This window comes from Amblyomma americanum, chromosome 6, assembly GCF_052857255.1.
Source record: "Amblyomma americanum isolate KBUSLIRL-KWMA chromosome 6, ASM5285725v1, whole genome shotgun sequence".
Classification (NCBI taxonomy): Eukaryota; Metazoa; Arthropoda; class Arachnida; order Ixodida; family Ixodidae; genus Amblyomma; species Amblyomma americanum.
Genome location: NC_135502.1, coordinates 96,864,492 through 96,936,580, shown reverse-complemented (window position 1 = coordinate 96,936,580; position 72,089 = coordinate 96,864,492). Strand labels below are relative to the sequence as shown.

Here is a 72,089-nt window from a genome sequence, read left to right as displayed (position 1 = left end):
ACATTGGTCGCGTTCCTTCATGGCTCTGTGGTGACCTGAAACTCGGCGGGTGAGGTGTAGATCCCACCTGCAACCTGTTTGAGTTTTTTCAGCGCGCTGGACATTTTACCATCACTTTGTATATGGATTACAAGTATGCGGAGGTTTCAGCCTACGGCACTGGGCGTCCGTTCAGCTCGGTGATAAAGGGGGAGCTAGGCGAGCGGCGGTTACGGGGTCGGATGAGGACTAGTTCGGATTTCTCTGGGGACGAAGAAAAGGCTATGTTTGCTGCATGTCTGGCTCAGGGTGGCTGCAGTTTGAAGAGTGCCCTCTTTTCCGCCGTCACTGCTATGGGTAGTTCATAGCGCAGTGTCGTTGGCATAGTGGGCGTGTCTGAGGTGAGGTGTGGTTGCCAATTGTCGGCCCAGGAGGACTAAGATCATATTAAAATGAAATCGGGAGAGAACGAACCATTTAGCAGTGTCGACACTGTCTAGAGTGAAGGAAGGGAGGTGTGTGGAGCAAAGCGGATCACAGCCGTTCGATAAGTTAGGAATGTTTGAATGTTAGTGTGCGTACGTGCACCCGCATTCAGCGGGGAGAAGACAGTCATAATCGCGTGGCCGTGTATGCGATCAAAGCCTTTGGAGATATACGAAGCCAAGAATAGCTTTGTGTGAGCAGGGGTAAGCGGGTCGAAAATATGAGTTGTGGCATGGCGTTCTGGGCAGAAAAAGTGGTGGAAACCAGCGTGTACGCTGCTATGAGGGTACAGGTCATTGCCCGCCATGTGCTGTATGGGTCTCGCTAATTCCACATGCTAGAAAAGTTCCCCGAGGCATGAGGTTAGCGAGATCAGGTGAACGTTTTGCAGCTTAAATAGTCTGCTAGGTAGGGGTGTGAAAATGACCATTTTTTAGCTTCCGCTCTGGCACCTCTTTCTTTTTTTCTTCACTATCGGCCAGCTGGCCCTTCTGCTAAAAATCCAGAAACCCTTCTTTTCCGGCCATAAAGTTTTCTCTCTCGCTCTCTTCGCTCCCCTTTCTATCTTCCCTCAGAGGCCAGTCGAGGCGTCCGGCGAGAAGTGAGACAGTTTTGTCGCAATTTCCTTTCTTCGAAAAACACTTATAATGAACAGGGTCTAAGTCATACGTGGAGATGTGGAAGTAACAATGATTAAAACATTAAAAAACAGCAAATTAGTTTGGCGCAGCACGAATCACGCTATATTGGGACATGTAGGTTTATAAAGTAAATGAATTATGCTTAAAATAAATTCGGGGCAATTACACGCGAATCGAACCCCTCACCATTTGTTTGCGAGTCACATGATACCAGTAGGCCACGCAGGTACGTTTTTTTTTTCTTTATTAACATGCTTCTAGCCTTACTTTACCAAGCCACATTCCGCGAACCCGAGGTACACGATCAGACCAGCATCCTGCTATCACTCAGCCCGCATGAGAAAATTCCGGGAGGCACACACGTGCATCGAGTAGAGGCAGCCACAGTTGAGGTTCTATCTTACGCAGCTCTATCTTACGCAGCATGTAACGCCAGCATCAAAGCGCACTGCTCACTGAACAGACTTCGACGAACGTGGCGCCTGTGCATGGCGATCTGTCATGCGGCTCTTCCACAAAAAGTCTAAGCATTCTCATGAGCACCAAAATATCACATGGAACCTTAGAACCTTCCATGTAGGCAAAATCTTTTAGTATAGGACATGATCCCAATGTCCTTTTTGGAAGTTCGTAGCAGATAATACCAAAACACGCGGCATTGCGAGAAAACATCCCGCAATGATCAAAAGTCCCTGGCTGCTGACACAGGCGGCAGTCCGCTATCTGTAACACAAACGTTCCCTTAGCAGGAAGCCACGTTTTGACGGTTAAGGTAGAAGTGTGAAGTTTAAAAAGGAAAGTGTTTGCGGACGCTTGAGCAGGCATTCGTTCTATCCGTTTTATTACTCTGTTGTCTAGAAAAGCCTACTATGGCTGGAAATATATTGGTACCGGAAATAACCTCTCAAAAAGAACCTTATCATCTATTTTCTGGAGTAACTGTATAGCTACTCTAAAGGAAAACGCAAAGTGAGAAAATGAAATCTGTCGGCAACTTGCTCACGAAAACCCCCCCCACGGACTCTGACGTATATGACCAGTGACCGGAAAAAGAATATGTAAATAGGCACTTAATCCTCTGTTGAGCACAGCTATTAGGAATGGATGCTCTGCTGTTTCAAAAAGAAAAAAAAACTCGACACCAGTTGATCTAAACACAAGTGCTGTAAGCCAGCTCCACCTGACTCAAGAGGGAGAAGCAAATTGTCTGGACGCATAGAATCTCAGTAGGAGTGCCGTACAAAATTCCAGAAATTCAATGCATCGCCTGTACTTTTTTCCCTCCACAATGCAACGCTTGGATTCCGTAGATGAGCTTCGAAACCAAGCAGACAATGTGTCCTTGTCCTCGTGCACATACAGACAGCTCCTTACCCATTCAAGCCTGGGTTTGCCGCCTGCAGGACTAGATTTGAGAATCCCAGTGAGGCGCACTATTGTGATACTGATTCAAGGGAACCCTGAAATACTCCGAGTCTTCGGATCCTGTCAGCTAATGTCCCCAAAGAACTCGGTTTTCTACCGCACTGTCCTAGCCAAAACCTTTTTGATTTATCACGGTTAAGAGCTACAACCACGCTCTTACAGAAGTGCTTAGTTAAATGAAAAACCTCGAGCACGCTTATTTTATCAGAACAGAAATGGGGAAATCAGCCAACATAGGCAAAAATTTTTATTTAATATTGTGATAGTGGGAAGCCACAAATTGCTGCTTTTTTATGATACTAACGCACAGGCACAAGCGGGCAGTCCTGTCGAATCGATTATTTAAGCATAATTGGTTTGGCAAGCGTTTTGGTTACCGATCAGTGTTGCAGTGGACACTTTAGAACACAGTTCTATGCTTTTAAGAAAGCCATTCCCAATTTTTGCGCTCTACAAGACTGCAAACAAAAACAATGACGAACGTTATGCAACTCCTCTTACAGATCAATCTGAATAAGAGCCATTTGGCTAGCTTCACCTGACACGGTCTGCAACACCAAATCTGTGGTTTGGATATGGTTTTGAACACTAAGGCTTTTGATTCCACATACTTGGTGCGGCCCTAATGAATCTAATGCCACAAGTTGTAGACGAGCACAAAAAACCTTAGCAAATATCTTGTTCTCCATGTTACATAAGGATATCGGACCATAACATTCTACAATTTTCGACCGACCTGCATCTGTGCTTTTCAGGATTAGCATGGTGTGACGAGTAGAGAACGTGGGAGGTAGGAACTTATGTCGTAAGGAGCACGAAATCTTTCCAAAAGGCACGTGCTAGGCAAGACGTAAACGTATTATAGAACTCAGTGCTTAGAAATCCGGGTCATTACGCTTCTGACACTATGGGGCAGAAATGGCTGGTTTGTCCTCGACTAATGTAATAGGCGCCTCAATAACGGAACGCTGCTCACCCTCAAGTCGCGGAAGCGCTTCTTTGAAGTGGCCTAAATTGTCTCACTAGTCTGATTACTACTACCCCCAAAAAACCGCATATAATACACATAAAAACGTCAAGAATCCCTGGCGTGTCAGTATATGAACCGCGTCTGTATGGAATTTCTAAAGCCTCCTTGGAAAGAGTACCCTGCCTTAAATCATTAAACTCACTGCGGGATAGTTGTTTATTAAAGAACCTCCGTGTCCCACGACCTAATCAAGGCACCCTTATATTTTCTGCGTTAGACTGTTGTGAGTGCGACCGTGCATTAATATTGTTGATGTCATCAGGATACCATCAAGGGGCAGTTCATTTAGAATACGGAGCAATATCCGTGGTGATGCATCTGTAGACAAATTCTTAATGTCCTGCTTAATTAGATCCAACTTTTGAATGACTGCACAGATCTGCATGTGCCCACGTTCATCTGAAAGAAGAAAATTATTTAGTTACCATGGATGCCACCGCAGTTTTACTAGACACTGACTATACTTTTCTTTCTGAGTGCACGCCATGTAGTTGTCGCTCAAAAATATCGTTCTCACCCACTAGGCATGCAGACTAGTTAATGTGTAACCAGAAACATAGATACTGTCAAGTCGAGCATTCAAAGAGGATTGGAAATGCGTGACATGTACACTGTCGCTTTGTAGTCTGCCAGTGTCAACGACGATGTGTTCACACACTATGTCAGCGAGCACTGCATAATTAGGGTAATAACGTCCGTGATGCAATGATTGGTCCTCATTGTTACAAATGAAATTGACATCTCCAAGCAGAAAAATTTCACGATAACTATGCAGTACATTTGCCAATGACAGGAAAAACACTTTTATATCTCGCTTCTTGAAAGGTGCATCCATACAAATAACTCAGAACTGCTGACTCGAAATGGCGCGGTCACAACATATGAGCCACCCCTCATAATAGATGCAGTACGACAAGTCAGTATATCCATTCTGTTATCCTTAAAGGCAGACCGCGGCGGTTGGAGTTCGATGGAGGCGAAATGCAAAAAGGGCTGTGGTTTAGCTCACGTTAAACATGGAGTGACGCGATAGCTACAGCTGGCCGAGTGGAACTCGCTCAGTCGAATTGCAAAGTCAGTCCCTTCGCCGCTGCGTTTCGCTGTGCGTTCCTTCTTCATCTTCGTCCCTGAACGTGGATTCACTCTCTCCCCCCTCTCAACCCTTTCCACTCCTCCCCCACTCGGCTTCGCCGGCGCGCCGGCAGCTACCAGGTGGCCACGGAGCCGCCAGGCTGAAGGCTCGAAATGCAGGCGTAATGTAGGCGCGCGGCGCGCACACCAGCTGCGTGCTCTGACGTCACTCCGCGAAGGGGCACAACTGACGAGGCGGGCGGCGTCTGCTCCGCCGTCAGCGCAGAGGGGAGGCTCGCGGCGCGCACACCGGCTTCGGGCTATGACATCACTCCGCGCATGCGCACAGCTGGCGGAGCGGTGGTGCCACAAATGAGCGCGCAGCCACCCTGACCTCGCGAAGTGGCTGGCGTAGTGCAGCTATCGCTACAATAGGACCCGCCGTGGTGGCTCAATGGTTAGCGCGCTCGTCTACTAAGCCGGAGTACCCGCGGATGGGAACCCGACCGCGGCGGCCCCGTTTTGATGAAGGCGAAACGCAAAAGGCGGCCGTGCGCTGCGCGATGTCAGTGCGCCGTAAGGGAAGGGATAAAGGAGGGACGAAGAGAAGAAAGGAGGAAACAGGTTCCGTAGTGGAGGGCGCCGGAATAATTTCGACCACCGGGGGTTCTTTAAGGTGCACTGTCATTGCACAGCACACGGGCGCCTTAGCGTTTCGCCTCCTTCGAAATGCTGCCACCGCGGTCGGGTTCGAAGTCGTTCAAAATACCCAGGTGGTCGAAATTATTCCGGAGACTTCTACTACGGCACCGCTTTCTCCGTTTCTTCTTTCACTTCCTCTTTATCCCTTCCTTACGGCGCGGTTCGGGTGCCCACCGAGATATGTGAGACACTTAATGCCCGATTTCCTTTCCTCAAAAATTATTTTTTATCAGTTTCTTCGAAGCGGTATGCAGAGGCTTCCAGATTGCTGAAGGGACCCATCAAAGCAGTCCCGTCGTACCCATAAAGTGGAGCTTAACAGTCTCTCGATTTTTTTACATTCATCTGGCAACAATACACGCATTTATTGCAGAGAACATTGCCCTCAAAAATCCTCCGGCAGGTCGATTTCAACTCATGACATCCTCACCGAATACGAAGGGCTTCAACGCTTTTGAAGTGAATGCAGCTTAGCCTTTGGAATATGCTCCTAAAGAAAGTTGTCGACGAACGCATTCTACTTGCGAAATCGATTGGTGGCGACACCTTCATTTCTTTTTTAGTCATTTCTAGCTTAAAGGTGCTCTGCTTTTTTTATTTCGAGCCGCAGCGCCGAAAGTGATCGTGTTTTCGAAATTCTAAAAACTGATATGGCTATGACTAACGGCTGGCTACAGATCTCTAATTGCAATCACGTATCTACCGGTAATAGTTAGAAAGTTCAGTATTGGAACATAGTTAATCACTTTACTAGCTAACATGAATCGTCTGTCTTTTGATGTCCGCCAACAAGTAATACTATGCAGCAAAACCCATATTTTCTGGCGCAAGAACTCAATTTTTTAATTACTTTTCCTTCCCGGAAGCGTCTAGCATGTAGAACTGTGCGTGCAGCTATGCTGCGGTAAATTCCACATAACACAACATATCACTCCCTGCAGATAAATTCTAAAAACGCAATCTTCATTCCTGCCTCAAAAACTGTAGTAAAAAAAAATAGGCGGAAGAAAATATGAAGTGATGCGGCGAAGCTGCAACGAAAGGCGGCTTTCGCATTTATATTCATTTTGGTCTCCTTGGTTTTATGGTCGTTGGATTTGAATTCGCCGTGACTTTTTCGCTCCGGTTGTGCGTGGGCTTCTTTTGTGTGTGCCGGTTCCTGGAGCAAGGAGCTCCTGGAATTGGAAGAAGGATGTAGGCCTTTTTTAGAGTGTGGAGATCGCAGAGCATGGAATTGGGCTCCTCTCATGGGCTTGTGGAGGTTGATGATGGGTGAAGGCTTTTTGGTTTGTGGGGCTTATGGAAGTTGGAGGTGGGTGGAGAGGGAAGGTTAATATTTGGGTGGGTGGTGGCATTTCACGGCTTTCTGGTGGGTAAGAGCCTTTTGAAGGGTGAAGGTGGATGGAGGAGAGGTTCCTCTCATGGGTTTCTCAAAGGTGGGGGTGGGGGATGAGTGGCGATTCTGGAGGGTTCAGGCTCAAACAATTCGATACTCAAGAGATGTGCTTTGCCCAAGCACATCAATGGAGGCCTCATTACTCTGCTGTCACCTAGCGGCACCGGGATTGTGCGAAATGGCGCTACTATTAATATAACATTAAAGGAGTTTTCAGAATTCTCGCATGAAATATAGGTACAAGCTCATCTCTTTCTTTATGGTGAAGCCTATGACGCTTGTTCCAACCAGAGCAACAATAATACAGGATACGAACAAAAACCATCCTCTGTGTGATTGAACAGTGTAACGCATACGGAATGCACGTGCTTTTTACGCTGTTCCGTCTTAAACAAGCCTAACTTCGCGAGAGCTATTCGAAAGCCAATGGTTAGTTACGGCTACCCTGTTGACACAGTCCCCACGACTCGCACTTCGTGCGTGAGGAGCCGGACAAGCTCTCGCGGTAGGAAAAGCTTATTCCTCCGCACCTTGAATTAGGCACGACATACATTCTGACTAGCTCCAGGCCTTCTGCTTACTCGGCAAGCTTACGTAAATGGAGGGCTTCGCGCTAGTGTTAGCGCGTCTCTATATGGCCACGCACTCGAGCACCGCCGAACCGCGTGTGATGTGTGTTCCTGGCGGTGTACCTTAGAACACCCACAGAGTGGCGATTGTGGTCAATTGCCCCGAGCAAGCATCACACGCTGCGGTATCCATAGGCTCGAATTCGAGGGCGGTGGAAGGGGTGGGGCGGAGTTAGTGGGAAAGGGAATTCCGGGAGATATCAGAGGGGCGCTCGGGAAGAGCGCGTGTGTTTGTCCAACAAGGGATCGGCTGCCTGGGCGTCGTCGACAACCGCGAGAGTCCGCAGACACGCCGGCAACCATCAAACAAGGACCCCCAGCCGCTGTGTTGCCCTTCGTGTTTCGCTATATATGGCGTCTTGTTCGTTCTCTTGTTCATGCGACTTGTCGTTTTTGATTCCGTCTCTGGACCCTTCCGCCCTTGCCCTTCGGCATCGTCGTCTTTTTTTGTTTTTCATTTCTTCGATGGTGGGAAAGCTCGTTTGCTTGACAAACGTACGTGTTGACTTTGAAGGATATTACGATCCCCGAGACCTCCCGGTTACGAGGGGACGCCACACACACACGAGTTTGGTGTGTGACCGCGCCTCATCAGCCGGCTCCGCGAACTGTGCTCACCCGTGTCACTGTGTGCTCGAAAGCGCTCGGTTTGTGCTCTCGGTCATGAGGGGACGCCTCCTCTCTTTTCGCTTTCCTTACTTTTGAAAGCGGGGTAGGGTGAGCGAGGCACTTTCCCATGGAGTTTTCTTTTGGACTGGATTTTCTTGTTGCCTTTCCATCCAGTGCGAAGTGCACAGTTTCGCTTTTCGCTACATGTGGTTTTCGTTCTGCGGAGCGGATTGCTCTGTAGCCACGAAGTCAGTTCGATTAGAACGCCGGTTTGTGGGCGGGTGTGGTTCGGCTCGCAAGTGCTTACTGCAGCAGAGTGAAACGATGAGGCGAAGACCGCCTCTCTGACTCGGTTTGCGAGCGCTGCCCACAGGGGCAGGGACGGCACGTACATTTCCAGACGCTGAGTTAGTCCTATCTGGAGAAACTAACAAGGCCTATTGCGGTTGCCCCGCCACCCCGTGTCTCGGTGTTTTTCTTTAAAAATAAGATTCAATAGAGCGGCAGGCATACCACAGGTTCCGAATCGAATGACCAATCGAACCGCTTCGCTTTCTTTTTAAACTTACACCAGCACTCATCTCCACACGAAGTAGTCCTGTTTTAATACGTTTTGTTACATTTCAGAGATGTTATCAAAGCTGGGGCGAGCAAACGTCATGACAACGGCACAATTTCGACCAAAGTTTCATCGTATTGTGAAGTACGCGGATGACATGAGATGAAAAGAGCTTAGCTAGGGGCGGACTCATCAGCGAAGGAAATGTATTTGTGAAGGACTCTGATGAACCAGTGGCTTGACGAGCTTACTGAAGAAAACACGCCATCTCAGTGAACAAACACTGAACACAGTTGAGCATGAAAGAACAAGAAGCCGGATTAACAACAACAAATAAAAATAGGAACGGTGATCCTGATTTCTTTTCTGTTCTTTTGTTGGTCGAAAGGTGTTTTTTCATAGTTCCTGAGTTCCAGCAGAGCAAGTTCATATTTTTTATATTTTAAAGATTTTCGAAGACTGAAGAGGAAGAATAGTTCTTAACGAGTCATGCGTGAATGCACGCAGTTTCCTTAACGGCATATTTACCTCACGTTTTGCTGCATCATCCGCAACTTATTTTGAAGGTTTTTGTGGTTGTGACTCAGAAAACAATCCGAGCCACATGCGGCTTGTTTTACCGTACACTGAAGAAGAGAACGCATGATTTTTTTTGTATATTTTTTGTTATAGTTGCAAGATCGAATTTATCTTCGTTCCGTTGTAAGGTACCCGCATAGGGTCTTGCATATGCGGATTGAAGATCAGAGGAAACAGTCGCTGTTCTTTCTTGGGCATCGACTGATGTGGCGGAAAATAAATGAAACGGCGTAAATATGCGAGCTCAAGGTATAAGGCCACTTTGAGGGAAACATTTTTTATCACCAGGTAGAAGGAGAAATTCAGTGGTCTTTCTTAAAAACCTTATTGTTTTATCGTAATTTAAATATTAAAGATGAAAAGACTTTATATTTTTATTTTTATTTTAATATAGGGAATAAACACCTGTCCACCGGAAGTCATAACTTCGATTTTGTTCATCACAAGGCAAATTGCATTTGCACTCATACGCATAAAAACATGAGCTGTGCAATGAACCAAAATAATTATGGTATTAATGTCATCGCATAATATCTGAATGACCAAGAAAGATGTTTTCATGCAGGCATCTTTCCGAGAAAAAATGCACGAATAACAAAAAATAAAAATGATTTTACTGACAGTGGTTTATTGCAGAGCTAGATGCATGAGAAACAGGCTTACAAGATTTCAGTGAAAATATTGTACCTAAATACACTTATGATTAGTCGCGTAAGAAGGAAAGGCAAACGGTCTGTTTCGATAAAAGAAGATTGGGAATAACTACAAACTGCTCAAATGAAGGTCAAGTAGACTTCTAATCCACCACTTTTGTGGGTCAGCTCCTTGCTTCTGTTTCTTTTTCTCGTTTTCGCACGTGTGCGAGTTCACTTATTTTTTTTCCTCGTGCTTTTGGCGACATGACTAGACCGACAGGAACATTCACAGATACCCTGTTGGTCACCTCTAAGGCTAGGTGCTACTGTGTGTAGGCCAGGCTTGATCCCAATGCGGTTGAGAATATCTAGAGCCGCTCTGTTGTCACTGTTTAAATGACACGCAACAACTTACTAACCCAACTTGAGTGTTGGCTGGTCGAGATTACTATCCATCGTTGAAGTTATAAAATGCAAACAAAAACAGACAGAGATGGTAAGAAAGAGGTTTTTTAAGTCGAAACTGACAACGGGAGAAAAAATTAAGTAATGCTGCATGAATTGGGTAATTTATTACTGAAGAAAGTTTAGTTTCGCTTTCACGAGATGCGCATGGGATCACTACTTTAGCTGTAGCCTTGGAACGGTGTTCATTGGAAGCACAGTTTTTGTTGGCAATCATTCAGAGATGAATCGGTATTTTTATAGAAGTTCTAAAAATTAAGTTTCTTTTTTAAATGTTGAGTTTTAAAAGTGGCGTCATAAATTATGAATGCCATTTCAGTGCTAGAATATACAGGGAGGCCAAGTATCTACAAAAGTGCGATTTGATCTACAAATTTATCCGAGAGAGTGATCGTTTATGTGGGCCCGCGAAATGTAGAATAGTGGGAATTATAAGCCAGGGAAATAAGGTGCCTCTTATTGCATTCCAACAGCACCCCCCCCCCCCCCGACCCCCACCCCCCCCCCCCCCCCCCTTCTTTCTCTCTCTCTATACAAATGGTGCAGACCACCTTGTTGCCATTTGCAAGCATAAAGGAAAAGATGTAAAGTAAAGTAAAAGACTAAATACCGCATTTTTTTTCAGACTAGTGTGATGGCGTGCTAACACAACAATAAACATTGCCGACAGCCCTCCTTACGTCTTCTCCCCTCGCCCACGCTATCACATATTTTTTCCCCCTTCAATCGTTCATTGAGCGTCGCCAGGTATAGTGTGGACTGCTCTTGGCACTGTGACCCAGATTACAGAAAAAAGGAAGCCCTGAGAAATATGATATACTGTTCGCAGCCCAGGTGAACTCTCCCTTCCCAAAGGTCATGTATCATTTTCGTGTCCTCTCGTTCTCTGTCAGATTCAATGATAATGGGATAGCGATATTTGTAATTACGCTAGCGACACACGTTGCCAATGAAATAATGTCGGAAACAGTAGGATTTGCGGTGTTTAAAAAGAGATGCGAACCTCGAGAAAAATATTCCTTGTGTACCACCGTACTAAGCACTTTACGGTGAACGTCATTGTCCGAATCGAGATGAAGCGTTTATCTTTCTCGTAGACAGCGAAAAAGTTATGAGAAAGTCTGACTGGCGACTCACGAAGAAGGTCATGAATCATGCATAGTGTTCCATATTCATGTATGCACTGAATACTTCCCTTTTTTTTCATTAAGCAGAAAGACGCTGATAACAGAATCTAAGCAAAGTACGTGCTGACTTCGTTCAAGGATAATGAGGGCTGTTTCCAGATCTGCTGCAAACACGCAACCATGTTAGCGTGTTCTTTCGCAAACTGAGAGATGGTGAGGCTACGCTAGCTTGATACTTCAATACAAAACTATCTATATTGTGCAGTGTGATAAACATCCTTGGCCGTGAGTGATTTATATGAAAAGATGTTTATAAAATAAGTTTATCAACCACAATGCAGCAAAGCGCAGTATTATGCTGCACTTCAGGAACTAATATTTGCATATTCCAAGTCCCATGTTTTATATATTACGTCAATGCATAATAGCACTAGAGGTAGCGTCGTTCGCCAGGAAAGCAAAGGGGGGTGATCTCAATATACGAAAGGTTTCAGCGAGCGTCACACAACTACCGGAAATAATGTGCAGTGTAAAATTGAAGAGGGCTTAAACTTTTTTGTGTGATTTTTTTTATCCAGCTACGATACGAAGGTTGTTTGGATACGATGCTGTTTGTTGTTGCTGCTGCCATCTACGGAAGCTGGTTTCTTAAGCCCCCATGACTTTGGCGGTATAGCGAACGGTTTGCCTTTCGGCGACATTCTTATAGCGGCCGCTCTATAGGTCTAACGTCAATGATGCCAAACAGGTATTTAGAAAATCTTAGGCTTTTTCTTAATAACTCATGCTTGAACACATCTCAGGTCCCTTCAAGGATCATGTAGTCTTCTTGGCACTTGACTCGACGTCAGTACCAACGTCGCGATTTTGAATCCAGTGGCCGGAAAAGATATCCGTAGTTCTGTCCGGAATTTGCGCGCTGTAAAAGATGCCGATAGAAGACGACCGGGGAAAAAACACCAAGAGGCCATATTTTACTAGAAACAAAAATTTTATGGACCTCAGTGTTCGTTGACTAGATCCTCTCACGGATAAAGGCGTACGGCTAAACTTCGGTCATGGCTACGTTGCTCTGGGAGACTTTACAACAGAAGGCACGTCTAAGCGCACAGACTGCAATGTCGATTTAGGGCTATATGGCCAGAAAATGCGTCTTTCTGTGGCCTATAGAATGGGCTCCTCATGTTGCAGGGAAAGATGCGCTAAGATAGCACAGCTAGGTCTCTCAGAAGATCAGAGAAAGACATCTGTGCTTCTTTTGAGTGGGGGAGAGTCTCCGATAGTAACCGCGAAACACGATACTCGTGAGCTATGTATTAAGAGGAAAAAGATACCGATTTATTCAAGCATTCCAGAAAGCGCACGACCAAAACCCGAACCGAGTCGGAGGTCGTGTTACACAATTTTGAATGATGAAAAGAGCTTTAAACGGGTCTTTTCCGCAAAGCATGAAAGCTAAAGCAAAAAGCACGCACATGGAAACACCAAGCACGGAAAACTACAAATTAAAACAGCTTCTGCTAAAAGCCAAAAAATCAACACTACAAAAAGTACTTGTGCGCTTGTCTGAGATTTTTGTGATATTTATTGTGAAAGCGAATTCTTCAGTTTCACTATGCTACTGAGTCCCAGCTAGTCCAAATAAATGCCTGCCTAATGTATATGTTATCGGCGCATTCCGCGTACAACACTGCGTAGTCATGTCGTGCGAGATTAGGGTAAGCTGAAAAATGCTAATTTCGGATGGTTGCAGCCGTTAAATTTGACGACAAAGCAGTAACACTTTTTCAAGCTGTTCACAGCAGAGTTATTTCATAAGGCCAGTTGCGAAAGTCCCCATAAAACCGCTGCATAAAAATTTGGCTCTTGAGTGGTGCAAAACTAGGAGGTTCGCAGACTGGTACGCCTCTTGCGGAGTTCGGACAAAATGCTGCGCTTTGTTCAGAACAGCAATATAATGGTGAAATAAAAGTGGGATACCTCTCTGCCCAGCTCATCGGCGGCGCCATGATTTGTAAACCCTCTCCAAATAGCCATTGGAAGCAGCCCGGTTTCGAAGCGAACCTTCAGAACTGAAAAAAACAGTCACAAAAGACAAGGGACAAGAGAAGGAGTGTACACATCCAGTCGTTGTGGCGTGTACACTCCTGCTCTTGTCCCTTGTCTTTTGTGACTGGTTTTTTTTTTAAGTTACTATGAACCAACTGGCCCGCATTTCAACCCTTCTTCAGAACGGATATGGCCATAGAGCAATGTTAACGCAAACCGTGTCAAGACTAGAGGAACCTCATCGTTTTACCCGTGAAATATCACCGACAGGGGTGCTTTTTAAGGTAGAGCATTGTATGGTACATTCTACACAAAAGGAGTAAAAAGAGAGTAAAACTATCCCCTAGCGCACACCCTTTTAGAAAAGGGTGTTCACTAGAGGACAGTTTACCCCCTTTTTACTCCCATAAAGGTTTACTTGTGTTTAGAGTGTACCTAATGTAGCCATCCTATTCTGAAGAGGGGAAACAGGATACGAGGTCCCTTCACTACGCTGTTACTTGTTGCCAGGATAGTACACATCTTGATCACTTAATGCAAGACACATAAGCTCGAGATGACCGGTGCCTTTTGTGTTAGTAATTACTGAGTCCTGCTTTCTATTGTTTGCTTCAGCACGACTCGGGTATATTAAAGAAAGACAGCACGATTGCAGTTCTTCACGCTGGATTACACACCTCTACATTTAGTCAAGATGGTCTGATGCTTTGATCAAAAAAAATTTTCACGCAAGATTATTCTACACAATTCATCAGCAGGGGTCTTCAACGTGAATCGCTCACCAGAGCCGAGGATGCACTCTGCCATTCATACTGCGCATATTTACTAATGGGAAGTCGCAAATTAGAGCGCGTTTCCGGAAATAAAATGGACTTTGACCACGGAAGTGTCATGCGGAAAACGGTAAATTATTGTTCGTTACTGTGCCGGTCTGAATGCCATTGAAAGATTGGATTAGTGGGACGCAAAAAGTCAGCTCTAGATATGAGATCAGATTTGCTTGGAAACAATGGCCCCGGCTGGAGCTGGACAATTGAGCTGACTGGAGGTGATTGAGAGTGGCCTTCGTCCAGTAATACACGATTCCTGCCTGACGATGGTGCTGATTATGATGTTGTAGCCTCGTGGCTGGGACCCTCATTTCACTAAGAAAAGCACCATCGTCTATCCGGTTATACAGTATACAGGGTGTTTCACCTAAGACTATAATAATAATAATAATAACAACAACAACAACAACAATAATAATAATAATAATAATAATAATAATAATAATAATAATAATAATAATAATAATAATAATAATAATAATAATAATAATAATAATAATAATAATTGGTTTTTGGGGAAAGGAAATTGCGCAGTATCTGTCCCATATATCGGCGGACACCTGAACCGCGCCGTAAGAAAAGGGATAAAGGAGGGAATGAAAGAAGAAAGGAAGAAATAGGTGCCGTAGTGGAGGGCTCCGGAACAATTTCGACCACCTGGGGACCTTTAACGTGCACTGACATCGCACAGCACACGGGCGCCTTAGCGTTTTTCCTCCATAAAAACGCAGCCGCGCGTTTTTATGTAGGAAAAACGCGAGGGCGCCCGTGTGCTGTGCGACTTTACACAGTTTTTAAAAATAGGCTTTTTTTTCAGAATAGCATTGTCTGTGCTGTCGTACATCAAAATACAGCTAAGACGTGCTAACTAGCAGGCTGGTTAACTTATATTCAAAGGTTTACTTTTAACTATTAATGATACGCTCCTTACGTATTAAAAAGCGTGTAGCCCACCGAAAGTAATATCTATATGAGTCTTCAGAATTTAGAATGAGCGGTCGCCCTCGGCTTTGTGGCCCAACAAAGTTTGGCTATTTTGACGAGTTCCGTGCACTGAAGAGGTTGCTTTGCTACAAGCTTCTCGAAAGCGCATGTATTTCGGCGCGATTTAGCCAAAATGTGTTAGAACACAGCGCCGAGGACAACTGCGTTTTCGAAATTCTGTAACCTGATATGGATATTACTTACGGTGAACTACACGCCTTTTAGAGATTAGGCAGCCTAACAGTAATAGTTAAAAAGTTAGCTATTCAGTGCTAGTTAACCAGCCTGCTAATTAGCATGTCTTACCTGTATTATGATGTCCCCATGGCAATTATGCCGAAAAGAGAGCTCTTCAAACTCAAAATGCCTTTTTTTTTTTAAATTCTGTAACTATTAAGTAAAAGGACCTGTATATCCTTCCTCGAGAGCTCTCGCGGTAGTGGACGGGAGGGAGAGAAGGGGAGGAAAAGTCATAACAATGATTCCATGGTGTATGACTGTCATATTCATGAAGTAAGCCAACAGTCACCGAAAAGAAGTAGCATAGGGGAATGTTTTATTTTATTTTAAAACTTGCTGGTTAAATCGATTGGAAAGCAATAGTGCAGTTATTTGATCGCTGAAAGATAACCGATTATAAAGCCCTTCATGCTTACACTGTATATAACCAGCTATGTCGACACATGATGGGTTGATTGCTATGTGCGTTGGCCAAGTTACCTGTCCCTAGATCATTGTCGCCTAAGCCCCTTTCACTTTCAGTGTCCAGTGTAGAAGACGCGCTGTAAACGAATGGCATTTAACAGTCGCTACTACGCACCTCGCAGAATGTTTTTTTTTCCTTGGAGCAGCAATATAGCCTTCTTAAAACTCCCGTTAACCATACTTTGGAAACAGGAAAGGCGGATAGTTGTCGGAGCTAACTGTCGAATAGGGTTGGTGTCTAGGCACTAGTCCCAGAAGCAAGCATCGAAGCCAGAAGGCAACGACAGTCTCACACAAAGCGGCTAATTCGAACTTCGGACTGTTTCTGTGTCTAGAAGCAGTAGATGCTACTAATCAAGTTTGAGAAGCATCGCTTCTGTTGGCGAGCGTTCAACACGCGACGAGGCCCTGCTTTCGTTGAGTCTTCAAAAGGAAAATAACGACAACCTGCTCTTCTCGCAAACGTCCCATATCTAATTAAGCACCAGTCTGGGCTGCCTCTCTGCGTGGGTGCACTACGATGCGAAAGACAAAAAGGAACTCCCGGACGTGTCCAAAACAGTGAACTAGCTTCCAAGATGAGCGAAGGCGGGGGGTAATCGATGCAAACCAGATAGCCAGCGCAGCAGTCTCCGTGGCTTGCTGGACGGCGCAGTCGGTTTTGCGTGTTGAACGCGGCAAATCTGAAAATCTTCGACTCGGAACACGACGCCGCTGCTAATTGGGAAAGCGTAAAGCGAGTTAGTCAACGCTGACAACTTCATGTAGGCAATTGGGAGTCGTGTGTTCCAAAAAGGGGCGTCGTGTCGGTCTTGAGAGCTTAGACTGCGGATTGCCTAAGCAGTGTCGCACGAGCTAAAAACGCTGCAGGACGCGCCCGAGGCGACCGTATCATTGCTTAGCGCCGACAAGTTTTCATTCCAAGCAAAAGTATCCGTTTCTAGGTGGCGTGTAATTTATGTCATGAAGCTAGTACTGCATTACTGCAGCGCATGCGTAGGTTGCGAAACCTCCTGAGTAAAAAGAGCGTCGCGCAGCGCCTAAGAAGGGTAACCAGATTTCTGTTATGTTACGAACATGCAGTGTCAACTAGTTTATACTAGTTCAGTGCAAGCTGCGCAACGTCTACATTGCGCTGCAGGACTCTGCCAAAACGTGGTTTGAGAACCACGAAGCTTCTTTTACGTCCTGGGAGGCTTTTCGTCGAGAGCTGCTAGCAACAATTACCCGCAGGGAAAGAAAAGAGAAGGTTGAAATCGCCCTGCGCTCAAGATCACAGCAGCCGAATGAGAGCGTCGCGATGTTCATAGAGGACATGACGCGACTGTTCAATCGGGCCGACCCTGCTATGCCCGAAGCCCAGAAGGTACGACACTTAATGCGTGACGTAAAAGAGCAGCTGTTTGCCGGACTGGTCAGTGACCCGCCACGAACAGTGTCCGACTTCACCAAGGATGCAATGGGTATCGAGCGCTCTCTGCCCACTACGGACGTCAGGCTACTGTAGCAGCCGCTTACCAGCGCCTCCACCGAATATGTCACCGACAAACGGTCGAAGCGCTCAAAACCAGGTTTTATTAGACGTGCTAGGCGTGCAAGCCAGCAGGGAGCTCGAGCAAGGATGAAGACGAAAACCCCCAGCCCCTCGAAGGCGCAAGGCATGGCAAGTCCCATATAAAACAGTTCGGCCGCGGTATAGCGCCACTGGATTGCTTGGTACTGTGGCAATATTACAGTGACTGCTGTTCGGCATACACACGCCTAGGCACGTGCGTCAGCCGTCTGAACACACAGCGGTTACGACGCAAAACAACGAAAGAAGTGGAGGAGGAGGTGTTTGAGTACGCCGTCGCAATATGTGCGTTCAGAATGCACATGAAATGGCAGCGCTCCAATAGTAAGGACACGTATATTCAGAGATCATGAAAGGACTAAACTTGCTCTCATTTACGGTAAAAAAAAAATTGTAGGGTTTTAAAGTAGTTAAAATGAGTATGCGTGTAAGAGCATGTATTCAGTCTGATTGGCTAATAGTTTCACTTCGCTCTGTCGTTGGAAAGTCTGGCATTGATATTAGACTCAGGTTAATCTCTGGTCGTGGTTAAGTTGATCCGATCTGTTCGCGCCACAGATGGAAGTTGATCAAGACGACAATGCGCGGCGCACAGCGTGAGTGTGTTGCAGTTAACACGAGGTGTGATCGGCTGCGATGATTGCATAGTGCTCTCTAGTAGTGGCCAGGGAAGCTGATCTGTTAGCGCCATCGCAGCTTCAAATCTCTGTAGTGGGAATATTTATTTTATTTATTCAAGGTTAAGGTAAAGGTAAAAGCTTCAGCAATGAATTGGCTTTTGTAGCTTTGGCCGTGAAGCAGAGCTGTCGCTCCGAAAACTTTCTGCTCGCTCTTAGTGAAATTCGAAACCCTGATACCCTCTACTCTCCTCTAAAACCCGCCCCATTGCATCCAATAAGGTTTTACCACCACCACCACCCCTGGCGTCTGATACCACTAGGTGATCACCCATATGCTGTGGCTGGTCTGTCTAATCGGTGTTTCTACGCGGCCTCAGCTTTGCTGCAATCGATATGTTGAATGATTTCAGGGCCATTAAGACTTAAAAATCTACAGTGCGACGCGGGTATGAAAAAAAAAATAGGCAAAGGTTCAACCCGGCTAAACCTAAGTAACCAAAGCCAAAGCTTGAAAGTTTACCCTGGTAATGCTTGGCTACATCTGGTTGTTGTTTGGTGGTAATGACTGACGTTTAGCCCTGATTTACAAGGCTTCACTTTAAAGCTTTCACTTTGTTTACTTTTTTCGTCTCTGTGCGGCAGCATCTCGGTGAGCTACGTCCCCTGGATGATCGGAGTCGGCCTGTTGTCTTCGCAACCTCTGAGACGCAGACAGCTCACGAGGCTTCTCGCCTGGATTATCCATGACGACAGCTGCCGTTAAATTGTCGAGAGCGGTTGCAATCCGATCGGCAGCGGAGCCTATCTATAAATTGCGAGTGCACGGCTTCAGCGTAGCTGCGGTTGAGTGACGTCATGGCCGTCACGTGACTAGGCAGAGGAGAGCGCTCGGTTTCTGCGACGGCGTCTGAGTGACGTCATAGCTGTGAAGTGGTTTCTCCATGGTTCAAGGCCAAACTCGCGCACTCAGCGAAGAAGCTACGGAGGAGAGTAGTAAATGCTTTCGCTTTTAAAACGAAATTTGTTTACAGATAAGGAAAGAGCGTGTAACTGTCACACTTCCCAGGGGACCCCTCAATCGTGCCTCCATAGAGAAAGGGCTGAAAGAAGGAAGAGAGAAGAGGGGCCGTAGTAGAGAATTAAGGGGTAATGCCTACCACTTTGGGATCTTTAACGTGCCCTGAAATCGCCCAGCACACAGCTTGTTCTGAGATTCGCCTCCATCGAAACGCGGCTGCTGTGGTAAATATAGACCCCAGTTCTCCGGCTCAGTGGCCGAGCGCTCTAACAGCGGAACCACTGCGGCGAGTACGCGGGGTCGGCGCCGGCTGGAGGAGCGCTCTATGGCTCGGTAATGGCAGCACTATGTGGCCAGAAGCGATCACGAGAAGGGGGCAAAGCACTGCCTAGTACGGCCGGCCGAAATGAACTCAGACAATGCAGCTGGCGTCATATATTACCCGTTTTACAACGTTAGACAGACTACATCTGAGGACAGCGGCTTCAAAGGAGTTCCTACATTAACCACTGTGGAGAATAGGGATCACTTAGGAAGACAACTACTTCTAATCCTTCCCTCTAAGTCACTGGTGTCAATGTCACCACTTAGGCAGCATTATTAAGTTTATTGGGCCTGTCGTGCAGCAGGGGTTCACTCGAACCTGGACTCCGTCGGGTAGGGTGTCTGAGCCTTCGGGCTGAGGAAAGATGGAACTTGAAGGTTGAGAAAACGAAAAACAAGCGGGTTTACTGGCACTTTGAAGAAACTTATGTACATAATTTAGAAAAGAGCAAACAGTCATAAATTAAAAGTTCATAGCCTCGAGCGACTGGATCAGCCTTATCGTCAGGGCCCAGAGCGTTCGTTCTCACTTAGGACGCTTGTTTAATACTCTAACGCTCGGCCCCTTCACAGGGCGGTGGCCAGTTGAACACGAGGCACAGATCGGAAGAGTGACACAGCACATAGCAAGCGGAGGCACCATGGGGATGGGCGAGGAGGGTTCGAGGTCCGCTGCTAATTCGCCCCAAGCAGCACGTGTCCATCCAAACACAGGGGCGGCGCCGTGGCTACAACCTTGGCTGACTCTCTCCGGTCGGGATGGCATTTGTCAGGCACGGTTAATTAAAGGAAGGCGCCGTTCTCTTCTTGCCTCCGCCGCCTTGTACATCGTTGGTCGCGTCTCGCGGCGAACCAGACAAACGGAAGGTCACCTCCACCACTCCAACCCCCCCCCTCGTGAAGAGAGTGGAAAGATTCCCCAGGCAGGTTCCCAACACATGCTTTTTTTCGTGAGGTCCTCGTGGGGTCAAACGACCGGTCGAAATTGCCGCTACCATGGTTATCCCGGTGGATGGAATCTTCGCCTTAATCCTCTTCGGCTGGTGTGCATCCCGTTCATAACGGGCCCCAGAAGTTTTACTTTATGCTCTTTCATTTTAGCGCGTCTTTGCCTACAAGCATTGGAAGTAGGCCATGGTATTTCTTCTGCAAGAAACAGGAAGTGTTCCAGGCAAGATTACGCTTTCTCTTCATCTGTTTTGTATTCAGTTGTCTGTGAGGTTATGTTGGCGTCTGTTTTTGGTTACTACTCATTTTCTCTTAATAAGATAAAGGCTTGGTACAAAAGAGCCCTCAAGACGCTTACCGCTGTCCAACGTGATATTCAGTGAGAGCTCTTTACGGTGGTGAATATTATATTTTATTGATTAATATTTGTCTTCTACTTTGGTAGAGCGTGCTACTTCACTGTACGGTCCCTCATGGCTTCACTGGGTTCGGACCACTCAGCCTAGCGCGTTGGCAACGGACGCTGAAGTGACCTCATGCGTGGCGTCATCTCACGCTGACCAATCAGCGTGGTGTGGTGTTACACCAATGTCACAGAACCGGAAATGGGCACTTAAAAGCTGTCGCTGTAAAATGAAACATTACCACAGATCCGGGATGATGAAATTGTGCTTCATGGTGCCCTCTGGACAAAATGATCTGCCCGCATTATGTACAGTCTTTCTCAAAAGTTTCCAGCATAAGTTGTATATTCCTAAGTGGCGTAGACCGGGTTGTTGTAAAATCCACGCAAATCTTAAGTTTTGGTGGGTTGAGGCAAAAAACTCTTCTCCCGTTCAAAAGATTTTAAAAGCTGTCGATGCATAGGGAGCCACATTGCATGGCTTGGAATCGAACTTCTCAGGTTGCTTACTTCTGACAACTGGTGTGCATGTCATGCACAGCGAACACAAGGCGTAAAGCTACGACAACAAATGTGCAGATCACACATAGTATCCGCTGTTTATCACGGCATTCTTACTAGAGCTCTTAAGAGGGCGCAGTGAGGATGTTCTAGGAGTCAAGGATCGAAGAGCCAACGAAAAGCGCCTTGTAACCCCGATTTGCTGATATCGCCATGAAAAATAACTCAGGCGAGAAATATTGCGCAGAGCTGAGGACTTGAAACACGTTAAGCGCAAATGTGTTCCTAAATATCAAGATTAGAAACCTAACACAATGTTCAACAATCTGGAAAGGAGACAGGTATAACAATTTACAATTGCTAGGCAGTTAGGTACTGGTGTCTTCTAAGGGAGTACATGTATCTAAGCCCAGTAGTGAATTCACATCCGGACGATGAACTGGACTGAAGTACACACAGCAGGCACTCTGAGGTCAAAAAAGATGACTTACCAACAACCGTCCAGAAAAAAGAACAAAGTGTGTCCTACATGTACTCGTCCATGAACTCTGGGCTTAAAGGCAAACCAAGAGGCTTGAAATTAAATTGAGGACAAGCGACAAAGCTATGGAAAGGAAAATAATCGGGGTGTTTTAAAGTGACAGGGGGAGAACCGTGGGGATTATGGAGCAAACATCAGTAAATTATATGTTGTGTGAAATCAAGAAAAGCAACTTAACTTTTACGGAACATGCAATCAGAAGAGTAGGAAAGCGATGATCTGTTGGTTGATAGGCTGGGCTGCAAGGGATGGAAGAAATAGCACGTGATGACATAGAGTAAGGAGGTGGACGGAGCAGATAAGGAAATTTGTAGTGATAGGCATACAGTGACCGCAGCTGACGCAGGACCGGGCTTTTTGTAGATCGATGGCAGATGCGTTTCTTTTACAGTGGACAGCAACGGGCTGTGATGATGAGAGTGAATGCGTGCGTATTTGTTCTGGACCATCCCGGGCACACTACCAAAATAGAAGATTGGATGATTTGATGGCTCATCATTCCCAAAACAGCACGAACGAGACAATGACGTACGAAGAGACCTAAACACGGGTGCTCTGAGTGCCAGGGGTATACTTCTCTTCTTACGTCCTTGTCTTGTTCGCGCTGTTTAAAGATTCATACTAAAAAATATCAGCTTCGTAAAAGCACGCAGTTCTAGTGTCAAAAGCAGCCGTCAACTTCTCTGAGCACGGTTATACCAATTCAATATATCCTAAGTACGTGAAATAAACCAAATAAAAACTAGCATCACTATTATGAAATTTAGCCTAGAGCAACTGAAAGAATACGTTTCCGTGGCCACAAATTACGCGTAAATGCATGAAACTTGTCATGGAGCACAATTAAATGAACAGAGGTTGCAGTCATAACCAACGTGCAGCAGTTGATGACGCATGGCGATACAGTACGCACGACCCTTTCAAATAAGTATTTTATGCACACCAAAGAATCTCGAGTGGACAGGCGGCCATTAGTCAAGAACCACGGACCACATCACCACTTCTTCATGGCTTCCCTTGTGAATGCTGCGTAGGCGATGCAAGCCACTTGGTGGAAGGCGCAACACGTTGCTGAGCTGTAGCAACCACGAAACAACTGTCGCATAAAGCTCTAGCTATATCGACGCAAGATAAGATATAGTGCAGGAAGAGGAAACCAGTGGCTAACTTTCGCTCGCCCACCTGTGTAGCGACACGCACTCAGACACGCCGTTCTCGAGGGAGTCGTGGCGCGGCCGGCAGGGCCACCTTTGCTTATCTCGCCTCCGCGGAGTGGGCCGAGCTCTTTTGTCCGCCATCGAGTGGCCTCGTCGAACAAGGGCGCACTAACGAAGACTGCGGTCCAGGCGCACGCTATATAAACCACTGTGAGCACTCCATCCCGCAACCAGACGGCGAACGGAGCTGTCCACCTGGCGATAGGAGGATGGCCGCAAACCTGGGCAGACTCCTGGTGTCAGGTAAGAGCTGGGAGCTCAAGCTGCTTCTTCGATACCCTTCGTGTGGGGCGTCAGGAGTATGCGTTCTAGCTTGGGCAGTCAATGCGATACCTTGAGGTAATATACACCAAAGGCCTTGTTTTCAACTCTTTTTAATCAAATTAAATTAAGTGAGGTGTGGAAAAGGCAATGATCAGTGTAGTGTTAAGAGGCAGGAAGACAGGATGTTAAGTTAGGAAGCGAACAATAGTTAATGGTATCCAGTAATGTTCCAGAAAAAATGGGCAAGAAACAGCGGGCGCGGTGCAGAAAGCAGACAAGAACTTGTCGCAAGGATAACGGTGTGTCTCTGCCGAGAGCGGTCTTCCTACATTGCGGACACGTGCATATAGTATAGAAAATTCATTCTCAGCTCGCCTTGCTGCCTTTCTGCATCCTATTCATATTTGTTTCCTTTCGAAAGTCGATTCTGCCATTACTGGAGCAAACAATTGCAGCCGTGCATCACTTCATCTCGGATTTGATCGTGGCCAGTTCATTAAGGCCATAGTGATATGGGAAGTCAATGGGAAGGAAGGAAAAGTATGGATATGCCTGCAGGCCCTGCCGGCAGGTTTCGCAGAACAGCGTGGAAGGGACGCTCGTAATCAGTAATGTAGCTCAGAGGTCAGACCGTGGTTTCTGGAGCTCTGTTGCCAGAGTTTTATAAACGATCTGACATTAACTGGTCTCTGGCGGATATGTACTTTACTTTTACATATTGTTGAAAATCTAGCGAATACTTTCTACAGGAAGCAACGGTGAAAATTTTAGATACTATATGTTTCCACGAAGTGTTTCTAAAAATGGTGAGGGTCAATCTTTTCCCTCCTACGAGGTTTACCCACGTAGTGGCGGGGGTGGGGGTATTGGCACTCAGGCAGGCTGGTAAGAGGTAGGTTACGTCCCTGGCTAGGGTGCTCCCAAAGTCACTACCGGAGGGGAAAAAAGTTTTATGAGGTTTAATGTCCCAAAGCGACTTAGGCTATGAGGGACGTCGGATAAATTCGACCATCTGTAGTTCTTTAACGAGCACTGACATTGCACAGTACATGGGCCTCTAGCATCCCTCCTCCATTGAATTGCGACTGCTGCGGCCGGGATCGAACCAGCGTCTTTTGTGTCAGCAGCCGAGCTCCATAACCACTGAGCCATCCCCGCAGTTAGAGAGAGAGAAAAAAAGAGCAACCACGTCTTCAATGTACACTAAAGAGTGTTCCGGAAAATTTTGTTTTACGTTTTGTTTTGTTTTGTTTCTTGGGTTTCCGTGAATAAACAGCTTCAGTCGAAGACAACAAAGCCGCATATCAGGCTCACGAAAAAATATATATATATTCGTGTGCTATTTGCTTTTCCGAGAATAAACTCATCACTCCGCAATGGCCAATAAAAATATTATCATCTTTGAAGACAGCAAATTAATTTTTATTACTCTTTTTAACCACGGTATAAATACTTGTGGTTCAGAGAACATGCCATCGAAATAATAACCGGGCTATGAATTATCTTCCTCTGTTGCCCCAGGAGTGATGAGCCCAATCGTTCGCTCCGGTCAGGTGCACCGCTAAGCGCATCACTCCACCAACTACGGAGCAATGCATGCATATCTTCAGTCATTTCTACCTTACTGGTGCTCAGAAAATTTTCCGTTCCCTCACCGTTTCCAACTGCGATAGCCGGGCGTGTGGCAAGGGCCTAACGACACGCAAATGCGTCATGACTGTATACAAGCTGTATTGCGCACTTTCGACGTAGTTTACCCCACGGCGTGCGTGTCACATCTATGAGAATAAATAGCGAATAGCCTCCCATTCTTTATGAAGACTGGCTCTCCCTTGAAATAGGAATAAGCAATTGCATGAGAGTGTGACCACGGTTTTAAGTCTTCCTCGACGGCACATACACGTGCATACCTAGTTTATTGGCGGTGCAACTCTTGTTCAAAACATTCTGCTACACTTGTAACAGTCTTAAGTTAGGCAGACGACTACGATCATATTTTCGGCGTGAATAGACTCTACTCTCTTTATCCTATTTATGCTTCATCGCATTCTAAATTTAGCTGACTAAGAAAAGACCGGCAGAAAAGCCTGGGGCTCATTTTCTTGTTAGGTGTCGACCTGTAGAAGATGCCTTAGGGAGGGCCCGAATAGCATGATTCATTTCGAAATATATCAACCACTCTTGTTTTCCAGGACCAGTGAGCCCGCTGGCGCAAGTATACAGCATGTACCAGAATTTTTAACAAAAGGAGAAAAAAAAACAACCCTATATTCCAAACTACACGTTCGCGAACCTTATAGCTTTAACCCAAATCTTAGGCTCCCGTACATGCTCTTCACCCAGGCTAGTGAGTAGACTTTATTGTACGTACGTGATATTATGTACCATCACCATTGTATGCGATGCGAATATCTAAACTTTTTGTGGGCGACTAGTTTCAATAAATCGATGAACTTCTACTAGTCTCATGACTTGTATCAAGGTCGTAAGCATAGTCAGGCCTACCACTTCTTCTTCTTAGTAAGCATGGCAGATACCCACGCAGGGGGATTGGCCAAGGTTCAGTAGATAATCCCAAACAGGTATTTGCGCGGGGAAAAATGGGCGTGAGAAGAATACCACTTTAGTGCCTACCACTTTTTGACCTGGCTTCGTCTTTCTTTTCTTAAGAGTATAAACACTAAACCCTAATCCAAACCAAAAACAATGATTCAATTCCAATTGACGACGGTTATATGAAAAAAAGAATTGAAAATTGGTTTTGAGGAATGGAAATGGCGCAGCACCTGTCTCACATGTCTCGGTGAGAACCCGAACCGAGCCGTAAGGGAAGGGATAAAGGAGAGAGTGAAAGAAGAAAGGAAGATGGAGGTGCCTTGGTTGAGGGCTCTGAAATAATTTCGACCACCTGGCTGCGTTTCAATGGAGGCGAAACGCTAAGGCGCCCGTGGGCTGTGCGATGTCAGTGCACGTTAAAGATCAACAGTTGATCGAAATTATTCCGGAGACCTCCACTACGGCACCTCTTTCTTCCTTTCTTCTTTCACTCCCTCCTTTACTCCTTCCCTTACGGCGCGGTTCAGGTCTCCACCGGTATGTGAGACAGATACTGCGCCATTTCCTTTCCCTAACAACCAATTTTCGTTGTCATCTTTAACGTGCACTGACGTCGCACAACACGTGGGCTCCTTTTGCCTCTCGCCTCCATCGAAACGCTGCCGCCGTGGTCGGGTTCGAGCCCGGGTACAAGTAAATACCTTGCGGATAACATTTAAAATGCTGCAGTAGCCTCGGCGTGCAGAGCATAGCGCAGGTATACTTAATAATTTAATCAGATTCGGACCAGCCTGAAAGAAACTCAGCGCGTGTTTGCAAGTTTAGTAAAACACCCACAATTTCGAGGAGCGATAAAGTGACAGTATACCATATGGTGCTGTGGAAGGAAACTGCAAGACGCTCGCTTTTAATGGCGCGCTGTGTGCAGTTGATTCGATGCGCGCACTATGAAATATAATGGACGTGTTGTGTTAGCAGTTTATTCGCTTATATGTTTAAAGTACTCAACTATCATGCAGCGGTCATGAACGGCGCTTCCAGCTTCACATGATAATAGATGGAACATTCTCCGTATCTATCAACGGCGCACAAACTGGTGGCTTGGATACGCGGCGGGAACCGATGGAGAAGCAACCGCGGAGAAAGCTTTCCTAAGCGCAGCCGTTGAACGCTTACCTGCCTTAGAACTACACTACCAACACTAGTTTCTGAAAAAGGGTGATAGTCAAGAGTAGTGGTACTAGAACAGCTGGGTGTCTCTTGTTCTCCGTGCGGACCAGTTGTCGCCTCATCGTGTGCTCCACTGCATGATACTGGTCGAGGCAGATTTCCGCGGCTTCACTCCATTGCTTATCACGTGAAAGGTATACGCGGCCGCTGTTATTTCCTGGCAACGAGAGCAAGCAATATCCGGTGCCGCGGCAACGAGCCGATGGCTTGGTGAATGCGACGCCCTTTCCAGCCGCCAGAGCCGGCCAGCGGATCCGATTGACGGAGTGACGCATTTAAACGAAAGCATTCGGAAAGCGTAGAACAACGTTTAATTAAGAGCGACTGCGCTGAGCTGTAGCCGTGAGTGCTTGAAAGCTGAGTTCTTTCTTGCCTCGTGGCGTGGATTGGCGACACGCTTGGTCTCTGGAAAAGAAATCAAATCATTCGAGTCGCGTTAGTGTATTTGACGCAATTCAAAGGCCCATTTTGTCCGCTCAAATAAAAAGGTCGGTTGAGGCGTTGCGGTGACATACGTGACTAAGAAATAATTTAACTACTGGTGCTGGTGTTGTGAGCCACAACGAAGATAGAAACGAAGCGAGCACTTTGTTTTATACTTTTAGGTCACTTGTAGCTTAATGCAGGTCAAGGCGCACGCATGGTTCAGCTAGGCAACCCGATTCTCCACCCTTTTTACTGTTCAATTGCATCAACTAGCTTCCTTACTGCGTGCCTTTAATATATGTGCATTCGCAGGGCAATGGTGTGGTGCCCGGCACAAGCACAAGCATAAACACAAAAACATGCAAAATCGCTCTAATAGCTAACACATCGTCAAGAAAGATTTGCACAATTACCGGCTCGTCTGACCCATGCTAAGAAAAACTACATTGATTGATTGATTGATTTATGGATGGATGGATTAATTGATTGATTGGTTGAGTGATTGATAGATTGAAAAGAAGACAGAAATAGGACATTAAAGGGCGTTTCATAGGTAATGTATATCTGCTTTCGTCCTGTGTAGTTTTTTCTACCGCTGTTTACTTAAAAATATAAATATTTTGTTACCCCGCGCTAGCGATCTCACTCCCCTGTCACAATCTCTGTCCGAGTCAATAACTCCCATCAACCAAGTATTCGCGCCTTTAGGACTAAATATTCGGTTGTTGCTTTCATTTTTCGATTAAAAGAGGGTTGGAACCACTTTTGCGGACATAGAGCTTTGTTCATCAATCTATAATTCGGTCTTTCTTCTTTTGCCACCATTGTGTAATCTGGGATCAAACAAGCCAGCACGGACAACTTTCCTTATGGCTAATGGACAAGGCTAAGAGCCGGAGCCTGCTCAGGTTTCTGGAAGAAAAAAGCCTCCATAACCTACTATAGCCTATCTATAGCATCTTCGTGTGCCAGCGGGCAAGTTTTCGAAATAATAATAATAATAATAATAATAATAATAATAATAACAATAATTGGTTTTTGCGGAAAGGAAATGACGCAGTATCTGTTCAATATGGCATTGGCCACCTGAACCGCGCTGTAAGGGAAGGGATAAAGAAGGGAGTGAAAGAAGAAAGAGGTGCCGTAGTGGAGGGCTCCGGAATAATTTCGACCACCTGGGGATCGTCAACGTGCCCTGACATCGCACAGCACACGGGCGCCTTAGCGTTTTTCCTCCATAAAAACGCAGCCGCCACGGTCGGGTTCGAACCCGGGAACTCCGGATCAGTAGTCGAGCGCCCTAACCACTGAGCCACCGCGGCGGCCGAAATAAAGAAAAACGAAAAAAAAGAAAAAAAGAAAAATTCACCTTCCGTATTTGGTACTTCCCGTCCAGCTGGATGGATGGATGGAATGTAGGAGCATCCCCTTTGAAACGGGGAAGTGGTTGTTGCCACTATGCCCAGTTTTTTTTCCTTTATTTTTGTTTACTCTGCTGTAAGTTGTTAATACAATTTGCCATTTCCTTTAAAAAAACGTCTTCCTACACTTTAAAACTTATGTCACCTCTCTGCTTTTGTGCCACCAATCCTCCAATCGCTTTTTGCTAATTTTCATCGCTGATTTATTTACATGACTATTGTTATCTCTAAACCCTAAGGCCTCAGGAAGAGTGACTGTGCCTGCATCGACATCGGGATGGATACCATCGCATTTTAGGATGAGGTGTTCTATTGTTTCTACAGATTTGCCACACACAGCACATGTGTCATCTTCTTCGTTAAATTTTTTTCTGTAGCTGCGCGTTCTACTTCAAAGAGGAGGGCACTGCCTCTTGAGTTATCATAAAACGTTTCCTTCCTGATCTGCCTTTCCAGCATCGATATAGTTCTACACTATGCTGCTTTTCCATTGAATCTATCCAATGTTTACCTTCGACGTTTTTAACCTGTCGTTTAATGCTCTTTCTTTCTCCTTCCTCGTCTCTGGCAAACTTACTGGCCAGCTTTCTAGTTGGCTTCCGCCACTGTGTGCCAACGCCCTATCTGTACAGGTATTTAAATACCTTAGCTGCCCACCTGTTATCATCCAATTTCCTCAGGCGTTCTTCGTATAGTACTTTACTCTGAGCTTCCCGTGCTTCAAACGTTGCCCAGCCCATAGCCACTCCCCTCTTCAGCGCCCTCTGGTGTTGAAGGTCTTATGCATAAATATATAAATTAACATGCATTCCAAATGTTTCAGTGAATAATTTCCAGAATTCCTAAAGATGGCCATGCAAATGATCTCATCATAGGCTGACATATAACTAATTTGGCGTTGCATATGGGAGGTTGCAGTTAACGTTATAAGTTACAGCCGGTACTAGCCTTGCTCAATAAAATCGACAAAAGCTAGCAGTTCTTTCACACGTCGCATAATCACCGAGGAAAGCTTTAGCTGCCACCTTCATCCTTTCTACGAGTAGTCTACGAGTAGTCATTTAAGCATTTGGAAGAAAACGGGCTGCTTCCCTCCAAACTTCCCCGTGGGAGGCTCCATTACAAAGCATGCAGTTAGTTCAAACTACAGAGGTACTGATGTCAAGAGGATCGTGCTAAAGAGAAGCGTCTTGAATTGGCCTCGAGTATTAACGGAACAGCGTTAAAGCTGATGTTCGGAGGAAAAACCGCGCGGATCGTCTTGCTAACTCAGGATTGGTCGGCAAAGGTTGTGGCGCCACATCCCAGTCAACCAATAAGAGCGAGACACTTCAGACACGGAGAGTCGAGAGGTTTGTGGTACGTGCTACGCAGCAGTCAGAGCGTGTGGAAAGTTTCCACTGCTCTGTAGTTGTCGCGACGAGCCATGTCACAGGCGCATGACGGATGATGCTTGTGGTGCTTGGGACGTTGCGAAGTAGGGCTAAGGGACGTTCGGCTTCTTAAGGGTTGGTAAGGAGTTCGCAATTTTTCCACATTGTCTATGCATCGCGTTTACAGCGTCGTGCGCCATGCTGCTGCTTCTGAGCGCATTGGTGCCCGGAAGGGAAGCCTCTCGCGCCTGCAACGCCTGCGGACCGGAGTGCGTTACTGCGTGCGGAACGGCCATGTTCCGGGCCTGCTGCTTCAACTACAACCGCAAGCGGAGCGCTCCCTCGGCGGGAGCCGGGGCCTCCGGCTCCGAGCTCCGAGACATGGCGGCCTCTGGCGGCGGGTCAAGCAACCTCGACTCGGCCGACAGCGCCACCTTTGAAGGGCGCGGGGAAGGAGATGGCGCGGCAGCCGGCAACGGTATTCGCCAGGACGCGTGGGCACTCTTCTGGATGCTGCCCGCGCGGCAGCGACAGGCGGCCCTCTTCTAGAGTAATCCCGGAGTGAATAAACGGGATTTATATGGAACGTATCTCATTTATTTGTTGTTATTGACCTTATTGGAAGCTGTTCAATGTGTCATTAAAACGATTGTAGAGGGAGGGGGAGATGGCGAAATGACAAACACTGAAATGAGTGTAGGTTACCATGCAGGCGGACAGGGCGACGAGACCGAAAACATCATTTATTAAATACCAATTACTACTCCAAATTCAGTATTGCCAGAGCTGATCCGGCGAAGTCAGCCAGTTTCCACCGACGTACGACAGCTTTGGTCTGGAAGGTATGATAGAGTTCGTATGGATGGTCCGAACATATGGGCCGTTCCGCAAGCTATAACCTTAATCAGTTAAGTTGTGTAGAACACTAGTATGTGGTGCTCAGGAGCGTTTACTCGCTTATAAAATGCGAGAACTAGAAAATGCATTGACTTCATTCAACGAGGGGTATTGGCGCTTTTTAGGCAAGGGATACAACATATTATAGTAATACCATTATACCAGACATTTCATTTATTATGTACTGAATTAGGCGATACTATAATTCATTTCTGAATAGGATTAGATTTTAGAATAAAAATATAATATTTCATATATAAGTACTACATAACTCGATTCCTTCGATACATCATAACTAATGATGGCTACCTGCGACCATGGCGTGAAGAAGCGCATGTAAATATGCTCTGAAACATTCTACAATATTGCACAACGGCGAAAGCAAAAAAGAGTAGGGAAATGAGGGGCCTGTTATTATATACACATCAAAGAAGCCAAGAGACACTGAAACGGAAAGAAAGTAGAGGGGAATGGTTCTTGTGGTGTTGATCGAAGAGAAATTAGCACTACAATCATTGCTAACCTGAAATATATTTGATTATGAAGGAAAAAATATCCCCATATGCTGCTGGTGGCATCCGAGCTCACGGCTTGTACTTCTACTCGCTAATCAATTGTCTTTTAGCTTATATATGATTAGAAAGCTAGGTTCTCATTTATTAGCAACACAAGAAAATTCACTTATGATTTCTTTGGTTTAAGTGACTATTGACCTCCTTGCTAAGCATAATCCTAAGCATGTGGAATAACAGGGTATCCATGAGATAGGGTGTCAGAAGGGCGCCATTTTTCTGCGTTTTTCATTCTATACTTGATAACAAGCTTTCAGATGGTTGGACTGGAAAGAGGTACGAACAGAGCTAAAAGAGAACGTTTTAAAAAGTTTCAATTTGCTTATGACCTTCCTTTAATAAATAACCAAGGCTATAGGCGGCAGCGTGTGCTTGGTGACTCAAGGAGAAAGAGACTGCAATGCAGGACTTAAAGGTTAACGTAAAGAAGCAAAAGTACTGCTTAACCTACACGGCTGTGAGCAAAAAATTCTGACGGCTAATGAGTATATCTAGACTCACTAGTTACAGTAAATCTGAATCATAAAAAGAAAAGACGCTACAAGAAAAATAAAATATTGCATTAAATTCGGCCAGCATTCTCGTGCTGTTATAGCAACCTACCAATATCCCATAAAAATATCAACTACTGGGGACAAATGTTTCCGGGACACGAGTTCTAGGAAAAACGCTCATTGCAGCTCCACCTCGACACCCAGTCGATCGCCTTATACTCTGAATAAAGGAAGGAGCATTTAGGCCTTTGATGCCTTACAAAATCAGGCGACTGAGTAGCGAGATGGAGCTGCAATGAACGTTTTTCCTGGAACTCGCGTCCCGGATACTTTTGTCCCCAGTAGTACGTAAGTTTCATACGCCCACTACTCAGCTATGGAGCCGAATCTTAGATGCCGGAGAAAGAGTGATAACCAAATTAAGCCCAACGTAGCCTGCTTTGTAAAAGAGAATGATAGGAGCAATCTCGACAGAAAGCGGGCAGCTTGGAAAGTATATTTCGTTACTTATTATTTATTTGTTCATTGTACTGCTACTAACTCCACAAAATAGGAGTCATTAAAGAGTTGGAATACATGAACTTACAAACGAAGAGATGGAACAAGACAAAAACCATAGCAAGGACATACACAAACAAAATAAAAACAACCAAGAAAATTAATAAAAATAAGCCGCCAAACTTTAGTTAGGATAAAAAATCGGGCTTGGGCGTGACATGCAATGCGAAGAAATGGTAACGGATAGTACTGTATGGTGCCATAATCGATTCCAAAGCAGCGAAAACGTCTTCGGTAGTAGTAGTTATGCGCCCGGGGAAATTTACCGCGGCCCCTGAGCTTCTGCGAATGCAGAGCTAGCTATGAAGAAAAAAAAATTTAAGAAATGAAAAAAAAAAAGCTAGACATTTGCTACGTGTTTTTTTTTTATTTTCATTGTGGGCTTTCTTTAATGCCTTACTTTTCTCCAGGTGCAGCTAATGTCTTCAAAGATGAAATTTTATATTTTTTATAGCGTCTCACGTCGCAGCAACTGCGCTCCTCGTGAGCTTTACTGTTTTTAGCAGTCACCGGTTAACGATTAGATTCACACTGATGCTCGAAAGTAAGCGCAATATGCTTTAGCTTGACAGCTGTATGCAAAAATTTCTTGTCTGAGTGAACCGATTTTTTGCCTCTCCATGCGAAATTTATATTGTAGTATACACATCTCGAAACGTAAATGAATTTCAAGCTTTGGAAAACGTTATCCCCGGGGCGCAAATGTGTCTCTCTCAATTCCGATTAATTCGTCCTCAGAGAGTATCTTTCTTTAATTCCTCAGCCATAAAAATTATCACCTTCATGGTTTAATTTTGGAAACACACTTTGCATGCAGAGAAACTTCCGAAACCATTTTCAAAGGATTAACTGTTCTCCCTGAGTTCCCGATTGATTCGCCCCAAAAGCTCAATATTCCTGTGTTCTTCAGCTTTTAATGAAACTCACCCACATGACTGAATTTTAAAAAGTCAACCTCCATGGAGGAACTCCCAGAAGTATTACTCTTGAGAATCCAACCATAAATTTTTTGCCGCGCTATGCTTTTGTTTATTCCTCCTGAAGGATAAGTAAAGAAATACATTCCAGAAGTACGAGCTTTCACGAATTATTATGTGTCTAGAAATATCTCGACAGAAGTTTAACGTTAAAACATTTCTAGGAAAAGCAGATTTTTGCTTTAATTGTTAGAAAAGTTCAAGCTTTAACCTTCTCCGGACTTCCTGACTTGGAAAAGTACAAAACCCGAAAAGGAAAAGACGCACGTGTATGCTCCACATGTCACAAGGCTGTGATACATTATGGTCAGACTTTCGTTCATCTGTGTTTATTTTATTGCCACGTCGCAGAGTGGTCGCCGTTCGACGAGCCGCGAAACATATCCGAGCAAAGCAGTCCACAGATGTTCCAGCATCCACGGCTGGCACAGTTCGAGCCATCTATCGAAGCACATCCGCGCATTGCATTTTAATGCAAGTGGGCCACGCGCGGTAGCCGCATTAACCCACTTCCGCTGTTTTACTAACCCAGTTCGGGTAGCGTATATTTGCTGTGGGCTTTATGTAATGGAAATTACGACTACATGGCAAAGCAGCCGTACAGAGCCCACAATGGTAATCTGATCATCGTTATCTCGCCTTCCTTTGTCAACATGTGTCCTAGCTATGTCTAAAAACAGCCTCCGGTGAAGTATGCTCTTTTGGGTACAGTAAATTATATGCAATATTTGCAATGTGCACGTTACCAGCTAACCCGCCAAAGTAGGCTTCCCTTGATGGTTTCGCACTTACAAAGAGTGTTCAAACTGGTACAAGGGTTTGCAGAACCGCATGTTCTGTAAGCCGCATATGTAAAATTATATATTCGCTTCAAAAAATCGAATCGCCTATTATACTTATTATATATTATTATTCTTATACTCAGTCACCTTGAGAGCCTCTATGTCGCTGGTGAAAGATCGCTTATCAAAAATATTCACTTCAGCGCGGCCATATTGCTCTTGAGAAAATTATGGACATTATTATTGGCGTGGTCCCATCGCTCTGCGAATTTACCACTCCGCCGCAGCGTTTGAAGGATTTGATTCCCCGCCATCTGCTGAGTTCAGGTTTCCTCCGACTAAGAGCCCGTCGTTAAAATGCGTTGAATTGAGCTACACAAAATATCCTATCTTCAGCGGTGTCGGAAGGGAACAGCAGTTTACAATTGGTAACAAAGCGCTGGAAGTGGCGAGGGAATGCATCTACTTAGGCCACGTAGTGACCGCAGACTCGGATTACGAGAGCGAAACAAAAATAATAACAATAGGGTGTAGCACATTTGGTAGGTAGTCTCAGATCGTCAGTGCCAGTTTACCAGTATCCCTCAAGACAAAAGTATGAGAACTACCAATACTCGCCTCACCTATGGGGCAGAAAGGTCGAGGATATCTAAAAGGTCTCAACTGAAATGGACGGCAACGCAGCGAGCTGTGGAAAGAAAAATGGTAGGTGCAACTTTAAGAAGCAGGAAGAGGGCACAGTCACTTAGGGAACAAACTCGGGATAACGACGTCCTAGTCGAAAGTAAAGTGGATGGGTTAGGTTTTTAAATGTCCCAAAGAGACTAAGGCAATGAGGGACGCCGTAGTGAAGGGCTCCGGAAATTTCGACCACCTGGGGTTCTTTAACGTGCTCTGGCACAGCACACGGGCTTCTAAAATTTCGAATACATCGAAATGCGACCGCCGCGGCCGTGTTCGAACCCGCGTCTTTTGAGTCAGCAGCCGAGCGCCATAACCACTGAGCCACCGCGGTGGCTAGTAGGAGTAGCAGAAAACATTTATTCCAAAAAGGTAGGATAGAGAGGCGAAAGTACAGATTTTGGGTGGAGTCCTTATTTCAGGACCCCAATGTCCACCGCAGTTGCTCTTGCTTGGGATATCAGCTTTCGCTGCGTCGCCAAGTCAGAGCTGAGCAGGGCAGACTCCCACTGTTCCTCGGAGTGATGTTTGTCTAGTTCGGGGGGCTTGGGACTGGAGCAGCCCCATGTTACATGATATGTTGTTGGAATTCCGCTACACCAGGGGCAGATGCTGTCATATCTGTCGGGGAAGATGATGTGATACTTGAGTAGGTTAGGAAAGGTGTTCGTCTGTAGTTGTCGCCATTCCCTCGCCTCTGCCGCCGTTAGCTTACGGTGTGGTGGGGGATAGACGTCTTTGTGTTCGGAGGAGGAGGCGCTCGCCGTACGTAGGGGGGAGAGGAGTGAGGTCGGGGAGGTGGCTAAATCAAGTGGAGGAAATGGCCTTTGGCAGGACGCGTAATGCGAATGCAAGATAACCATAGTTTTTAAGGTTAACGGACTACTTTAGGGGTGCGGGGAGTCTACTGTATTTAGACTCATCTAAATTCTGTATTCCAAGAGGAAGCAAGTGTAGCAGGGGGTGGCAGAAAGTCAGGGGGGCAGGAAGTTTGAGGGAATAGAGCTGCCGTAGCTGGCACAGGACAGGGTTCATTGAAGAGATACGACAGAGTCATTTGTTCTGCAGTGGCCAAAGTCAGAATCATGATGAAGATGATGGCAGTGGCCTGTGAGATCAAACCTATCGAAATATAGACCTTTTCAAAAAGAGGTGCATGGGCGCCGCCATATTGGGCATTGGGCTGTGCTCATAGTACAGGAAATTGTTCAGTATTAAGCTCCCCAACGTTCTCCGCACAGCCAAGAAAACTAGTTTTCCTGAGGGTCGTGAAAAGATCTATAGGTCCCTGGTGCAGACAAGATGTCCGTAGGCATATATGCTCTGTAATGCAAGTGTTCCTAGGCAAAGGCAACCATTACTCTATCGAGCCCATTGCCAAGGTGCAGCGAACCATGCGACTCGCTAGTTTGATGTTACAGGCATCGATGAGGTATTGTGGTGTCGCTTGCGAGCTCACATGAATAAATTACTGGAGCCGTTTCAGAGAGATACACGTCCGTCCGCTTCTGACCACGGGCAAATTTTATAACAGGTTAGACATGGATCGCATTTTTGCAAATGGCGCATTATAACTGCCGAGAAAGTGAACGCAGAAATGTTTCATGCGCATTCGTGAGCAGGTAATAGTTTCATCCCGCTGTTGAGAAGTCACAGTGTTTTGGCTTCTACAGACGGTACGATGGCGCTGTTAACTTTGAAAAATCTCCCACGTGTAGCTTTTCTTTTCAAGCGCACCCGGTAGTATAAATACAAAACGAGGCAATCCAAATTTACAACCCTTGTAAGGGCGACTTTAGAACATTTCGAGTTGATGAATGCATTACATTTCTTGAAGGTCACTCTTCTTCTTGCTACAAGTTGGTTTCTTCCCAAAATCTTGGCCGAATAAAACAGGGAAGAAAACTGCTGCTGGACAGAGGAGATATAAGTAGCACTTTGTGTGGCGTAGCGGTGACGTCACACATACAGAAGATTATCGAGATCAAACATTTTCTATAACAGCCGAGGAGAACCTCGGTAATTTTTCCGCTCCGCAAGCGTGGAATGGCTTTCAGAGAGCGGGAAATGCTTGTCACGTAACAAATGCAGCGTCCTCCGTAAAATTGAGCACAACTGGAATCACGAAATCGACATTTTCGAAATAAATTCTTCGGAGCAACAAAACAGTGCAGATATGCGTAATTTTACTCATGTGATCTAGACAGGGTACATAGAGTAAAGCTTTGCTAGCACGCGCGAATCTCTAGAAATCCCTGGAGGGAAGAAATACTGCCATTCCAATAAATCGATTTTATTTATTCTAATCGTTTTTCGGGTGGGGTGTGTCAAACAGAGCCTAAGTAATGCTGATGTTTCAAACGCACGCGTCCTTTGTTTTACATCTTATAATGGATGAAATAATTGATTTTTTGATACCCCCTCATTATTTTTAAATGCACAGGGTTGGCGTCCACAATTTTTGAGAAGCACGTAGTAGCAGGATCGCGGCCAAAAAGAGCGAGACCGAGGAGCGGGGGTTGGGGTAGGCACGGTAGTGCCAAAATGCCCTGCGGTAATGTATTGAAATAGAGCATGATTAGAATACATAATACAAGCGATAAGCAAAAAAAGAAAATAGGATTATAAATGATTCGAGCCTTCATTGCATGGTCGTGATGAATGAGTGGCACAGCTTATTATCATTCATCATGACCGTGCAATCTTTGCATTTTGACTCAAGCCTGTAATTAGGTTTATGGGGGTTTAACGTCCCAAAGCGACTCAGGCTATGAGGGACGCCACAGGGAAGGGCTCCGGAAATTTCGAACACCTGGGTTCTTTTACGTGCACTGACATCGCACAGCACACGGGGCTCTAGAATTTCGCCTTCATCGAAATTCGACCGCCGCGGCCGGGATTGAACCCGCGTCTTTCTGGCCGGAAGCCCAGCGCCATAACCGCTCAGCCACCGCGGTGGCTCAAGCCATCAACGTCGTTAAATTTTCGTATTTTGCATTGTATTTTGGAATATCCTATCTGTACTGTATTTCTTTTAACGTATAAATTTCAAACTATGAAATCTGCGGTCTAGCGTCCTGAAGGGACACAATGAGTTCTGAGTGAGGATGCAGCGGAGGGCTCCGGATTAATTAGGACCACGTGGGTTTCTTTAAACGGCGACTCAGGAGGAGTTTCGAACATTTTGAGTTAACAGCCCCATTGAACCTCTAGGGCCTCTCTGTTTTATTTCCAATGAACAATGTTTGATGTAACAGGGAAAACGATTATTAAATAACAAAAATCAAGAATTTGAAACCGTAATACCGTTTCAACTCATGTATGACGTGAAGACATGCCAAATATGACGCCACGGTTACTGTCAAACGAAACCGCTCGTGTGCTTGTTGATTGCCTAAACTGGTGACTGTAATCGACAGCTTCGATCAACATTTGCCCCAACTGACCAAAAATATGGCCTTTTTTTTTTTCAGCAAACCCGAAGCTAGTATCAAAGTGTGTCACACATACAAGGTTGCCCGCAGAAATCATCCCGGCCTAGGCCACAAAACAGGAAAATTTAAAATTAATTTTCTCCGAAAGAAAACAGCGCCCGGTTTCGAAATTCCGCACAAATAATTAGAAGGCTCGAGAGAACATATTTGCAAGTTTCGGTAAAATCCATGGTGGTTAGAAAAAAACGAAGGAGTGTCCTTTTAACCTGCTCTGACTTCGCACAGCATACATGTGCTCGTTTCCAACCGCGCTGATGGGATCAAACCGGCGACCTTTAGATCAGCAGCCGAATTCCAAAGCCATTATTCCACCAGTACGAACACAACATCCACACTTGCGCAAGGCTGCTAGCAGCGAGGGTGCCAAAAAGATAAATCGATCATTCCAGGTCACCGAGACCGCTTTTAAATGGCGACGAAATGCGAAGATTTCCGCGTGTTCTGATTTGGAGGGACGCGCCATGAACTACACTAGGCGGTGAAAGTTTATTCCCACAAATTTACCTACATCGACGTTCCTGAAAGCCTAAGCGTAACATCGACGCGGGAACCCCGTTTTTATTACGCCGTCCACACCCTCACATATTGCGGACTCCAATGGGCGCAGCTATCAAAACCGCTTCTCTGGCTCTCATTAGGCGAATAAGCAAGGTCGCACTGGGGAATGAGCGCTCCGCTTCACATCGACAGCACGACGCGAGAGTGAAAGCGAGCATTTAAAGCGGAAGTTTCTGGCTCGCACGTATGACTTTGGCCGCGCTCTTAAGCGCCGAAACATGACCGCCAGTGGCGAAGTGCCTAGCACATCAATTAAGCCGCAGCAATTTTTGCGAGTCAAGGCCTCCTGTTCATACGTAGCGCTGGTGTTCCTAAGAACGGTAGGAACTTGCCATTTCACACCCATACGCGTAATGATATTCAGTGAGGTCGCAAGTGGCGCGAACCGATAGGACGCATAGAACGCTTCGCTTGTTTGGGCAGTCGTAGCGGTCAGTGTGAATTTTTAGAGGTTAATACCGCGATCTAGAGACGTCGTTCATGGAAGCACACAGCAAGAGGTGAGTCCAACGTAATATACATAGTGTGTCACCTACAACTTTAAACAATTGAAAAAAATAATTTTTCAGTTAGAATACCGCGTTTTTCGGCATAGCATTGTCACAGGTGTAACACAAGTGTGAAGCGCTGGGGCACTATGCGGGATGGCCCGAGATTTGCGAAAGTCGGGATCTACCCGAGCTCTGGCGACACTCTCACATAAATGATTTAATATCAAGAAATAAAATTCATGCCTGTACGCGCCTCGAGTTCCATTGGGTTGTCTTGAGTAATAAGGGGGTAATTACTCATTGGCGTCCACTCAAGCGCAGCCATACGGCAACAAAAGGAAAGCTATACAGCTTTCTCAGAACACCTTAGTTAAAGAATAATTCGTCCTTGTGCAGGGTTCGAATCCGTTACCACCGCTTCACTGGAGCAGTCGCTCTACCAACTCAGCTAACCAGGACGGGAAGCTTATGGTACGGCGCGAGCGAATTGGGGCATTCCCCTAACCTTGGGTGATTCCCCTAAACATTTGACCAGCACAGTTGTCTTGAGTCACTGTGGGTTTTTCACTACTTGGGTGTCACCTTATGTGCTTCCCCAGCGACAGACAAAGTGCGAATCACGTTATCGCACTGCTGGTGCCTTATCTATAATTTGTTTATCGTTCCACGCAGTGCATTACTTGTGCATATAAGTAATATAAACAACGTTTTGGGTTCATTTTTATTACGCATTTTTGGCACTTCATGACGATTTTATACTATGCAAGATCCGCCCTGAATACGCTTCAGAATATTTTTTAATTCATTACATTTTCCCTCGAACCGCATTGCCTTTAAAGGGGATGCGAAACACCGCTTGAACGGAGGCCGATTACACTTCAAATGGATTCCTTATGCCACACAGATGCTGACTCAGAAAGAAATACGAGAATCGATGCATAGGAACGGGAATTATTCAATGAAGAAATTTCAAAATACAAGCAAACAAAATGCTGCCCTCAACTCGATTTCCGCGCAGCTTTCCACCCCCATTTCACTCTCCCAATGACGACACCTAGGGCGACCAATCAAAACAGCCTATCTTAGCCCTATCTTAGCACTTGGCGGAAGTTTTCACACCATGGTTGCCTGTTCTCTGTGACTCGTTCATGCCAAGGCTGGCAGCGCCGTTTGAATGGTTACAACAACCATGGTTACAACAACCCAGCTGACCCAGCGATGCTTCACCGTCACGTCGATGGCGCAGAAGGGAACACTGATCACTGACGTTCCGTCACTTATGGATCCCAACTCGAGCGCGAGATACTGCGACGGTGTGACAGCCTGCGCAAGATATCAGACACATTTAACATAGCGCGTTCCGCTACTGCTTACCGCCAACCATCGCCCGTCGCTCCTAGCGCGCTGGTTGGCCACGGCCAGCAAGGAGCGCGCGCTGTTGACGGGAACGTGGCGCCATCTGGCGCCACCACCCGGTGATTCTCCACAAACTGACGGTGCGCACTGCCTGCTAAATGCAAAACGAACGCATCCTTCCTTGGGACCGAAACGAACGCTTATAGAGTGCAATGGCTCGATCGGATCGATTCCGCAAAGCCGCTCTCAGATACATAGAGAGCCATAAGTGCTTAGTGCTAGGTCGTAGGATGCTTACAGAGAGGCGCAAAGTCCTTCGATGCAAAAAGTAGCCACTGCCTCTGGTGGCGTGTTTTTTTTTGTTTTTATTTACAGTGCTTTTATCTAGGGCAAACAAGCTGGTTTTGTTAATGTAATATATACACAAAAGCTCGACAAACGTATCTCTAGTCATTTACCCAATTTGCAGTATATTTACTCTTTGTCCAATAATCAAGCTCGCACAAAGTGATGTCGTATCCGCTGCTAAAAGCCGCCACTTTATGGTGACACCGTCAGCGCAACGAATTTGTTTTTGCGAGCTAATTAAAATATTAAAAACCACAGTATACGCGGTACGACCGATGCTAATAGCATCACTATTACTCATTCTATGCTACCAACAGGCAAAACAATGCACTGAAAATGTGTTTCGTGGCCCCTTCAAGGTCGCGTCATCAGCATGTGGTGACTTTGACCAGCGCAAAAATTCCACAATGGGCGGAGCTTCTTACTGCCATGTGACCCGGCGCACAGCACACGGTATTTGAATGGATGGGTGGTTCTGCACGTTAGCTTCGCGCACTCATGTGTGAACATAGGAGACGCAGCGTCTAGGCTTGGTGCGGGGGAGCGGCAATACGTTGTTTGTTCCTAGGCACTCCGTTGCAGCTTCTTTCGCCTTATCAATGGCTACAGTGAAGTTTGGTATTTTATGTACAACAACCACTTTCGCGCAATGTATCGGTGCTAAATAAATGCATCAATTGAAATTCCACGATACAGCACCGTGAAGTAGGCATGGAAATAATAATCTCACTATTACAATTTCAAATGACACAATATGCCCGTTAGCCTGTGATGATTCCGCTTAGTATTTTTCGCTGCTGCTTTGCGCTTCTGGTGAAAGATAGGGAGCTTAGATCTCTCGCTGGGGAATAGTTTTTAGACTATGTCAACAGACATACGTTTACTTAAGATTAATTACTGCCTTACCAAATCATATTTTGTTAATGTAGTCATGTACAAGCGCAAAAAAACAGGGACAAAGAAGGACTCGACAACACGCTTGTAGATGATTGCAATGCACCAACTCGGCCAAAGGTCTGTGCTTTTGTTAATGCAGGATTGGGGATTTTGAACAACTTCAGCTGTAACACTGGCCTATGTTTAAACATAACGCAAAACAGCGAGACGTAGGATGACAAGACATTTGAGCAATTCGTCTGAAATGAAATGATCTCAAACTCGGGTCCTAGCTGTTTTCCAGATGCGTACCCTCGTGCACCTTTGCCATTGGCCACAAATTTATTTCGCAAAAAAAAAACTGAGCATGAGCACAGTAATTAAACACAAAATAAATAACTTGTAGAGCAAAACAAGCCAAGTTTCCCTAAATCAACCAGTTTTTAAATTGTGCTTATACTCGCCTTTAAATTGCTTTTGCTTGGTAAAGATCAACTACCCCAAACATTAAATGGCGGTGAATGGCGCACGCTTTTCAAGTTCAAAGTCTTTGATCATTCAATAAGTGGTGTCGTTTTGATTCCATGTCAATGCAACACTCAAACATTTAGGTCAGTGAATATACGTGGTTGCTCCTGTTCTCGTAGTTCTGCTGGCTCATGCAAGATAATCTCGTTGATTTCTCAATCACGCCTGGGTTAGACTTTGTACGAACCTCTATTCCAATGCGCTGTGGCGTCGACACATTCCACAACATCACTAATGTTGGCGAGAAGAACGCAAAGTTCTTTAATATAAGCACAGTCGACCGCAGTCCGTGCAACGGCGAGTCATGACCTTTGCACAGCACGTCGGAGACGTCCCTTGTACAACAGCTCTCAATGACTTGATGACGTCTAATGTGCCGGCCTGTGCCGACACTTCCCTGCAAACTCCTGGCCCTGTAGAATCGGAAGGCACAGATGGTTTGCTCTTCGACTGTGAGCCATTGAGGCTCTCCACGCCGTCTCCGAAGACATGGGTCGTCACCTAGCTCGTCTCGCCGCCAGCGCATCCAAGTTTTCGACAGGTAAAAATGACACCGGAACTCTTCGTTGTCATCGAACGGCCCCAGTCAGCCGTAATGACATTTGCTGCTACTTCCAAGCGATGGCCCAAGCTGCTGCCGCAGCCATGCTGATCCCGAGTAGGATTCCGCAGTTTTACCATTCACGAGTTTGGACCGAGTTCGTCTGTCGATCAAAACCATGTTTCAAACGCCAGTCATGGCGTGTAATTCTTATGCGTGTACGCGTTATGGTTGGGCCACACACAACGTGCTTGCCGACTTCAGCAAAGCAGTGCATAGAGACATCGACAATCTTGACCGTTGAAATATAACACACCCGCCGCAGTGGCTGAGTGGTTGGGCGCTCGGCTGCTGGCCCGAAAGACGCGGGTTCGATCCCGGCAGCGGCGGTCGGATTTCGATGGAGGCGAAATTCTAGAGTCCCGTGTGCTGTCCGATGTCAGTGCACGTTAAAGAACCTCAGGTGGTCGAAATTTCCGGAGCCCTTCACTACGGCGTCTGTCATAGACTGAGTCGCTTTGAGACGTTAAACCCCCGTAAACAAAGAAGGAAAGAAAGAAGGAAAGAAAGAAAGAAGGAAAGAGGGAAAGAAGGAAAGAAAGAACGAAGGAAAGAAAAAGATACAAACCCTCTAGTGCCTAGAATATACTATATGCTAGGCACTATAGTACCAGGATCCGAACCCGACCACGGCGGCAGCGTTTAGATGGAGGCGAAACGCTAAAGCGCCCGTGTACTATGTGCTCTCAGTGCGCGTTAAAGATCCCCAGGTGGTCGAAATTATTCCGGAGTCCTCCACTACGGCACCTCTTTTTTTCCTTTTTTCTGTCCTTTATACCCGCCGCGGTGGCTCAGTGGTTAGGGCGCTCGACTACTGATCCGGAGTTCCCGGGTTCGAACCCGACCGCGACGGCTGCGTTTTTATGGAGGAAAAACGCTAAGGCGCCCGTGTGCTGTGCGATGTCAGTGCACGTTAAAGATCCCCAGGTGGTCGAAATTATTCCGGAGCCCTCCACTACGGGACCTCATTCTTGCTTTCTTCTTTCACTCCCTCCTTTATCCCTTTCCTTACGGCGCGGTTCAGGTGTCCAATGATATATGAGACAGATACTGCGCCATTTCCTTTCCCCCCAGAAAAACCAATTAATATTATTATTATTCTGTTCTTTATCCCTTCCCATATCGGCGCCGTTCAAGTGTCCGCCGATATTTGAGACAGATACTACGCCATTTCCTTTCCCCAAAAACCAATTTTCATTTTTTCAATGTAACAGCTACAACGAACGGCACAGCTAAAGAATCTGAGCATCCTTGTCGAAAGCCCATAACGCGACGTGTAGACGGTCGTTTATTTATTTCGGACTGTCGTTGGTTTATTTCGACTGCGCTGGCTTAAAAACATTATAACCGGCATTGTGCCCACGTAGCCCACATAAAAAGCTGATTGCGGGACACTGGCTACAGATGGCGACGATGACGAAGTGGTGTGATGGAGCATGCGCCATTCTCCAACAACGTATCACAGAGCTCTGTCGGTTAGTTGGCATCGTCGTGCTGGTTCTTAATATAACTAGAGGGAAAGCTGGCGGCGGTGTACTTCATACACCATGGACAGGCGGAGGAATGCCGAGAAGGCAAAGTTTCTTACTTGGCTTGACTGTTATCGGGCATAAAACGTAGATTCGATTCTAAAGACACGACTCTTCTTGAGGCAAATCTCAAAGGAATGCTGTGAAAGTTTCCACTCCGTCCGAACATCATAACCGCCACTTGCGTTAAACGTACGTAAGAAGTGAAAAAATCAGTGTTGAAATAATTTAATAATGGCACAGAGTAGAGCATGGCGGCGCCACTACCAATTTCGATGCACAATTCACGTTTTCGGCCGAGCACTAGCCAAGCCAATCCCGAAAATTCGCCTTCCCGGCATTCCCGCGGTGTACTAAGTGATATTTAAGAAACTCGTATAGATGGTGGCGCCAGCATTCACCCAGGGTTGGCAAAGGGCTTTCGTTGAGTAAATAGATAGCTCATTATTCACGATATTACGGTTTGCAGTATTCCGTTGATCACATAACACAACATAACATAAAATAACATAACATAACATAAGGCGCTTTGCAAAGCGCAGTCTGGCGTTATTTGAAACATGCCGCGAGGCACGCGTAGGGTGCGCACATCATGTGGGCTTATTTCTATATATTACTCTATTCTGCTTCAGCGAGTTCCGCGCTGTCTTCGTTCTCTGGAAAACTGCGTGAACGCCCCGCTCGACGCAAGTAGTTCAAACCTTAGGCTTCCGCGTTAAGGTGCTGATGTCGCACCCGATCAACGCTGACGCAGAAAGCAACCCCACTGAGCGAGCTATTAGTATTTTCAGCAATAACGCTAGGGCTGGTGTTCACGCTTTCCGGCACACTTAATTAATCCTTCATCGAGGCAAACTAGCACATAATCAGAAAGAACGCACGCGAACATCAGGCGAAAGCAACGCGTCGGCAATTGAGTGAACGAATTAATTAAGGCCTTATTTGCTTCAATATTGAAAAAAACGAAAACGATAAAAGCATTCCGGCACAATGAATAGCGTGACTCGAAGATGAATCGAGCCTCTTTTTGGAACAGAGCCGTCAGCTTGTCGCATTTAACGCATCGATTCACGGATGGAATGATGACGCTCACAAAGTTCGAAATCGCGCCATAGCAGGGAGACGTGTTTGGGACATACGAATCAAACCTAAAAACGCAGACAAAAAAACAAAACAAAGAACGAGTACAGCGTAATAATCAGGCGAACTGACGTCCAGATCAGAGAACAGTGTGAGCGATGGAGACTGGCTTCGGAGCTGCATGGTTATTGATTTCTCTGCTCTGTTCTGCTACCTCTGTCTTCCGGCTCAGCGCGTTGCTTCTATATCGTTGGCTGAGCCTCGGCTGGAATATTAAAAATCGTTAGTGCAGCGCGCGTAAGAAAATTCTAGCCAGACTAGGAAAAGCAAGAGGATGAAAGAAAAAACTAAAAAGTCAGGATTGGAAGAAAAAACCTTCGATCGCTTCTTCATCTTTTACCTGGCGTTCCATGATTCACAGTTAATGCGACCTTTCAGATTTAAACGCGGGCCTCTTTTCTTTTTACAGCCTCCGCTTCTAAATAAATGAGACGAATTTAACATCTTTCGGAGCCACTTACAATAAGCGATTTTGCTTACTAGTGCGGCTTGAGGGAGCATCGTATCGATCAAGGCGATCAACAGCTAATAATACAAAAGAATCGAGCCAAACGGATAGGATCGATAATTGCGTAACACATTACCTTTCGTGCTCTTTCCATCCGTCGCATTGTGCACTTCGTGCCAGCGCTTCTCGGAAGATAATGATTTCAGCTGATTCCGATAGATTTTTCGCAACGGTATGTAATCACTCCGCGGCGTTGTTAACTGCAGCTGCTGCTTACTGCAATAGGGAAAACAAACGGTCAAAAAAACAACAATAGCTACCAACAACGAGGTGTACGTTTTACATGCAAACTCTTGAGTTAGCAAAAAGAGAAAAAGCCAGGCTGTAAGAGATATATACCACACAGAGACGATGTATTGAAACCATGCAAAAGAAAAGTTTACTCGAAACGAAAGAATGTCGCTAAAGAAGGATAATTGAATAATTACAAACACGAAGTCCATGTTTTTGGTAATGGCAGCGAGCACTTACGAATTTCGGTGCTTTTGCACGTTAAAGAACCCTAGGAGGTCGAAATTTCCGGAGCCCTTCACTACCGCATCCCTCATAACCTGAGTCACTTTGGGACGTTAAACCTTCATAAATTAAACTAAACTAACTGTAGCAACCTGCGAATGCATTTAGGCACTCGCGGAAAGTCTTTAGGGAATAATGTCTCCCGTTTGCACGTAATGAATTTAAGCTGTTTGAGTGCGCTATTTTCATTGATTCCAAAAGACAACTACGCGAAATAGGGTGAAACATTACAGCGTGACATATGATACAGGCGCGCACAAAAAAAAAGAATCTGTTCAAAAGCGTGTGCGAATGTGGCATTCTACAAGGCCACTTTCGATCAGCGCAAGACGGTATGGCGTCTACACTCTAAAGACGTATACGTCTATAATGTAGTAAAAAAGGGAGTAAACTGTCCTCCAGCGAACTCCCTTTTAGTAAAAGGGAGTGCTTTAGAGGACAGCTTACTCCCTTTTTTACTCCTCTCTATTTATAGTGTATGCATTGACAGCTGTGCCACCGTCAGCACAGAGAGAAAGAAAAGGGGAGAAAGCGAAGGAAAGGAAAATAATATTTCGTTCTACTTGACCTGCTTCTAGTTTGCTAAACGAATAAAGTGAAGAAATGTAGAAGCCCAAGAGGGCGTACAATGCGCACCAGTGCGATAGCACTTCGTTACTGAAGAACTTGTGAAGAGCAATTTAACGTCCGTACAGAGCTGCTACATTATAAATTTGTCCACTCTTCCCCTTCGCACTATCTCTTTCAGTTTATAAACATGTTTCCACAGCATCAACACAGAAGTGCGTGGGAAACAAAGGCTATAAAGGACGAACCCTTGACTCGAGACGCTTCACATCAAGCGTGTCATTCGCCTTCTCAATCCAAACAAAAGGTGACACGTACTTAACAACTCACTCATTGACAGAGTAATCTAAAAAGATACTTTGTGTGAACGAAAACTTGACGCGTTCGCTCCTCGCGACTACGAGTATTTCCTGCGTGGATATTTTTCGCACTGATTTTAATGCCTTTTTAGCTGGAGTACTTCTCCGCTGTCAGCAGTGCCTGCCCTTTCAATAGCAACTGCGTGTGTAAGCTCATGTGGTAAAATAATTTGCCAGGTATTAGGGCGAAAGCCTTTAATGGCTCATACACGCGGTGACAGTCTGTCCGGTCACGTGACCTCGCGGTGTCCGTCCGGTACATCCTAGGTCACGTGACCTTATCAGGTGATCATAACCTGGCCTGTGAACTTGGGAGTTTAACACGTGCCGGAAGTCTTAACTCGCGAACTAAAGAGGTTAGGAGAAAAGCCGCCGAAGAATGGTTTCTTCAGATAGAGGCGGACCGCACCCAACCTGCCACCCGGCGAGGGAGCCAGTTACCGTCACAGTCTTTTCCAACCTTTGTCACAGGAATACCAACCTCGAGTGCATCGCATGTGGGAATGCAAAGAAATCCGACCCACCTGTTACCTCCCACGCGTATGCCGAGCTATCTTAATCACTACGACACAGCTCTGGTGCTCGTACAGGGTTTAGTTAAGATTTATATACAGTAATTATATGGAATGATAATGAATTCTAGCGCGGCAAATTCAAATTCAAATCAGTGCAATGAGCCGCAAACGCCTTTCGCCTTCCCGCACTTAAGAGATATCTAAGTGCCTCCAAAGAATTTTTTGAACTAATTTCACCACAACCCGTTGAGATCAATTAGGTAGCGCATGACATAAAACTGGTTTCCACACTATAAAGCAACAAACTCAGTGACGCGACAGGCCAATGCCAAGTCCCAACAATAATGTATTGCAAGATTGCGCAGCAAATGTATATGGGTGCCTTGTACCAACCCGCCACGGTGGCTAAGCAGTTAGGGCGCTCGGCTACTGATCCGGAGTTCTCGCGTTCGAACCCGAGCGCGGCGGCTGCGTTTCGATGGAGGCGAAACACTAAGGCGCCCGTGTGCTGTGCGATGTCAGTGCACGTTAAAGATCCCCAGGCGGTCGAAATTATTCCGGAGACCTCCACTACGGGCACCTTTTTCTTCCTTTCTTCTTTCGCTCCCTCCTTTATCCCTTCACATACGGCGCGGTTCAGATGTCCGCCGATATATGAGAGAGAGATACTGTGCCATTTCCTTTCCCCAAAAGCCAATTTTCAGTCTCACATTCTTCCGAACCGGTTCGTAGAAGAAAGTCAGAAAAGAATCTAAGTTCACGCAATCAACCCCGGTTTTCCCAATATCGTGAGATACCCTCCGTGCTGCGCTCACAGCCATTCTTGGAGTTCCCTGTTGTGTACGTGTGCTACTCCCAATGCCTCTTTATTTCGACACGTGAAGTCACCGAACTTGGCTTTGGATGTACAACAGGGAGGCACAGCGCGCCAAAGCGTGTCTCACTGTCTGAAATGCGACTGCTGCCATCCAGAGGGAGGGGCGTTTTTTTTTCTCCTTTTTTTGTATTGTTTCTCACTGTGCGGCAGCTGCTACTACTACCTCATCCTTGCGATATACCGGTATGAAAGCTTAGGCACTCCAGGCTGTCCGTTCAAGGACTTCAAAAGTAAAACCGCTACATCTGGGTGTAAAAGACCAACAGAATGTCCAGACATTAGTAGCCCAGGCCAGGGAGCGAACGATACAATAGCTCTATTTCCTTTATCACCCGCCAAGCATTTCCCAATCCAATTCTTTTCGCTCCGCGCCATCTACTTGAGTGGCAGAAGGTTGATGATATCACCAGTATCAGCCAACCCAGGCAATGAACAGCACAAAAGTAGCAGGATAGAATCAGAAAAAAAAGGTCGTATTGCACAAGTCCAGACAGCACTACTTTACTGCCTCCAGCGAGGATGGTGTAGAAACCCTCGCTGTCCAATAAAAGCGTTCACTGACAAGAGACGCAGAACGGCCTTCATATGTAACCAATAATTCTCCAGTCTTGGGAGAAGAGTAGTTGCTACCGGCGAGCAGGAAATAAACCTCAGAACTTACCGCACGATCAAGCGTGGAAAAGAACAAAAAAGAAAGCGTTCGCACACGTCATTCGTTGGTGAGCCTCAAAGCACGCGGTAACTTATACTTACTGGATTTTCAATCCATTCCTTTTCGAAAGCATTGCGCACCGGAACTCGCCATGAATGATGCCCCATATCAGTGCGGTTGTACCGGAGCGCAGTACTGCGTTTTGCTCTTGAGCGGTCTTACGTGACCGTCCTGCCTGTAGTTCCTGAATTGCTGGCTTTTCTGGTATGAGGTACCATGGAACAGCTCGTCAATGATGAAAAAGTGCTGCACACTGTTGTGTGTCCCATAGAATGCCGAATACCCGCATGCTTGTGGGTGCCGTTTTTTAGAATTATTCCAGATACGGTAGGAACAAGTCTATTTCAATAATATATCGCGGAAACGCAGCCATTTTTCCTGTGTTGCTCTTCGCACTGTGGACTGTGGTTGAAAGAAAAGTTGAAGTAGATGGTTCCTTTAACGCACAGAGCACATTTTGGGCAAATGCTTTTTTTTAGAGTGCATGGCAAAGGCGAGCCTGTAAGGAGATGTAATGATACTTATCCGACTGACATTGAAGGAAAATGAGTTACTTTCTTTGCGCCTGTTTTCGGCATTCGAAACCACTGCGATGGAAACAGTGACTTTGTTTCACAACTTTTTCATGGCCCGGATGGAGCGGAAATCGCGTGACGCCAGCTGCTTCTTGAGCAACTGAAGATTGGAGTCTGTGTGCCTTTGAGAAACGAGATGAAGCGACGGAATTAATAATATAACGTTTTGAGGGAACTAGCCACCGGTGTCATGAAAGCTTATTGACATCATCTTTTAAAAATAAACTGCGTATGTTGGAACTATTGGATAATCACGCAGTAATATTATGCTACCATCTAGAGGTATACAGCTTTTATGAAGGCTGAAAGAAAATAGCTTCTTAGAAGTATTTCGAAAAATGGTAATTTTGTTTTGCTAATGAAGTGAACCAATACAATCTGGAGCTTTCTGTGGCTCTTAAACAGGCGTGAAGAATTTTTGATGCGGTCTGGGCAAAAAAAACAAGGATTTCGCAATGGTAAGTAATGCTCAAAAAGTGGCGAGATGATCTGCCTCTGTCTTTAAAAGGACTCTTCATGTATGTTCAACATATTTTCCCAGCAGGAAACTTTGCTTCTCGCCAATATTAGGTTCATAATGGCCGACTCTCTAGTCGAGCAAGAAGGTGAGCTCACCACGACATGAAGTTTTAAAGTGATAGCTGTATAAGTAACGCTTTCAGCGCTGTACCCGGCATTTTTTTTTTCGGCTCATTGATGCTGAAGGAAGAATTCGACTCAAAAGCTGACTATATACCTCGAGACTTCCTGTTATGGATCGGCATGCTCTAAACATTGTTTCATGGAAAATCAGATTCCTGGCGACACGAGTTTCAGGGACAATGAGGACACTGAGACATTAGGGACACAAGACTTTCTTGTGTAGACGAGTTTAAACGAGACAAAGCGCACCCTTTCAGTGTCAATAGATGTTGAAGTTTCTGTGTATTTCTTTCCCTTTTACATATAACTCTTTTATCCGTGCTCCAACCGGCCCCAGCACCAGCGACAGAGGCATTTAATGGTTGGAGATAAGATAATTTCTATCGCCCATGATACGCTCATTTGTAATCTTTCCGCCGAAATGCTAACCGAAGCAGCCTTTCATTGGGAGCTTCGTCATGCCACCACTGCGGCTTTTTCCTCCTCCTCTTCAGCCATGTACATGACTGGAAAAACTGAACCTTGAACTTTGAATCTCTCAGCGACGCCTACGACGAATGTGTTTTCCGGTGTATGCTTGCCAAACTACCTGCTGTTGCTTGCTTGTATACCCTTACTATGAACAAAGTGAACAAGGGAGCGGAAAACCTCAGGGGAATTTCCCCTCTGGCTTTCCCCTCTCTTTTTCGCTGTGTGTGTATCATCAAGTAATCATTTATCTGCCCTTTCCTATCATGGACTCTTATGAAAAAGTGTTTTATGAAATACTGAAACCGAGTCAAGAATTCCAGCTTGTTTGCTAGAACAACGAGTGGTAGTGGAGTATATGGGATCTCACAGTAATAGTTATAATATGCAGCACTACGCTGCATACGTAAAACCTGCGTACAAGTCGAGTGAAGAGTATACGACACGTGATTCCATGTTTAAACTACGCTCGCACCCGAAGTATTCGGTACACAGGAGCTTGCAGTGTTCCAGGTCAAAGGTGTACGGAAGTGGTCACATATGAACACTGTGTGCGTCGTAGAGAGATAGAGAGAAAGAGAGTGAGAGAGAAATTGAGGAGCGACAGAAGGAATGTCTGGGAAGTTGATAGGAAGAACGTGCAGGTTTGCTTCCCTGCGTAGGGGAAAGAATAAAAGGGATAAAAAAGGGTTACTGGAGAAAGAGCTCAGTCATAATTGAAGAATCTGAAGTAATGAAAGTAATACTGAGTCTGTCAAAGTCATAGCCCAGCATGCAAGCTACAGGCTATAGTGCCTCTTGATCATAGTGCGCTGATTAACTCTGTCGTTGACTCCTGACCAGCACATATCTACTCGATGCCAGCGCGGATCACACTGTCATCTACTCCTAACGCGACTTGGGCAATGTGATCAGTCGCACCAAAGTGTGAATTCAGGAGCAATCTCAATTCCGCGATGAAGAAAATTTTGTATGAAGTATAGTGATGGTTGTTGCAGTGGAAAATGATTAGCATAGTGAAATTGAGATTTTAGTTTAAATTTCCAGCGTAAAATTTGCTTGTCTTGCATGACAAAGTCAAGGTGCTGAAGGTCCGCGTTAGGCTGTGGACATGCACTCTCTTCCATGCTTTGACCGTCGGAAAGCCTGGAACATGGAGACCTCAGGTCATTTTATTCGTATATAAATCTTCGAATACTTGCCGTGCCGTCCATTTTAGACGCAGCTCTTCTCCGAGACCGACGAACCGGCATTTTACTCCGCAACAGCTTGCCACCTCGGCTTTGTCTCAAAGACATTGAAAGACTCCACGCCGGTAAACAAAGAGCGCGCTATAGTCGAATGCTGACAAAACCGAGCGCAGCTGCCGATAAGGGAGCTTCCTTTTGTGTCAGAAGTACTGAATAGTTCCTGAGGCTCCAGAGAAGAAAGGGGGCGGGGGCGGTAACAGATATCCCTTTATGTCTGAGGGGAGCGAAACACCAGCTGTAGTTTAGTAGTCAAAGTTGCAATGCATTTTGCAGGTCAACCGTTAAATTGATTTGACATCCCACTGGTCGCTGAAAGCAGCCTAGAAAAGCATGGTGACCTGCTGTGCTTTAGGAGGCGTTGCGCTCTGGCTGGCTGTGTTGACTGCATGGGAAGACGTGTCAGGCTGCGTGGCGACACTTCACTGCGTGGGAGCATACAAGAAAGTGAGAAGACTTTTGTTGCGTTGTTCTAAGAGACAGTGAAGATAAACTGAACTTAGTCTGCATCGATAGATTGCTGCGGCCTAATGATAGTCGTTACTTTCAGTTGAAACGCAGCTTTCATAAGCTAGAAACAGTCAAGCAACGACTTACAGGGGTCGCCACTATCTGCTGGGGTCGCCACTATCTGCTGTTGTAGCAATCAGAGTACGGAGCGTCAAGGCATTTTCTTTTACGAGAAACGCGGATCCCTGAAGCTAGGCTACATCACCATTGACATGGATCGGTGATCACGGAGTTCCTTCCGGTGTTGGCGGAATCAGTTTGAATCGAATAAAGGGGAAAATTTTAAATCCAATTTTCTCGACAATAAATTTGTTTTTTGCTGCTGCACGAAGACCGACATTTCTAGAAAAGCGTCATGGAATATATTATTAATGTCAACGAAAATTTCATGCAGCAATTCTCAGTGTAGCTTTAATCATTGAATTAATTCACCCCTTTCTAATCTTTTCGGAGTAAAACAACAATTTGTGACTTTTCTTTTATTAAGCCGCGCTTTAACCTATGCGCACCGCAATAGGCGTACAACTTCCCGCCCTCTAACGGCCCAGAGCAGAGCTCTCTCGCTTGCTGAAATGAACTAGATTTGGATGATTTCGCAAAAGTGCAAGCCTCGTAATGAAGTACACTGACAATTTTCCTGCATAAAATGTATGGCCGTCCAAAGTCGATCCAAGCAGCCTATATGACGATTACCATCTTGGTCAAAGCAATCGGGCACTTTCGTTCCATTCGCCGATGACCCGTCTTGTACGTTTACATAACAAAGCACGCCGTCCACTCAAGCCGAGCATTAACGTCAGTCAATGAAACGCTTGTACTACGAACAAACCTTCCTGCAGGTACCAGATTGATTGCTACCACGGTCGGCTCAATTACGCTATCTTGAGCTGCACGGCAATGACTGCATTACGCATTCGTGTTTTTTTGTGTGTTTTATTATTTGTGCCCTGCTTAAGTGTGCGCACGCAAGTGGGGTACATCGAGGGAGTCAAGCCGTTAAAGCGAAACTTTGTGCAGATATCATCCATCGAGTTGACAATAGAGTGTAGCTCGTTTTATTCTCGTACCTGAACTTTGTGCACAGCCTGGCGGATTGATCTTTCGTTCGATCGTTCGGCAGCTTACATTTACCGTCATCGTCGTAGAAATACTATCTTTACCGACTACCATGGGCAAACATGTAGCTCTCGCTTGCTCCGTGGGACGGTTTGTTTTGTTCGGTGACAAGCTCGCTGCATCAGCAGCCGTAGCAACTGCAACCTGTTCCGTCTTGCGACCAAATAAAACTAAAACCAAAGTTCGACCACTAGTGATGTCGCCAGAGATAAACCTTATTTAAGTGACTGCGCGAGGAACATTACCTCTCTTCATAACACCATATCAAATCATTTGCGAGAAAAATATGGCCTCAAATACGGGCACGGTACCATCGCCGCGCCTTGTCAAAATTAAAGAAACCACAACGCACCAGCCTGTTCCATGCTAGGGCATGGCTGTGACAACCAGTATTCCCCCAGTACGCATCGATCCTTCTACTGCTGCGTGGATTGAAGGGGACAACTCTCCCTACGCTGCGCAACTTCAAACACAAAGACATGTGGTTTCATTCATAAGTCGATGGCTTATGTGGTACTGTTCTGCCCTCACAAAAATGTCTTTGCATATCGGTACTGTTTTGCCCTCACAAAAATGTCTTTGCATAGCCTGTAGACTGCACGTAGACTTTTGTCATTAAACCCTATAGACAATCTATTTATTTATGGTCATACACTTTCAGTAGACTTTTCTCTGTAGACAATACATAGACTACGAATATACAAAAGTAAATATCGATACGGATGCAAATTAGTCTATAAGCAGTCTACAGAACATTTTTTTTTATAACGGCGGGAGAGACCCTGCTACAGAACGGCGATGAAGGGCGCTGTCTATAGTCAACCTATGAACTATGAATGGACAGAAGTAAACGTCTCCACAAACGAATAAAGTCTATAAGCAGTCTACAGAAAGTCTACAGAACATCTTTATAATGGCAGGACAGAGCCTTCTAGAGAACGGCGATTAGTGCGTCGTCTCAGCTGAAGCTTGAGTTGACGAGGCCTGATAAACCTTTCGTCGGGCGTAAAATCCTTTTTCTGCGGCTAATCAGTGGCTGTCGTGTCCCGCTTCCGGTCGCAGTGTGAGAAGAACTCGGACTGCTGCGAAGGCACCTGTCTCACGGCCATGCGGTTTCCGTTCTGCAAGAGCTTCGACGCCCCCACCAGCCACTGGGAGCCGCCGGTCATCTACAGGGCGGACAACTACACCGCCTACACGCCTTCGTACGCTCTGAAGTGAAAGGCGCATAAAGAGGAAAGCTTGATTTCATGAGAGAGGGGCCGGAGTGGTAGATTTCCACTGTGGTCATCAAATGCATGGGAAACCAGGTTCCGCTCTCCGTTACCGGCAAGTATTTGGAAATAAACACGGCACCGGTGACCACCGCTGCAACGACGGCCGAACAACAATGTGTGTTTAAGAATATCAATATAAAAATATGATTGTCAGTATCTGAATAGAGACACCCACAAAAAAAAAATAAACTTCAGAAACATCGATTATCGTCGCTTTGAGTGACCGCGTACTGTGGATAGTACTACAAGTGCCTAAGGTGTGAGAGAGAAAAGGACGCATTAAATTAATAAAATATCCTACTTGATACGAAGTTAAGCCTAAGGCACAATTTTCTTGAACATTACAAGAGGTTAACTTACGTTATGATGACACCAGTGGGGGCGATCATCACAAATGAGCAAGGTACTGACAGATAGCTACGCAAATACTTACCAATGGTTGCTTCGTAAGGTGCCATTTTTGGTCAGGTTGGTTCTTCAGTGGTAAGAGAATGAAAAATGAAATCCGCGTGTGCAAAGAATCATCAAGAAGTAAAGTCTGTAAAAGCCCTTCTTGTAATGAAGGTTCCTGACCAGTTTGTGTTAGAAAAGAGTGGCGACAAAAGAGCGACTTGATAAAAAAGGGAAAACATTCTGTGTTGATGCACTTGCCCAGTCACTTCAAAACGCAAAATGTGCTTATGACACTCAAATCTACTGACTGAGATTAGATCTGGCCGCGATTAAATTCATTTTAAGAAATTGGCTGTGGTTTAGCTCTGGTTATACCTGGAGTGAGTGGCACGATATCTACAGCTGGCCGAGTGGAACTTGCTCAGTTGAATTGCAAAGTCAGTCTTTCGCCGCTCCGTTTCGCTGGGCGTTCCTTCTTCCTCTTCGTCCCACTTGACACGGCGCATGCGCATAGCTGTGGCCGCTCGGTCTCGCCGGCGCGACGCGCCGCCGGCAGCAGCAGCTGCTGCACCCTATGTGACGAACCACGTCACCAACACGTCACGAACCACGTGATCAGCCACGGCTCCGCTATAGCGACGCGCCGCCGGCAGCGGCTCCGCACCACGTGACCAACCACGTGACCGCGTGGCGGCGCCGCCACGCTGAAAGCTCGAAATGCTGCCGTAATGTAGCTATCGCTACAAAAAGAAAAACAGGAACGCCGATGAAAGGTAGTCGACAAAAAGGGTTAAAAACGTTTCATCTTGCGTAAGGAAGCCGAAACATATTTTCTGTGAACAAGTGAAGCTTTGTTCGATCAATAGGACTTCCTTAAGGGAAGCCAAAGCGCACTTAATCATTTTTATAAATTGCCTTTGGTCGCCGTTTCTGTTTTCCTCTTTTTTATATGCTTACAGTACTGCACCTCCTGTTCCCCTCAGCATCAGCCGTCGACGAGGCGAGATGACAAACTAAACAGGCCTTCCGTGCGATCATTAACGTCTCACAGATAGTAATTTCTGATACACGTTTGGGCATCTGAACTACAAAGGCTCAAGTGCTTTTTTCTCATAATTATCGAGTATCAGATACTACTGTGTCAAAGTTGACAACAGAAGGATATGTTTTAAGGCGAAAGCCTCTCTTGGCTCATGAGTGTGCGCAAGACCTGTCCGCAGGAAACGTGTACAAGGAATGTCCGCTCCAACTGTCAATAAAATGGAATGAAAAAATTAAAAGTAAAAAGAAATAAAATAAAAATAATTAAAAAGTTGTAAATAGGAAACAAATAAATAAAAAGAACAAACAGCAGGAAATAAAAATTCAGTAAAGTAAGAACAAAATAAAAATAAAAACTAAAATAAAGCAAAATAAGTATAAAATAAATAAAATAAAATACTGAGAAATTTGAGGGAGAAAGCAAGGACGGAGAAAGGCTTTCGCATTTCCTCTCATAAGCAGACTTAAGCGCAATCCTAATTTTTCGCTTGTTTGCTCGTTAGATGTAAAGCAGAATTAACAGCTAGGATAGCACCTCCTTTTATAAGTTATTAAACCTCAAAAGTTAGCATGCTAAATACGACGCGTTTTAAATGACTTTTATCTCTGGTCTGTAGCTTTTTTCTTATTTCGGGATGTAAACCCAAGTCTCCAATGTCCTCTTTCCAGCAGGAAACCCCTTTTCGACGTCTCCTCAAACGGCACTAGGCGTCCCTTTAGAGACTAGAAGGATGAGGCCAGATGCAGTGTCCACCGACGAGGTACTGCACTTCCGCCCACTTCCTGGTGTGCAAAGCTTACGCAATCCAGACATTCGTTTCATCATGACAAAGATCAAAAACTTAGATGTCTCGACGCCCGGGCTGTAGAGTTGGCGAGACAAGAAAGCCGTCCTGATTATTCTACCATGTAGAACCATGTGCATGTAGAGACTACACTGCAATGATGGTAACATTGCGTCGTATACATATACTATATACATATCCTATACTATAGAGCGAACCGTTATCGAATATTGCGATGGTCAGCGGCCAATGCACATATGGTCTCTAGAGGTGAGACGGAGTGCAGCTTCGCACATCCCTTTCGCATACAGAACATCTGGAGGTGAGTGGTTGTGATATTCCATTCTATTTTCATTTTGTTTCTTTAATGGCTTCAGTAGGCTATTACATAATCTTGAGCAAAAATTAAAAAAAATGATGATTTAGATTTTGATGTGCGGCAACACTCGCGGAATTCCGAATGGCAGGTGATGGTTGCGATTTTTTGGGGAAGGTCGTTCCAATCGGTTGCTGTCCTTTAAAGTATGACGTTGAAGAGATGGTCGTACCAACGCGTGGACGTGGAACTTGATAGGGGTGTCCGGTGACGTAAGAAATGTGTGAAGTAGGAGCGGAGGTGTAGTGTTTCTGTTGAAGTATCGAATAGAAAAACTTGTGATGCGACGGCGAAATGAAGATGTTGCAGATCTGGTTTGGATTTTAAGGATAAAGTGCTGGCGTTGAGTAACAGTAATGTGTGAATCTAGCGGCCCTGTTCTTAACTCCATCCAGAGCATTAGCGAGATGAAATTGGTAGGGATGCCAGATTGCAGATCAGTATTGTAATTTCGGTTGGACCAGAGCGGCGTAACATAATAATCTTGCGTATTAAGGAGCATTACGGACGTTGCGCCTTAAAAACTAAATGACTTATCAGTGTATATATAAGATGATGGTCGTAACATGACCGTGGAAGGGTAAGTCAGAAGAGAGGAAAACATCTAAATATGATGGTGCTTTTCGTGGTACTTTAGGTAACGCCGTACTGTTCTGTACACGCTATGCTTTCTTGCAACTAAAGAAACTGAATTATAGGAGGGACAAAATCAGAAACTTTAGTTTGAATGCAGTATCTTTCTAATCCTTCCCTTAACCAAAATGAAATAACCCTCGAGGCAAGGCTTATTAAACACTCGTCGTACACAACTAAACTAGCACCTCTTAACTTAACATCTCACTTTCATACACCATAATCGGTGTTATACGAACGGCACCCATGTTGCCGTTGAGCTTCGCCGTAGGGTGGAATAAAACTTTCGGCGCAATTTCTCGGAGAACACTCGCAGCGCAGGGGGCAAATTGAGCAAGGCGGTCTACAACGCGCTCAAGTCGTCCACTCTAGCTTGCTCCCTTAGCGGATATTACCGATTCTCCTTTTTTGCTTTTGTACTCATTCAGTTTTCGGGACGAGGAGCTCATTTCACTCGAACCGAAGGCATTATTGCCGCATAAAAGGTGCATTAGCTCCTCGAGGGTCCGTTCGGCCTGATCTCCATTCATTGCTTCTTTTTCCTCCTCTTTTCTGGCCGAGGATTGAACGGACCCCTGATTATCATGTGCAATAAGCTTTCCCCAAGCGAGACGAACTTTTTATTCGCCGCCAAGGACTTTAATTTTGCGTACTGAGAAGGCATCCCGGACAGCTCGGGACCAGACGCGGTCAGGCCAACAGAAGCACAGACACGCGCCGATGCGCAGGCAGACATACACACAAGATGGGCCGGGAGGTGTTCCTGTCGGATAATCTGCTCCCCACTCCTCCGGGGATGGTCTGGGGGAAAAAAAGGAAATGAGCAAGGGGGAAACCAAGAGACGAAAAAGGGAAGCGAAGACAAAGAGACGCGCCGGCCGCACCTTTTGCTGCTCGTCCGTGTAATCTCGCGGAACACCGTCGATAAGGAAACAAAAGGGGAAAAGAGGGGGACGGGGAGGAGCGCTAAGCGCACGGCACACGCTGCCCAGGAGAGGTAGGAAAAGGCTGCAATGATCTGAAAGTGGAAGAAGGGCCGCCTCCTTGCTCCGCGAATCAGCCGAGATGAGCGCACCGCGTACTCTCTTTCCAGCGTTGCTGGTGCTTGGGGGGGTCCTATCGTCGCTAGCTGCCCGTGGTTCACCGGTGGACACACGCAAGAGGCCGCTCCCGTGGGGAAGACTGACGATTTTCTTGGAGGAGGACACACACACGGGAAGACGACGTTGGAGTGGATGGGGCGGGAGGGTCAACGGCCAAGTGCCTCTGATGGACGGGTAATCCGCTTAGCGGAGCCGCGGCCGCTACCATTCATTCTGGCTGCGAAGAGGAGATCGAACCGCGGCTACCGCCTCCGCCGCCCGCCGCCGTGGCCTGCACCGAACGAGGATCGAACCGCGGCGCGGATTCCAGGAGCGACTCGAACGAGCTCCGCCGCTGCCGGACCGGCGGCTGAGAAATAGGCGCCATCCGCTCGGGGGCGAGAAAAGAATTTCACTCCACCACCCCCCTCCCTTCAACCCCTGCACCCCCTTCCTTTCCACCATCCTCCCAATTCCTCTTCAAACTTTGCAACCGCCCGCACTCCCTCCTCGTTTTCACCATGGCACGCGCCTTCGGTGATCCCATCTGTCTCTTCACACGCCGGCCCGCGAATGGCAACGTTTTGAAACACGCATACGCGAAGAAAGAGAAAGAGGGAAATGACAGAGAAGATAGGAAACGCGAAAATGTTCTAAGAAGCACGACATCATTTGTTTCCGGTGCTTCCTGGCACTTCTCCGCGTTCCTTTTTCCTTATTTCCTTTTGTGTTCCTGTGTTTTACTATTATAAATCTGAACGAAGGCAACTCGAAGGCCTGCGCAGCTCTCCCTATGCTGATGGTGTCTATCTATAAACCCTTTAAGGTCGCGAATTACTCCCGCTGTCGCACTACCGTTGTATAGGAGACCGAAGAGCGGCGCTTTAGACTCGCGTGCGCCCACGACGCCGGAGGCCTCTCTATATCTCTCGCGATGTGTATAACCACGGCCTCGCGATCGTTTGTAAAATCTGCAGGCTGCCTGGGGGTCTTCGCTGCACTTTGTGTGAAGCTTGCGCCCATTTTTGTGCTCCTCGAAGTTCAGCGATTTCGAAAAATGAATCAGAACCCAAAGAGCGAGTGCATTCGACGGGGGGACCGAAAGCCATTAGTCGTAAAATAGATTAGCGGACGCAGTGCCTCACGGTGGAAAGCAAGAACTCCTTACTTTACTGCCTTTTCTTGCTTGGCCCGTGCGCTCAATCGACAGAAATAGAGCTACAGAAAGTGGAGAAGTAGTCATGGAAAAAAAAGTGAAAGTGCCGAGCCAAGAATGGCTCTGTTATTGCTAAGGCATGTTAAGCTGTCAGTACAGCGCTGTGGAATATATTAGGCCACTTAGATTAGCTGATTACTTGCGGCATTAGTTTACTTAGGTTACAGTTTTCAGGTTATTACCGCGTTAAGTCGATATACCGTGCAAAAGCAAGCCGAGTAAACAGCTACGTGGATGATGGTTCACGTTTCGTGGATTGTCGGTAATGACGCTATGAGATGTGTTGTTACCAGCAATGTGCATTCGAGAAAGGAAAAAAAATCACAAGGACTCCTAATTAGATATGTGTTGCCAGTGCGATATCATTAGAACCGGCTGATGATTTTTCATGGACATTTGTGTCATTCTTTCATGGCTGTTTTTGCGACCCATGCAGGGATGTCTGCATACAGCGAGACATTTGCTTAGGTCATATAGTAGGTGGTTAGTTAGATGCTTCTGCCAAGGTCTCCAGAGGTGGCGAAGCGAGCACTGCAATGAAGATACATCGAAAGGTATAGTTGTCACTCCCGGTATGGTGACGTCACTTCCTGTCCTTAGAACTATGTGACAAACAGCACATTCCCTCCCAGTGAGGCTTCTAGTGCTATCACGTTAAAAGGAAAGACGGGTGTAACTAGTGCCAAAGAATAATTTCCTAAGCTTCTCCAGATATCAGACCTTATTGTTAGTGTCACTGAGCAGCAGGAAGAACATTACTTAATAAGGAATCACATATCCGGTCGGGGCTCTCGGATATTTAACGTGCACTGACATCGCACAGCACAAAAACGCTAAGGCGCCCGTGTGCTGTGCGATGTCAGTGCACGTTAAAGATCCCCAGGTGGTCGAAATTATTCCGGAGCCCTCCACTACGGCACCTCTCTCTTCCTTTCTTCTTTCACTCCCTCCTTTACCCTTCCCTTACGGCGCGGTTCAGGTGTCCAAAGATATATGAGACAGATACTGCGCCATTTCCTTTCCCCTCAAAACCAATTATTATCAGCTTTTGAAGCACTGCAGCTCCGGTCCTCCCCCCCCCCCCCCCCCCCGCCTCCTTTTTCTTCCTGCGTGAAAATTTGAGAACATATTGATTGAAATCCCGCACGGATCATTATTTGCCTCGAATTTTATCAGTGAAGATCGCAAGCAGCGTGTTCCCTTTTTGAAACCAAGCGGATTCTTTTCAAAATTTCTGGTTGTATACCGATACTTCGAGGAGACGCAGAAACGAAGGTTACGTAGCGGGTAATGGGTTAGAGAGATGTTAGAAAGGGGTGTAAGGAAAGGTAGATGTTTCAAGTTCAGTATTTTTAACGATTTCTATTACTAGCCACTGAAATGCCATTTGAACGTAAAGAACTCATTTAGAACTCTCCTTTTTGGCGAAACAATAACCGCAATCACTAAACACAATGTTGTTGATAAGCTCAGGCTTGCCGTTGTACGCTAAAAATAACAGAAGTGGCTGGTTTTGCTCGACCTCGGTAACTATACTGCTTCTCATTCACTGAGGAGAGGTCTGTGACGGCTGTCCGGCTAGCTTCCCAAGCTGACCAACAACCCAACTTTTGTCCAGATTGTCCTGCTTCACGCTACTCTTCGTGCGCATCGTGATCTGAGTTCGTGGCTGCTTAAACGACGGCTCGAAGGCACGTTCATTCGGAATGCCAGCGTCAGCACAAGCGAGTCCCACCGTTGCAACGAAGCGCCTGCGGAGGCAAGCACTGCCTGAATGTTATATAACCTGGCTAACACTTCAAAATGAGGTGGATGATTTGAAGAAGTCTCTTGAGTTCATGAGCGACGATTTCGAAAGCATAAATAATATGAACGCCATTCTTGCTGCCGAGAACAAGAAACTTCCGGAGAGCAATGAGGTCCTCGTACACAGGGTTGACCACTTGGAGAGAGATTCGCGCCTGAACAACCTTGAAATCAGAGGTGTCACTCCAGGCCAAGATTGCACCAAGATTGTTGAGGATTTCGGCAGTGAGATTGAATGCCCCGTGAACTCAGAGGATGTAGATACCGAGAAGACAATTCCAACCCATAAAAAGAATAGAAAAAATATAACAGTTCGGTTCCTCCCGCGGAACAAGCAGTTGGAATGCCCTGCAAAGGCTCGGTAAACTCACTCTACTACTACATGCCTGGGCTTGCCTGAAACGTAGGATGCTCCCGTTTATGTCAGTGACCATCGTTCCTCCGATAACAAATAGATTTTTTTTTTTCGAGGCGCATAAGCTCAGGAATGAAAAAAGAAGAGGGCCTTCTTGTGAACTGTGTTATTTTGGCTAGCAAGGAGCAGAACCAGTGTTATTCTAACTAGGAAGGAGCAGAACAGCACGGTCTATAGGATTAATATTGTAGACGACCTAGGCATATACCGTGAATAAGCTTACTTACCGCTTCTGACGTTTTATACTTATCTAACTACTATTATGACATCATTATAAGTGAAACATGCTTGTTCGTTCCTATCTGAGTGAAATGGTCAGTCTGCCATCCACAAAGATGCCCGTAGCCAACGGAAGAATTAGGATAACATTATCGCTTTGCTTACTTCGCTGCAACATAAATTTTCCATCATCTGACTTTTTGAAATTTGGCTCTCTCTCATTCATAAAGACTTGTATGCCTTTACTGCAGCTATTCATGCGAATATGCGCACCGTGTTCATAATTCCTACGGCGGATCCGCTATCTACATTTCAAAGCACATCACCGAGAAAAGAGGCCTTGATTTGTGTTAAAATATGCCTAAATGCGAACTGGTTTGGATCGAACTGGACTGCTCATTTACTGGCGATAGAATGAAAATTATATGCGGCGCTATTTACAGGTCTCCTTCTAATGACGCGTCCGTATTCTGCCGGGGTTTAGAGCTAGCGCTCCATAAACTATCATTAAAAATAAAAATGTCATCAATATGGGTGACTTTAACATTAATATGCTTGACACGATTAATTCTATCTGCATCGGCTACACGACCTGTTTCGACAGCTAAGGTTACACAAATTTGGCTAACACCCCATACACTTTGGCGTGATAGAATGTGATGTCGCTGGTCACTTTTCGGCATTTCTTTGCTCACTATCTCGTTGCACTAAGTATAAGTCTACAAAGAAATCAATTTTTGATGGTGAAAAATACATTGAAACAATGTCTAATTAATATGTTTTGTACATTATGGGTCTCTTAAATCCAGAAGGGGCTGTTCGCGAACTGTCGAAAGGAATTCTGTCAGCAATTAATGAATGCTCATCACTCGTCCACCAGCTCGAAAATATGAGACCGTCTTTGTGGATAACTACCGCTCTCTTCAAGTGATTGCAGAGAAAAGATAACATGTATAAGAAAACTAAGCACCACTCGTTCGATCCTCGTTTAAATCGCGATACATTAGTCATTTCAGTATACTAACATCTGTTCTGAAGAAAGCTATACGAAGCTGACACGAAAACCAATTAACCAGACATACTAATAATTCTAAACAAAAATTGCAGCTCCTTCATGAATTTCTCAACATTGGCAAGTCACCCACTGTTGCTAAATCTATTTTTGCAATAGTGTTCTTTTAACCTATCCCAAAGTATTGGCGAACACATTTGGCAATTATTTTTTTACCTCATCTAATTATCCTCCCACTTCCTTGTGCGCACCTTCTCCTGAACGCTTCCCTGATTCCTTCTTTTTTACTCCCACATTCTCAGAAGAAATTGAGTCCGTAATTGCAAATTGAAAGATGACCGGTCCCGGCGTTAATAACATCCAAGGAAAGCATGCGATCATTATATGATCATTTGTTGCACCTGTTTCAGCCACATCTGAAGTTTTTTTTTTTAGATGTGGCAGTTGTGCCCAACACCTAAAGACAGCGAAAATAATACCGGTCTTTAAAACCAGTCATTCATAACAATTATCTATCGAATACCATTGTTCTTTTTTTAATAAAATTATAGAAAATTTGATTGAGATAAGTTTGTCAATGCATATTGACAAATTTGACACATTTACAAATAGTCAGCATGGCTTTTAGCGTGCACCATCTACAGATACTGCGATAGTTTCTCTGATTCATAGAATTAGGCTAGCTATTGACAAAGGAATGTTGTCAGGAGTTGTATTCAGAGATTTTAGCAAAGCATTTGATACCATTGACCACTCCATTTTGTTTCAGAAACTCGAATCATAGGGTGTGACTGGACCTGCACTAATGCTCCTGAAGAGCTTGCTTCGAGACCGAGAGTACATAGTCTGTATTAATACTGCACACCAAACAAAGCTGTCGTTAAAAATGGTGTTCCACTTGGTTTTATGCTAGGCCCTGTATTCTTTAAAGCACTCTGTGTTAACGACTTACCATCGTGTTTTAAGAGTTGAAATAGCATATTATACGCAGATGACTCTACAATCCTATTATACACATATTATACGCAGATGACTCTACAATTCTCTTGAGCATTGGCGCCACATTAACCGGATGGCCGCGAATGGTACTAAGACATACTTTCAGATTTTCTATCCATTTCAGTAACCATTTCTCGCCAGATCACTACTATTATTCAATTTCACTGCCATCTCGTCGCAAGAGCGAGTTTCATATCTCGGTGTTGTTATTAACACTCACCTAAAATTACGTTATCATGTAGAGGAAGCTTCAAATATTTTTTTTCGTTCAAATTACGCGCACTGATCAAAGCAGGAAGTTATTTCCGCACCCATACGTTAATATCCCTTCAATACACACTGTCAATAGCCACTTAAACTATGTCGTCTCATCCTGGGATAACGCGTATCATATTGATTTTACCCTTAATAAAAGTATAAAAGAAAGCCATATGCATCAGAACATCTTCCCCTCGAACATCACTTCCGAGCATTTTGTTCATGGGTTTAAATATTCTAACCATACTTCCCCCCCCCCCCTTTATTTTAATAATATCGGTACTTTTATCTTTTAAGATTCTTCGTCGTCAACTCCTGGTAAGCATATTTCCTCCCGACACGATAGTAAACAACAACGCCAAACGATTCGAGCAGCGTAATAATTTTCTGTTGCCTAAACGCAGAAAGAACTTCGAGAAACACTGCCTTCAATTTCCTTCCACATCATTTTGGAATTTTTTAAATTTCGACATCAAGCAGGCTAGAACACTTTCTTGAACTACAAATTAGAATGTTTTCGCTCTAAATATGTGATTATAATTACTCTAATGTTATTTTTCAGAACTATCACGGCATCCTACAATGTGTTATTGTAATTTATTCTGTAATTAATTTCTTGTATTTGAATCTGTCGGTTTTGCGCTTTACACTAGGCACCTTCTTATTTATTTATTGTCTGTGTTGTTTCTCCATATATTTTGTGCACATTGACACTCTCTTTAGCTTTTGTTTCGAATTTGAGTTGTCTATTGAATTTTATTGTCATTGTAGGCTTCACCTGCGATCTTGTACCATGGGACCTCTCGCTGTATATTCTTCAAACTTGTTTTGGATTGCCAAAAAACTTTATGCTTGAACTTGAACGCTGATTAATTGCTCCGTAAAAACGTAAAAAACTGGCATTCGTGTAATTCCTATCAAGAACATGGAAGAGGGAGGTTGGTCACATGGTTCTTGATAATCACAAAATGAACAAGGGGGGAAAAACCTCATGCTGCTTGCCAAAAACGTTGGCAAACACCCTGAGGCTTTCCCCTCACTTGTTAACTTTGTGATGATTACTTACAATAGTTTGATATTCATAGTACGTCCTTACAGTAATTCCTATCAGAATCTTCTTCAGTAAATTTTTTTTTCAGTGTTCCTATTTATTTTCAAAGTTGTTGCATTAATTGATTGACGTATGCATCATAAAGAGAATCCAAACTTTATATATTTTAATTCGCTGCCATTAAAATTTGCTTCACTCGCGCAGCAGGGTACGATATTACCCGGACATCCTCAAAACGCACATCACTCACCTTTCTTCAGTTAGTTTTAGGATTTCAATCAAAGCCTCTAACTTCTGCAGCGTGAAACAGGAAAACAAATCTTGAAAGATTAAACTGGCACTGCTTTCGTAGAGAGGCCACTGTTTGCCAGGGTCAATACGCAAGTATCGAACACCATACGGTTATCGTTTCATTGTCAAAAAGCAATCTACCTTCATCTCCTGCCTACTTTCGCGCCGCACGCAATATTTGCACATCACGAAAAATTATCTTTGTAGTTCAGGTAAAATACAAGCTGCTGGCCATGTAGATTTATAGTTAAAGAATTATTAGTGATTTAGTTAAACAATTAGTGGTGCGAAAGCACTATTCCGACGAGTAAACCCCGAGCAAGACCTTTAGGTGTTTGTATGCTTACGATCCTTGGGGGTTTGTGCCAAGTAAAATAAATATTTAAAAATAAATCAAACAAACGTCCGCGACTGGAATTCGAGCCTCCGCGGCTCAAACAGATCAGCTTCATCGGCCACTACGCGAGAGCACGACGCTACTGCCACTGCCGAACAAGCCTCGTGTTAAATTGTAACACGCACTAGCGCTGTGCATTGCATATCGCCTTCGACATCAACTAATACTACTATAAAACTAATAGTCACATATTTAGCGATGTGGCGGCAGTGGCAGAGAGAAACGCACTGCATGCGTTAACGTAGCAGAAGCAGGACACTAGAGCGATACGCGTTGGCGTTGTCAATACTGAGGCACAAACGCGGCACTGCATCATAGGGTGCTGGCCTACGTTGGAAAAATGGCACTTATGATGAAAAAGCTCAAGACAAACATAACTGGCTCCCTGGATCAGTGGACACCTGAATCGCGCTTTCTGGCACGTTCCGGTGGTGTCCACCAGGGAAAAAATGTTGTTTCTGACATTATTTCCAGCTTGGCAATGCTAAACACCATCCATTTTTTAGGTCACGTCCGGCTTCAAAAATGAGATGTAACCGGCTCTCTTGAGTATCCTTCCTTCTTCCAAGGATGGCGGGCTGTACGCAAGCCCTTGGGATAAGCTTAATTGCGGAATCGGCCGGTGATGGGGACGCCTCCATTTCATTTATAGGCCTCTCCTAGCTTGTAAAAGCTTCATTTTCGGGGAAGGTGTTCTCCTAGTGACCAGAACATCGTAATCTAGTGAAAAAGCCGAATTTTAATATTACCTCAGTGCCCCTTTAAGATTTATTGGCAGCTTCCAGTTCGCCCTCATCCGCAATGTCTTTGGTACGCCAACTTCTTCCATTCACATTGACAGCGAAAATGGTAACTATAATCAAGCATTTTTTTCCAGATACCCAGAAGGTAAGACGCACAGAAACAAACACAAACTGGTGTTGACAGCGCCAAGCGCAATTCTATAGCTAGGTCGTGTTCTTGCTATTTAGGCGAGCACACTGCAACTGATTTATGCGTCTTTCATCCTCTGCCTATAGGTCTATAACAATTAAAAAGGAATGACCTGGAAATAGCAGCACGTTCTTGCGGACTTGTTGGTTCATTCCAGATGAAAGGTAGGACAGCGCGAATGAAAATAGGACACCTGTCCCGTCCCATTCGCACAGCCCTACCTTTTTTCTGAGAACAGTAGTCCAGCCGCGCAATATACTACTCAACCGAATTCGGCTGATACATGTATATAATGAACCGAATTACTAGTTATATACTGACTCAAACAACCAAATTCAGGGCCCTAATTAACGTGAAAAGCCGGAGACCCGTGGATCGAACACACAACCATGAGAGCTACCTTGATCCGCAGCGACATATCCAATGAGTCTCTAGCGGGCGTATAAATAGAAAACTGCCCGGGGGCGCGTCGGCCAACAAGTCTCCGGTGACCAGACGGAGGGATCGAAGCACATCCCGAGACAGCGCGTGCGACGTACGGGCCAGGTCAAAGAGCATCGCATCAAGACTGGCAGTATCGAAGGGCCCGGGTTTCTCCCAGGGGCGTTCGCTTTCCCCCGGCCACCACAACCACCAACACCATCAGCACTAAGGGCAGCAGCAGCAACAGCCGCGCCAGCGCGTGCCGGCGATCAATTAGGCCGCGACCGCGGGCTGCCGCCGTTGCAGCAGCGAGCCGCGGCTCCAGCCTCACTGAGAGCCCCAGGTCGCGGCCCAGCAGCTGTGCGCAGCGCGGAGATGCCGCCGCCGCCGCTATCCATCAAGGGGGCCACAAAGGGCCCGGTGTCGGGCCAACGTTGGCTTTTGTAGGCGCCCGGCAGCTCGCCGCGGTCATAAATGAAGGACCGTGCGACATGAGCACGGGAAAGCAAGGAGTCGGAGAAAGAGAAAGTGATAGAGGGGAGGAGGAGGAAGAATAAGAAAAAGAAGAGATGACAACGACGTCGGTCGCGGTCACAATGGAGCGGTGAACACGAGCCGGACGGGGTATCAGCTGGCTTACACGGTGGCATGCAGCGGCGCTGGTGTGCATAGATATCCACTCAGGATGAAGGTTGGCCGCGTCTTAATACGGCCATAAAGAGCGCTTCAATCTTTCACGTGGTAAGCTCTTTTCAGGCCGCGTCCGGCCCGCTTATGGTAGAATGTTCTGTTCGCGTGGAGGCGGGGGGGCCTTGTAAAGCCTAGTCGCTTTTCGCTAGGGTTTTCTTTTTCTCTTTCTGTTTTTCTTTCCTCTCTCTCTCTCTCTCTCTCTCTCTTTCTCTTCTGTTTTTTTTTTACTCTTCTTTGGAGTCTTCCCCCTTCCTAAGTCTTCATATATCTTTGAAACAGGCACAGCCACCAGAAGCCAGGACCCCTGATTCTTCTTTCTCTCCAAAGTAACCGCGCAGCGTACTGTCGAAATGACATTTTCCACGTCCTGCTTTCATTTATTCATGTCGAGCTGTAGGCATCCGTCAGAATGCGCCGTGCAATGTCCATCACTCCTCCACCCTATACTTAGACTGTTCTACTGCATCAACTATTAATGTTGTGCTTTTGCTGTAGTGTTGCAACAGAACATGCGATAACAAAATGAACAAGACACAGAATCAAATGACATGAAATTGAAAGAAAAACAATAAAAAGGCAGAAATAGAAAAAAAAATGAAACCAAGTGCTGATTCAAACTAAGGGCAGAAAAGACAAATAAAAGATCTGTGGGCTACTATAGAACACGGCGCCCTGTTAGACCCCAGCGCTTGCGTATTCTAATCAGGCTCATTTTCATAAAGCACACCGCGTTTCATTAATCTTCGCGTTCGCCTGGAGCCGCGTGCCGTGAGGTTTAACCATATTACTCTCAATGCTTCAGCCAATCAAGATTCGGCTTTTAAAATTCGGTCTCTTGTTGGCCAGCGTAGTCTTCAGATTTCACGATGTTCCTGGATTTTATCGACGCAGAATACAAAGGCCATGGGGTCTCACTGTCGCCCCCCCCCCCCAAAGAATTCACGTGCGCGCGCACACACAGGGCGAGCCCATTGTGACCGAATGGGTATGCTCACGAATAGCACAACAAGCACACGTGCTGGCCCGAATGCCGCAGTTGGGTTGATTAAAACTACAATCTGTCGGACATCTCCTAATGAAAGTGTGCGGTGACACATGGCACGTGCGGTGCACATGAAAGAAATTTTTCATTACGCTCGAAATAAAGGTCATTTACTGAGCCAGCCGAAAAAGCATCGACACGACATGTTTCTCAACGTAGATGGATGTATCCACCGGATAGCCGCCATAGGTTGGACACGCGTGGTGTATTCAGAGCACCGTCGACCCACATCGTTACGTATTCGCCCTTTCGCAATCCGTTCGCCGTGCTCTGGCCTTACTCAGTGTCCCACGATAATGACCGGTCATGTTCGACGACTAAACTCCTCCCTACAACCCCCGCTTACAATTTCGGAGCCTACAATTTCGTTCCCTGTCCCACGCGAACGAACAGCATGCTCGGTGCGTGGTGCGGTCGGCTGTGACGTAATGCTAGGCCTGCACGAACTGAGAGCGAGCTGGCCGTCGCTAGGGGGCCAGACTGAGGCTGCTTCGCGAGAAGCGGCGACGACTCTCGGGAGCGATACAGAGGCCCCCGCTGGGGAGTGTAAGAGAGCGGGCAGTTCGTTTACCTCCGTTAAGCAACCCCGCTGCAGTGGCGCGTGCGCGCGCCTCTAGTGGCGGATGGGGGAACAATAATCAGGTCCGCGTTTCAGCGGTTCTCAACAAGGAGTGGTGTTCGCACAAAGCACCGCTCGTTTACTAAATGCCCGTTCCGTCTCCCTGTGTTCTTCCCTGTTTCCAACCGTCGTCTTTTCTCCCCATTCCTTCCTCATCGTCCCGGCCTCAAAAACAACCGCCGGTTGGGCTCACGTAGGCCGTTCGCATTTGTGCAAATGGCCAGGAGAAATAGAGAAGAAAGGGGGGCAGACCCGATGCTAGGAGGGAAAAACGGGAAGAGGGGAGAGGGAAAACGGGGACGCGCGCAGTTAGAAAGGGCC

At 45.7% G+C, this 72,089-nt stretch overlaps 1 protein-coding gene and 1 long non-coding RNA gene across 2 annotated transcripts; both read left to right on the top strand.

The window, feature by feature from the left end:
- Positions 1-23,123: 23,123 nt before the first annotated feature.
- Trissin (trissin) lies at positions 23,124-30,913 on the top strand. The gene is made up of 2 exons (XM_077628741.1): positions 23,124-23,289; positions 30,504-30,913. Exons 1-2 carry the CDS (start codon positions 23,256-23,258, stop codon positions 30,863-30,865), a joined length of 396 nt encoding a protein of 131 aa, XP_077484867.1. The 5' UTR covers positions 23,124-23,255; the 3' UTR covers positions 30,866-30,913.
- A 22,534-nt stretch (positions 30,914-53,447) lies between these two features.
- LOC144094860 (uncharacterized) lies at positions 53,448-56,256 on the top strand. The gene is made up of 2 exons (XR_013306604.1): positions 53,448-53,631; positions 55,873-56,256. It is a non-coding gene; the product is annotated as an uncharacterized LOC144094860 (long non-coding RNA).
- Positions 56,257-72,089: the final 15,833 nt, after the last annotated feature.

Bases quoted from the DNA above. Each gene is read 5' to 3' on its own strand.
- Trissin (XM_077628741.1), top strand. From the start codon at position 23,256: ATGGCCGCAAACCTGGGCAGACTCCTGGTGTCAG. The intron at 23,290-30,503 runs GTAAGAGCTGGG...TCGCGTTTACAG, and splicing joins GGGCAGACTCCTGGTGTCAG to CGTCGTGCGCCATGCTGCTG.